Here is a 72,089-nt window from a genome sequence, read left to right as displayed (position 1 = left end):
ATAGCTTCTTCTACCATCTATAGTGTCTCTTGGCTAAGATGTATTTTATCTCCAGCATAATTGGATATTCACAGAATTGTAGGGTAAAAATCTGTTTTCTCACATGCTGTTGTCACCCACTGGATGTGGTCTTGCTTGCAGACTGTGGTCCCTTGGGGATCTGTGGTCTTAGTCAAACAGGTGTGCGCTTGCTGTTCATGTTTCATAGAACCCATTCAGTCATGTATTCAGCTACCATGACATTAATTATTGGAACTTCATTTTGATATACCGGAAATTTCCATGAAAAATTTCAGTGATGTGCAGATACTACCTTAGAATGATTTTGGTCATCTTCCATTTATCCAGAACAGTGGCTGTGAGTAGCAACTGCACATGGGAAAAGACTACTCTGCAGGTAACACTGATATAACATTTCTGCTTCTCAGTCTGTGCTCAGATGAAGCATTGGTTTCCATAGGTATGATCAGATGCTTTACAAAGCTGAAGTAAATAGTTTGACTGTCTTCATTTTAGTTGACTAACTTCTCCTTGAATATTTGGACATACCTGTTATGCTTTTGACCATGAATATACTTTGGACAATGAGCAAAACACACTGGGAGTTGCCATGATTTTCTCTGGAAGTAGTGGGGGTTTTTTTTGCCTTCAGCACTACTCTGTCAACTTTGCTTTTTCATCTAAAAAAGTCTGTATCCAAATAAAGGCAAATATGTTATGCCTGGAATAGACACACCAACATTAGCATGTCTTTTGAAAGCTTCTTTGCATTATTCTTAGGTTTTTATTTCTAAGTTGATCAAAATCTTGTTTGTGGTAACATGTACCATAATTTCTCCAAGACATTTTGATGTACATACTTTATTTCTGTGAAACTACATGAAACTACATGTGAAACTCCATCTTGAACTTGTAGCTCTCTGTGGCTTTAAGATCATGTACAGTAATTGTGGTGGTGCAGAAGTTGGAGCCTTGTCCAGAATGCTTTCTAAGATTTTGTAATGTGCTACAGGTATTGCCTTTCTACCATGTATGTAGATGAAATTTGATGAAATTCTGACTTTCAGTGACAACGAGAAACTTTTTTTTTTTTCTTTTTAATTCAAGAATAATTATTTCTGCGCTGGTGCCAATACTTTCCACATGTACACACAAAATTGGCCAACTGGGTCAGACCAATGGTCTGTTTCCCTTCTCCAACAGTGTTCAAGAACACGTATCTAGAGAACAATATAAGAACAGGGCAAGCAGACTGTGATACTTCTAACTCCCCAGCACTGGGACTTATTGAGCCATGGATGGTAGCTTTGGGTTTAATAGTCCTTGATGGATTTTTCTTCCAGGAATATGAACCCATCTAAACATTTGGCATTCATGACATCCTATGACAAAATTTATTTTACATTTAGATCTTGGAGAGTCCTGTCCACAAGTCACCATTTCTTTTCAGTTTTTGTCATGTAATTCTTTGATGTCGTGTGTATTCAAATACCAATTGTATTAATTTTTTTGATTATTTACTTTGCATTTCATATATCTTTTTTGTGATAAAGCACCATCTTCAGAAAAGAGTGTTGAAAATAAATAACTAAATTGATGGTCTTTTTGTCCAGACTCATCATAGACAGTAAATGAATTTACTCTGTGGAATCCAAGGTAGACAGGTTGCTGGTTTTTGTTTTATACTGTTTTATTTTTCCAAAAATTGGTGCATGTTTGGACTTTCTTATTTCTACTGGATTTGCTGAGCTGTGCTCCTCTGTTGGTTCCTTCCTGCACTGGAAGACTGTGATCTTCATAGTGTGTCCTGCTTCTCTCCAGACTTTGGAAGACATTGTCACATACAGAATTGTTTACATATGCATAGCAGTCTTGAATCTGCAAAAATCTCATAGATACTACATGACTCATTTCAAAAAATAATTTCTGATATTTCTCCAGGACGCAATGTCTTTCTATGGATTCTAGTATCAAGTCTCAATATTGGTCTGCTAACAAAATCTTTCTTTTGATGTTTTTTATTTTCTGTGCATTTAACATTTCATTCACCCACTGTGTATAACAGATACCATCCACATCCTGTCAGTCTCTTGGATATGGAAAAATTTCTGCTGTGTCTACTATAGGTAGATTTTTCCTACATTTTTTCTCTGGAATGTCACTCATTCAGTCCCAGTGTCAGCTGTAAATATTAATATTATTTCTTAAGAAACTGTATCCGGGAATATATTAGTTACCAGAACAGTAGTACCAAGGCGTTTAAGATTGCTTCATCATTTTCCTTCTCCTTATTCTGTTTTGTAACCAAACAGTATAATTGTTGCTAAAACTCTCTCCTTGTAGGTGTTCTCCAACTGTATTACTCCCACTGCTTCACTGTTTGCCTATGTGATGTACTCAAACATAATGTCTAATGTAATTATCTTCCTTAGGCATGGGCGTTTCTTTTCCTTTGCATGGTGCAATCCACTACTGTTGCAAATGTGCATTGATGGGTTTCTGTCACTCTCTTCAACACAAATACTACACAGAAGTGGTGTTCTTGTCTTCACTATAAACTTCTTTTTGGTGAAAGTATGTATTTTATCACATCCTGACATTTACATATTGATACTTCTAAATAATGCCATATCCATATGGGTAACTGTTTTGGATAGGTCAGATGCTTTTACTGTCCTGCAGAATTATTTTTCTAATGTTTGTAATTTTACTTCAATTACTTTTGATTTGGATCCTGTACTGTGCAATTTTATGCATTTCCATTTTTGAAAATGTGGGGTTTTTTTTTTCAATCTAGTGGGTCAGCCAACTCTCAGTTATTTTAGTGAGACGTTTTTCTAAATTCTCCTTCTTTTTTTTTTTTTTTTTTTTTTTTTATAAGTAGGAGAATGTTTCAGCTTTCATTTTTCAAAGCAAACAATCTCAAACGGGTTAAACAGCCTGTCTGGATTTTCTCCCTCTGCTTTAGTGAACTTACAGCTAGCAACTCATGCACTGTAGATACTGCTGGCATTTTGCATGGTACATAACAGCAAATGAATAGCTATTTAGATTTGCAGATTACTTATTAAGAAGATATGATAAAGATATCATCTCATTTAATTCTTTCTATCCTTAGTCCTATCTTCTGATTAGTTTCAGTAAGCCATGCTTTATTTCTAACATCATGATTTATTTTTATTTATACCGCTCATATAAATGTGGAATAAATAGAGCACAACACACTAAAAAAACTTTTAAGACAAATAATTTGAAGTACACCTTCACTCTCAGCAGCTCAGCTGAATTCAACATAACAGGGAGAGGAGAAAGGGAGATTGCTGCATGAAGAAGAGTCCTAGTGTCACCCCTTTGTCTCTCTTATCAGAGATATCATTAGTTATCAAAATACTGCATTAACATTGTCCAGGAGTTTTGTGATTTATTCAAGTGGTTTCACACAAGAGAGAGGATAGTTCTATATATAACAGGTCAGATGCTGAGGAGAAAACACTTTCTGGAACCCAGTCCAGAAAAATAGGTGGATCTAGACAGCTGTCTCCCTCTTGAGGGGCATTTTTGAATATATATACATATGTATATACATATACACATACATATATATTGCATATTTCTGTGTATACATACACAGAGATAGTGTGGATGAACTGCTACAAAATTTCATCAGCGAAGACAAGTGGATATTATTACATAGATGATTGGAAGAACCAAGCCTTCTCTTCGTGCAAGGACTTTCGTCACTTCCCATGGGAGCTATACAGTTTAATTGGTTTGACATACATGTGCAGTTTAATCAGTTTGATATACATGTGCAGTCATTTAGGTTCACACATTTTCTACAACTTTGACTCACACTTCCTCTCTTCTATTCTCCATTTTGACAATTAATGTGTTTTGCTACTGAAGTAGCTCATACCTTCAGGATCATTTTTCTCCCATGACACTCAGCTCACCATCAGTTTCAGCTGTGTTATTTACCTCCCACACCTTATTGCTTCTCTGAAGGAAAAAAATGGAAAAGGAGTGAAGTTAACTAGAATAATAACAACAACTACCTGGAAATGGGTAAGAAAAAAAGAAAAAAAAAAAAAAAGGACAACAGCAGAAGTGGAGAAGTGGAAGATGTCAAGAAACTAGAGATGTCATCCTGTGAGATGATATAAAATAAGGATGGGTTTTATTTAGGCATTTTGGGGTTATTTTTTCTTTTTATTTTTAAATTTTCCATCTCCATTTAGACCTTTAGTTAAAAATAGTTACAAGACAGCAATATCACTACTGCTATTTCTTCTTCAGAGCTGGATTTCTTCAGTCAGTGGTTTAAAATCTGTTCTATATAACTTTATAACTATATATATAACTTTTTAACTATACTATATATATAACATTTATAATTATATAACTGCTGGCTAGCCAGAGATTCTTAGGAACTCATTACTTGCTATTATCCCTTACTCACAAGGTTTTTTACCTAACTCTTAGATTCACTCTGTTAAATCAATGACATCAAAACCAGAGCCTTAGATTTATGCCTCACCTTCCTTTTGGTAAATATGGCCAAAGGAAGGCCTGGTTAAAGACAGTTTGAATCTTGCATGCACAACAAATGATCAGGAGTGTGAGCTAGTATCCTCATAAAGTTCTTTGGCCATTCACTGGAATGCACAATCTGTGACTGTAGCTATAGGGACCTGCACATCAGCTTGTTTGACTTCAGGACTGCTGCTGCTGGAGATGATCCTGATAGGCACAGAAGATATGAAATGCACCTTTTGATCTCTGCTACAGGAACTGTAGGAAACCAGTTTTAACTAGGCATATAATAGGTCAAAATGATCAAAAGGGTGGAAGAGGAGTTAACTAATAAAAGACTGTGACCCACTGCTCAAGACAGGTAGCAAGCACTACATGTCAAGACTGCATAGAAGACAGGTGTTAAAAGTCCTCAGTTCCCTGACATACGTAGGTTTGATCTTCCACAGGTATAATGATTTTAATCTCTGTAGGATGCCCATTCATCATCATCGTTCCATTCATCATCACTGAAGATCAATGGACACATCAGTTTTAGGCCAAACACAGCATATACAGTAACATATTGAACAAAACAGCATATGAGGGAGGCAGAAGGGAAGAATAAGGGGGTATTCATATTGCTTAGCATTCGATGTTTAGAAATAAATTTTTCTAAAAGCAGAAAGACAGGTTACCCTGGAGCAAAAATCCTTACAGAACTGTCCAGAACAAAGCCTCATGGTTTTACAGAAGGAAAGAATGTGGAAAAATACTCTAAACTCCCATTGCTACTATCTTTCCCTAACCTCATGGTGGGGGCAAGAAGGAATAGAGACTAGTGCATGCTCAGTTTCAGACGTTCATGGTCACAGCTGCAAAAAATAAATAAAAAGAATCAAGCACACATATAGCATTAAGAAAAAGGAGACTGCAAGGCCCCTTCCTTAATCTCTCTCTATAAATCCTGTTGCATATATTTTATTTGGCAGCAAGCTATTTCAATATATAATACTGACATTTTTCAAACAAGTCAGCTCTGATTTCAAACCCTGGAATGTTAAGACGGACGATGATATCTTCACCTTAATTCTTTACTCCTGATTAGCCTCTATGATAACAGTTTTTTTAATTTTCATTCTTATTTTTAATATTTCTCTGAATGAAACAGACACAGTTCCATAGTAAGAGTCACAAAATCAGTTAAATACTGATATAAAATCAATGATTAACGAAACCTTTGCACAGTGGTGATGCCTTTAATAATTATTTCACAACTCTGGACCCAGGTGTCATGAAAATTACAACCAATAATGGCTCTAATACCTTTTGAATTGATTACCATGGATCTGTTCATACTTGCCAAGACAGAAATAAGCCAAAGACTGCTGCAGTTAGTCTGATTTGCACCTGAAAGTTTTTCAGACTTTAGAAAGCCTCTGTAAATTAGAAGGAAGCCCAGGTTTTCTAAAATAAACATGAAAAGTATATGACACAGACAATATTTACAAAAATAAAAATAAAAACAACTAATACAATTTTATATGATGAATGGTAAAAGTAATAATAAGCTGTGAACAGCAACACTACTTAGGCTAAAAACAAGATAAAATTCAGGCGTAGAAATTAATTATCTTTTTTAATTATTAATGAAAAAATTACCTTTTCTCCATTTGAGCCAAGTTGAATAGGATTTGTCCTTGGAAATAAGCATACAGGGTACTGTGCAATGAAAGAGTCTGAAAGTGGTAGCAAATTTCAGTAGTGTCTCATTTGTTAGTACAGAATTAAGTAGCAAGGGACCTTCTGCCATATAACCGAGTTCAGTCATTTGCTCCTCTACAATATTTTTGGAGGTTAGCAGTATCTGAATAATATTTCAAATTTTAACATTAGACAAAGCATTTATGTTTACGTTACCCTCAGCCATGGTAATATGTGGATGATTTATCAACAAAGTGATGAAGAAGCATGTGCGCTATGCACCTTAGAAGACATGGGTTACAACATCCAGCTGAAATATTTATATTTCAAAAATTCTGACATTCACATTCCTGATAATAATAATAAGAATACCTAACCTTTTAAACAGTACTTCACATCTTCACCTTTATACACTTAACTAACGCTTAAGGAGACAGCAGCAATGTATTTACCTAACATCAATTCATCAGTATAAGGGGGAAATCAAATCATTAAGACCTACTTTTATCTAAATTTAAAAACCATTTTGAGATTTCTAACTTCAGGATTATAACTGTCTGGGGCATCTACACAGTCAAGGAAGAGAAGAAAGAGAGATAAAGATGGAGACTCCCAAGAGCAATTCTGCCATGAAGGAATGTGACATTTAACTTCTCTCTAACATTTGGGGAGGAACCATGAGCTGTTATCTAGTACTGGACAATGTTCATATTTTGACCCAAAGCTTCAAATTTAGTGATGCATACAGGCAACCAGTGGCCTGTGTCAACTCTGATTTGTTACATAAACTCACAGTTCAGCATGCTTAAAGGCATTGCTTGGGAAAAGATAGTACAAGAATTGGGCTTTGGAGCTGCTAGGAAAATGAAAACCTTGGGCCTCATTCCCAGTTGCTAGTAGTGTAATTAATAGACTACTGAAATCAACACAGTTCAAGTATTATAATTATAACTGTAATACTCCCAGGGTATTAGCACGGTACAAAGGCACAGGCATCCTGATTCATTTAGTTTCTCCAGATATCAGTGAACCACAGAGAAGATGCCACCAGAACAAAGAAATAACAGACAGACACTATATCCTCTGTCATCACTTTGATCCTGTGCAAAGGCTGGTCACAGAAGACATATATTTCTGGGTATCAATATATGTGATCTGGTGGCCTAAAAGTAAGTATCAATTGTCATTTGAGATACCCTGTTGTATCCTACCTGGCCATAGCTGCTGCTTATGAGGAGCATCATGAAGTTGTGGGTCTCCCACAGGTGCTGCATACCATCTGCCTGTCCCAGGAGAATGTCTCAGAGTATCTCAAAGCAGTAATAAATACCTATATTTAGGCAAAATGACTGAGTGTCAGTTTGCTGCAAGCCAACAGAATTACTGAACAAACAAGTCGCTACCTTCTGAGAACAGAAGTGGCAGAATCTGATCCAGACATTTTTTGCTACTTGCACCCCTTGGGATGAATATGTGCCAAGTACATTTAAAATGTTGTCTGTGTACTTTCTTCCCTTCTCTTGAATTAGAGTGACTATTTATCTGAAAGGAGAAACAGGATAGATATGATCTAATTTACATTTAAAATATACCAAGATTTGTGGTTAAAGATGTAAAACAATACACATAAAGGGAAATGTCAAAGCCATTCATAAAGTAAAATCTGTTTATAGGTTGCAATATAAGCAGAGACTGTATCAAGTTGTTATTTTTTCTACATTATGTTTATTGCAAATTTTATAAATTCTCATTTCATATTAATATTCAGTATTTGTATTGTATGTGGACACTATGTAAACATGAATGTTCACATTGTCATGTTGTTATGACAATTTGGTTCATTTTTTATAACTTCCATAAATTATCTATGAAACTGCAAACTAGCTTTATCACTGGCGTCATCATTTTCAGAAGCATATTAAATATTTTGTGAAAACTGTATCAACATAAAGGAACAAAGGGAATAGCTCATCATATTTGATTATTTTATGATATATTTATACAAATACTTAGTATGGTATGTTTGGCGACTGCAATCAGGCACCTGGGACAAGCTCACAAGAAAAAGCTTTAGAAGAGTGTCTGTTCGATAATGAATTTAAATCACTGAGAATTTGCAAGTGAAAATAATAAGATTATTATATCTGTGTAATTTTTCGGTTTGGTGTAAGTGTACTGGGACTGGCACCAGCATGCTTTGAACTTCTACAGTGACCTGATAGACCTTTTGCTCCTGCAGATTCATTTTAGTGGTCTGATGTCTCTGGATAGATTTACCCCATGAGCCAAGGGTTGAGCAAATCCATTCATGTTCATTCTTGTAAGCCCCTGGGACCAAGCACCTGCAAAGAAGAGTCTATGACGTTGCATTAGATTTTAACAGCAGGATTTTCTCTTCAAAGACAGACAAATATAAAGCACTTGCTTTCGTCTTACATGATAAGCTTAAAAATGCTACAGAAAAGTAGGCACGACACCAGAGTTTCTCTGTAATTGAATGGCAATCTCTCCATATAGCAGAAGTTTCAAAGTAACCAAGCATGCCTGTTGCTTGACAGCAAGTAGGAAAGCGTGAAGCCATATGAATAATCTGGCCAACCAGTTGAATGAGATTTTATTGTTATAAGACATCATTTGGCATGGGTACTTACCCACTCAAAATAATGTTTCATTTTAGAATTTATGTTTTGTTAATTAAATTAATTAATTTGTTTTATTATGGAATGTTATAGATAGGTTCTATTGGCTTAGAAATTGAAAACACTTCCAGCCTAATTGGCCAGAACCAGTTCATACTGCCTAATTATTAGCTGATGATGCAATGATACTCTTCTTTTTAAATATCTCTTATATCATTTTGGAAAGTTCTGATGCAGTTAAATACATAAACATTCCTTGGCACATTTTAGACAACAAAGTAAAGTCTAACATAATTTTCAACATTTTTGTCAATAGTAGTATAACAGAATTCCTGCTCCAAGCATTATGCAGAGAAAGAGATGCCAGTAAAACCTCTTTTGTTTCTTCAGGATAAATGAATGAAACTGTGAGGGGTTTTGGCAAGTTAACATGTTTGTCTACTTATCAGTAATTTTCATTTTAGAGGAAGCTCAGACATCACTGAAAATTATTAGGCAACAATTTAATCTGAAATCAGCAGGAAATCACACAGAACATCAGTGAAGGAAAGGTGAGGCAATGCCTTAATTTATGTTATTGACATATGTTAGTGCCAACTGGGCCTCAAATGAAGACTTTCAGGATAAACAAATCAGCATTTGCTTTGCTGCAAAACTTCTGACTAGCTCTTCTGCCAACCTGCTCTTTCCACTGGTCTGTCACTGGTCCAAGAGATTTGATAATATGTGGGGTGTTAATACTGGAGATCATTTAAAACCTCTGAAGGATTATGTAGATTTACATGTGTGCTCTTTCTAATTCCACTCTGTTGACAGCTTCAGATTTTCCAGCACGAAAACAGTATTTTCCAGATGACACTGCAGGTCTGGGACATCCAGGAATAACAGAATACAGTTCAATAAAAACATTATTCATAGGAAAGTATTACATCCTCCTTGTGATATGTGGAAGCCACCAAACCAATGCACAGTCATTTCATGTGACTGAAATTCCCAGTGAAAGTATAACCAGTGATTAGCCACCAATGTTGTCCATACTGTTAGAAAATGTTTTGTCATGGTGACAAGGAAAGCACCACCAACAGACACTGTGGAACAAAATTCATAGTAGTAATATGGGACCATCAGTGTTTTTTAAATATTTGTCTTTAGGGATGTCACCCCATGTTCAGACACAGATCCTGAAAACAACATTGTACTTGGAATTCAGTGATATAAATTGTTTGAGTCATAGCAAACAAAGCAGTCTTATGGATCTTAAGTGACGACATGGAAAAAAAATTACACTGAAGAAATACTAGCATGATAAAGGAGAATACAGTGGCTTTGTAGCCATCTATTGATTGCCTTTTAACAAAAATATGGACAAGGAAGGTCCTCACAGAAATCCTTACTAGTCTACTAAATAAATTGCAATTATCTGTGACAGAAAAGATGTACTTAATGTGAATAATTATATATATAAGTTATAAACCTGAGGGTAAGGATGCTATATAGGGGGACCTTGACAGGCTTGAGAAGTGGGTTAATGTAAACCTCAAGAAATTGAAGGCCAAGTGCAAGGTCCTGAACCTGGGTTGGAGCAATCGCCAGTATCAGTACAGACTGGGAGATGAATGGATTGAGAGCAGCCCTGTGGAGAAGGACTTCGAGATATTGGTAGATGAAAAATTGGATATGAGTGGGCAGTGTGTGCTTGCAGCCCGGAAAGCCAATTGTATCCTGGGCTGCATAGCAAGAAACATGACCAGCAGGCTGAGGGAGGTGGTTCTGTCCCTCTACTCTGCTCTTGTGAGAAGCCACCTGGAGTACTGGGTTCAGCTCTGGGGCCGCCAGTACAGGTAAGACATGGACCTGTTGGAGTGGCTCCAGAGGAGAATCACAAAAATTATCAGAGGGCTGGCACACCTCTCCTATGGAGACAGGTTGAGGGAGTTGGGATTGTTCAGCCTTGAGAAGAGAAAACTCCAAGGAGACCATATTCTATGATTTTATGATTTTTCTTTTTTTTTTTTTTTTTTTCCTGTGAACACATCAGTGAAAGGGAAAAAGGGAGAAAGACCATTACTGCAAAAGTTACAAAATAAAATTCCATTCATAAGGTGGAGACTGTCCTTGACCTGGGAACCTGGTGCCTAGTTTTTCCTAAAAACTGGAAAAGCTGGATTCCTGTCCTGTAGCATTGCAACTGGCATGGTTCCACAACCCCACTTCTCTGGCAGACCCCCTGTCTATTCAACAACAGTGTCAGAGACCCAAAATCTGAAGTGTTGGGGCGGACAGTCAAGTCAGGTTTCCTGCTGTGTGAGAAAGAGTCTGAAAGCCCTGTTACTCTGGGCTGTAACCGTGGCTTGGTTCCCAGCATCTCAGCCAAAGTTTCCAGAGATCTCAAGTTTCCTGTTTTGAAGTTATGTTTTGGGGCAAAGAAGTCTTACTTGTAGTGATCCATACCTGTGGGACAGTCCACAGGGCAAGGGTGCTGGAAGTTTGGGAGACCTGCCAGCTAGGGAAACTAATATTCCTGTAAAATACTCACTGGTGAATGACAAGAAAGTCAATCTCTTTTGAAAGTTCTGGGATCCCAAGCTCTTTGTTTGAAAACCACAAAGATTTGATGTTTCTATATTAATTTTCCTTCAAATTGCTTGGGTTTTAAAGGGTTTGGTCTAAAAACAAATACATAAATCATACAGAAGCCAAATGTATAAATCATGCAAAGCAGGGAAGGCCTGATTTTTTGGCCAGCAATAATTAACATGTTTCCATGTTTCCACTGTTAGTTTCTTTCTTTTTTTTCCTCCTGTGAGGAATGCAATTCATTATTTTGTTAAAATTGGTCTCCTAGCTCAATATCTATATTTGTCTGTGCTTTAGTGTGTTACTACTTCTACTACCCATCCCAAATAAGTAGTTTCATTATGGGCTCTATTAATAATGGTAGAATCAGTTTTGTTTGTGTTGGACAGGGAGTACAGGGAATGTGTTGGTTTCTATTAATGAACAATGCCAGAATTCCTTTGCAAACTCCAGAGAATCTGGGAGCATTATTAGAAACTCATTCACAACCACATATGAATCACTATGGTTTTCCTGGGCAAGAATGTTTCACTTTGAGTAGGGTATTACACATAATAACTGTGCCACTGGCAAACATCACCCCGCTATGCTTTGCCTTCTGTCCATGTCTTCTTGTCAGATTGTTCAGGAACTGTTTCTCTCTGTCTGTGCTCAGCTGTCCTGACTTCTAAGAGGACTCAGCCAACCAAGAATTTACATTCACTGTTGTTAATGCCCAGAATGCTATTTCTTTTAATCTATTTTCAGGTATCAGGTGAAATCAGTGAAAGACCCCTATGTGATATCCTTTCCTCAAAGACTTCTGAGAAAAGAAGATACTTATCCTAATTCCAAAGTCCTAGAAAGTTCTGGGAAGAAGCATCTTCATGAGCTCAAGAAGAGCGTCCTTCCCTATCCAACAGGAAGCAGAAACAATAGACTAAATAATAAGCACAGCTGTGAAGACTATCCCATATTCATCCATATATCCATGGGATTAAGTTAGAAATATAACACTTAGCTCTTGCTACAGACAGAAAATAGAGTAAAGAAAGAAAAAAGACATCTTCTGAAGGTGACTCAGCTCTTAGGCTGCACGATTGTTGTTTACAGTTTTCTAGCCTCTCCACTGTTTTTGGAAAAAAAACCTTAAAGCAACAGTGTTCTGAATTTAGACATTTCCGTGATAAACCTGCAACTAAGCAGGACAAATCTAATCCTGAGTGCTGCTGGATGTACAAGGTAAGTTGAATAAATAACAAAAGATTTATTTTCCATCAAGATCTTGACATTTACAAAGTGGCTGCATGACATATCATGTCATGTATTATGAACTTTTTAAGTAAAGGCCCAAGCTGAGCACACGTTCAGGAATTATATTAAAAGGCATTTGGTTTTGCTCAGATTAATGTATTAATTATCCATAAAATACTGGATCCTAAGTTTTACTTGATTTTTTTTTTAAATGTAGCATTATGAGGAATATGTTTTTACTCAAAATAACAAATAGTGTACAAAATATCAGATAGTGTTATTCTGTTATACTGGATCAGGATTAAGTAATTCCACAGCAACTTTTACCATCAAAGGAAGATTCTCAACCTTGCTGTTCCTCAAGGGAGCACCAAGATCTCTCCTACTCCAGTACTGCGGGAGTTGAAATGAGCAAGTGGTTAGTTGCAAGTGAGGTGTAAAATATTTCTACAGTCCACCTGTGTTGCCATTGCAGGGTAATAATAATTGCAATTATATAATTCCACTGAATTCTGCTACTGACTCTCTTTCACCTTCTTGCTCTGAATTTGCCTGGAGTTTTTTTATATTTTATATCTTTTGTAAAATATATTTGGAGTTTTATTAATGTTTTTGCTAACAATTTTAAACGCTATTCAGGCAAGTTCTCGCTTTTAGAACAAAGCCTTATGGCAATTACAGACATGTAGTTAGTCCTGAGTAAAGGCAAGAAGAGATTAAAGGTGAAACTGTGACCTGCACCTCTCTGGGATGAAAGTTTTGAGGTAGTATGACTTAGAGGAAGATCATTGTGTCAGGATTCTCCCCCAGCCAACTTCCCCTGTCTTGAGGAAGTAGAAATTTGTTACTGGGCCACATCAGTTATCATTTACAGAACCAGCACTGATACCCAGGAAGGTTTGTGAGAGTGAAGGTAGAGGATTTTGATATTTAGGTCCTTTCCCTTCTACTCTCTTTTCCAAGTGTGGACTTTCCACCTCTGACCCAGTAGCTTGCAAAAGCATGGAAAAGTGAACTCAGGTTTTGTCTAGCCCTGTATTTTGTAATGTTTTTGTCAACTTATAGTGTGAGTGTGTTGATTTCTTTAATTTCAATTTATTGAAATTCTGCTGATGCCCCACAGATTATCTATGTGAGGGATCAGAGTTTCTCACTATTACTACAATTCTGAATAGTTTCAACTTTTTACAGTATTTTAACTGTAAGCAAGGGTTAAATGAGCCTTCATCAGCTGGGAGGTTCATTAACATTGAAATTATTGTATTTCTCAACTATGTGGTCTGTCTGCAAGTTATCCCTTCACACAAACTGACAATATCACGCACGACTCACACAACAGAAACTCATAAAATACTATTCCAGTCCTTCAGATTTCTGTTCTTCCAATGGAAGCAACAGCATTACACCACAGTGTAAAGCCATATCTGGTGTAGGTGGCCAAGTATTGGCCATGGGGAGCTACAGGGGTGGTCTCTGTGAGAAGAGACCAAGGGCTGTCCCATGCCATACACAGCTGGTGCCAGGCAGCTCCAACAGACCCACACAGGACACAGCTAAGCTCAGCAGCGAAGCTGGTGTCACCTGTGGGAAAACATATTTTAGAAATGACAAAAATGACGGACAGGCAGGGGAGGAGACAAAAAAGCCAAAACCCAAGATGGAGAAACAGCAGAGGGACCACCAAGGTCGGAGAAGAAGAAGAAGATTCTCCATGGTGAAGCTGGTGGATGTTTCATGAAGGACAGAGGCCCCATGAAGAGTCCATGCTGGCGCAGGGGAAAAGTGTGAGGAGGAAGGAGCGACAAACTGTTATGTACTGACTGTAGCACTCATTCTTCTTCCCCCCTACACCACATGACATGAGTAAAGGAAATGGGAGTAGAAGAGTAAGGTTGGCTCTGGGAAATGGAGGAGGAAAGTTATTGCTTTAATGTTTGTAATTTCTGTTTGTTTGTTTCTCACTATCTAAATCCATGTTAATTGGCAATAAATTAATTTTTTGCAAGACAAGTCTGTTTTGCCCACAATGGTAATTGGTAAACAATCTTCCTGTCTGTACCTCAGCCACAAACGTTCTTTTTCCTGGTATTCTTTTTCTCTCCCCTCATCCTACTGAGGTGGGTGGAAAGAGTGAACATCTGGGTGGGAGTTTGGCTGTCACCAATGGTTAACCCACTACTGAAGCCAAAAGGCTTTTCAAGTATAAGATCTGCTTCATCAAGACCTGTAAAATCAGCTGGAATATGCGGTGCAGAGGGTGAGTTGTTAAATGTCCTTTGTCCTCTGCATAATGATGGAGAAAAAGAATGTCCTGACAAAGTGAAATCACAGCTGATAAATTTGCAAGTGAGTTCAACTTCTTTTTTTTCTGTAACATACTGCCAAATTGCCATCTTTGATTACTTCAGTTTCCATGCTGATAGCCTCTCTGACTCTTTAACTTCATCTGGTTTCTCATTTCCTTTCCAGTTCTGGATGAACTCTTCCCCGTTATTTAAGAAGCTTATTATTTAATATGTTCTTTACTAGATTATGCTACCACTTCATACCCTTCACTGCCAAGTTTTCTTCCCTCTTTGATATCAATATCAACTATTTGTCCCATTATTTGTTGCTCTGCCTTTTGTGAAGCTCTAAGGGGCACACAGCATCTAATCTGGCCTTGTACAACTTTTAATATTGTGGGTCTCTCTTTATAAGACCTTTTGCAAACTGCTGTAATAAACATGTTGAATAACACTGTGCATTGAAAGTACCCTCTGTAAATCTAATCCTGCTGGCAATCTTCAGGACAGGAAAGGCAAAAACAAATGGAAGAAGTGTAACATCTGACTTGAATTTGTATTATCAAATTTTAAGATCAAATATATAAAACCAGTAGGGATTTATACTGATATAATACTGTATTGACAAAAATGCAAGCAAATAATTCATAAGACGGAATAACTTGGGGGTTTTGTGTTGTTTAGTTTTTTTCACCCATATAAACCCACAAAAAATTTACTCCAATGGCTGCCTGTCACCCTCCCTCCTAAGCATCTTCAAATAACTGACATTATTTTATGTCATCATAAAATAAATTATTAATTTGTCTCAAAACCAGAAGAAGAGCTATCATGAATTTGGAAAGGGGAGTGATGTATATTTGCAAAATTGTGAGACAGACATAAAAACGTGGGGGCTAAATAATCTGAACTTACTCTGAAAAAACATGTTCATTTTTAAAAGACAAATCAAATTAAAAATGAACATTATCTACCTGAGACAGTGTGATCAGTAAGTCAACAGACTTATAGCATTTTATGGTACCTCTGATTAAGGTATGAATGTGTCCCAGGACTTTAAAAAAAAAAGAAAAAAACTCTGAACTTGCTATTGAAAGAGCTGATCTAATACATGACAACAGAGTTTTTGTTGATGTTCATCTATGTGAACTTCTCTGGAAAATCTTTCCATACTTCTTAGTTGGAATACGGAGCATGGAAGCTGACTGAAATTTTATAGCACAGGGGAACAGAGGAACAGCACACTAAGCTGAACGTTCTGAGCACCAGGGATCTTCTGTTTTTCCCATATCTTTCTAGGGTGACTTTGTGTTTTTCCAAAATCATTTGAATGTTATGACTTGCTCCACAGAAGAGTTACCATCCATGGTACGTTAAGATATTTTTTGATCTGTGGTTTCCCACGTTGGCATGTCTATGTATTATGTTCATATAAATCTTTTGTCCCACCAAAAGTTTTTGAATATAACTCAAACATCTGGAGGCTGGTCAGTCTACTCTCGAACTCTCAAGTAGGTATTTGAAAAAGTCAGTCCTCATTTTCCATTTTTTTTTTTTTTTTTTGCTGAACAAACTGGGATGCAGAATCCTTGATGATTTATTAAATGGTTCCATTGTAGTTGGAAATCTTACAGCAGCTGGTCAACAGCTGCAGCATGCCCCAACAGTCAGTACCTCAGCCTTCAATCTGTCGGATGGATTCCACTTTATTCACAACTGTGCTTGTGGTTTTCAGCGGGGTGATCCCAGAAAGCCCAGGCAGTTTGTTCCGTTCATCTAGTCTAAGGCATTAAGTAATCCACCAGCAACTTTCTCTTAATGCTGTCTAACTTCTCTGCATGAACGAAGCCTTCTTGTTTTTATATTAAGCCCCTGGAGAGGGCAAATGTAATCATTCACTATGTTCTTGGGTTAGCCTCCATTTAGAATGTATGAGCTTCTTCAGTATACTATTCTGGGCATGGACATTATTTTCTACATGTGCCCAAAATAAACAGGATTGTAACAGTGGGCAAATTATACTGTGTTCCAAATTACACTAAGTTTACTTGTGATTTCAAAAAGAAAAAAAAATAAAAAGAGACTCACTTGCTGTTTAGTTAAATTGGTGTGCAATTGGATTTTGGTGGTGTAATCTGGGAACCTGAGGAGCATGGACATAAGTATGTCTTGGACTCAGGTGAAGCTCTTAATCTGGGCAGGGATGTAAACATTGTTTGCAGGAATAAAGCTTCTGCTATGAGAAAGGATTTTTGGTTGTTCAGGTAGATGTTGAATAATACAGACTCAATACATTTCCCTGTGGTAGGTCATACTGTAGTCTCCACTATTGGCTCTGCTTCTTGCAGAGTTCAGCATAGAAATCATTGTTGATTATAGGGAATTTTGTTCTTTTTCAGATAGAAATTGTATCAGTCATACTATGCATTGATTTTCTCTCATGTGCTGTATTTTGTCTAAAAGCGTCTGGTGGTATATGGTGTCAGACACAGCTGATTGGCCTTTGAACACCGCATCTGTGCCCATATCACTTTCAAACCCAACTTCAGCAAGTTGAATGATGTTCAGCGCTCAGCCAGGACATACTTTCTCAAGTGTAATTCAGCTTGCTTGGAGAGAAGGTGGTGTTCAGCCACTGGTGACAGACAGTTTATAAATTACTTCAGTGCTTTATCTTTAAAATGATATATTAAAGACATTGGCTTGATGGGGTTTGGCTCTGGAGCATCCTTCCCTCTTTTTAGAAGTGCTGTAACACAAGCTTGTAACAATTTCTTAGGGGTTGTCTGTGTAGCTGAGCATAAGTTATACAACTGGATCAGCCAGGCATTTGTCACTGGTCCCAAATGTTATCTCTGAAATAAGTCTGTACTTTAGGCAGATTCACTTGCAGTGTAACACGAAAAGGGTACCTATGATGGGACATCCACTGGATCCAAAACTTTTCAGCTTGCCAGACAAGAAGTCTTCCCTCTTCAAAATTTACATCCTGTAGAAGAGCAGGTGCAGTTCAGGTGTCTTGGATGCATATCCATTTGCTGGTCAAGAAACATTACGTATACCTGGTTATTCACACATAAAAAAAAGGCTGCCGAAGAGAAACTGTGACTACTTGAAGTATGAATACGATCTAACTTTCCAAATGCTAATTCACTAAGTCTTACCAGACCTTTTAGAAACTGCTGGAACCGAATCTGTTTTAAATTATTCTATTTTAAGTGATCACCAGAGTCTAGTCTGACATTCTGCATAAGACAGGCCAAGGAATTTCACTGAGTTCTCCAGACCACAAATCCCTTCCTAGATCCATCAAACCTTCATATCTTTGTCATGCAACTGCAAAATCACAAAGAGTTTGTGGGGTATTTCCAGGTTGTGAATTTGTGGTTTTAAATCCAGACCTTTAGTTATTTAAGTAATAACATAAGATATTTGTGTTAAGACGATGATTTTTCTGGAAAACTTTGTTGCAATGTGCCAAGATTGCTTGCTATGAAGAAAGGGAATGAAAATGACTATGTCCTCTAAGAACTCCATTTCAATAAAATAATCCTGTGTTTGAGCTTTGAGGAATTGTCGTTCAGTTTTAACACACATTTCCTTTTCACTTTGTAAAGCATCTTCAGTAGGCATCTGATCCTGACAGGACTACAGGTAAATGGACTTTTGGGTTCACTGAGAATGGCCTGCCACTTTCCTGCATGACAATGGGAAATGTAACAAAAGAGATATGTATAGTTCTTTACTTAAAAGTGTATTTTCAAACCTTTATTTTCCCCTAAACAGGATAAAAAAATCATAGAAGTCCAGAAATTCTAAAAAAGATAATGCCAGGTGTTTTGAGGGAAAGCTATGGGAACAGATGGCCTTACTGGAGGAGGTAAAATAAAAATTTCTAGATGCTATATTTAAAACTTGGTGAAGAAGAGCAGCTGAATCTGGAGGATGGTGCCAGCATCTACCCTCTGATTTGAGTGAAGAACTTGACAGAAGTGCAGAACCAAAGCAATAAGGGCTGTATTCTTCCTTATTTCCAAAAATCAGAGTGAAGGCTGACACCAAATTAATAATATAGCTTTCACATGAAGGCTGTGATCTGACTTCATGTGTACTACCATACGTGGCCTTGTTCCCAACAATTGTATAAGTCTATAAGCTCCCATAGAGCCAGCACATGTAATCTCCACTGCTGGCACCAATTATGCTTGGCATTGTATCCAAACACCCACTTTGCACCAGATCTGTCAGTATCAAAGCCATGAGGCTGGAACTTTTCCTGTGCTCTGGAATACATTGATTCAAATAACTCGTCAAAGCTGTAATTATGAATAACTGTTATATCTGCATGCTCCTCTGGGACTGGATATCGCTAGAGACTAGAAAGTTATATTAAAGGTAATTCAACCATGGCAAAACATATCATACCACATTATACTATAGGGTCTGTTGTGCAAATGACACCCTGTATCTCAGGAACTTAGGACAACAGGCTGCTGCCCTCTTACAGTGTTGGTCTGCAGTTGAAAACAGTAACATATACCTACTCTTCAAGCCTATATGCTCTTAACTATTTATACATATAAAATAAATATCCATCTCATTTATAGGGTTTTAGAAAAACATGCACATACATTATATTCATATTTGAAAAGAGAATTCTAGATTGCATGAAGGCAAGTACACCTAGATCCTCTATGAGGGAGGTAACACCTGGACTCTATGACAAAGTACAAGAGGAGCAATGAGATGAAGAGACTCATTGATGATCCACACAGCTAACTAACAGGATATTTATCTGTGGTCCACATGGTGTATTTTGCCCTCCACCCAGATACCTGTAAGTGATCCTAATGAAAACCATGGGCCAGTTATTCAGCAGGTAGCTTTTCATGTGCAGGTTTAACAGGGAAGCTGTTAGGGTTTGGTTGTGACTTTCACCCTGGCTGATGTAGAACACAGTTGCACAGCTGAACTACCCTGTTATTCACAGCAGGGCTGCACCCTTTCCTCCTCTGCAAAATACGTCCTGTGTGAAGACAAGCACACGTATTGACTACTGGTCTTCATTGTGTAGCTTCTACCCCTAAATTATAACAATCATGTAGAATACATGAATATACATCAAGATGTTTGGTCCTCTGAAAATATCTTCCTGAAATGATCTTAGCAGATTCAACATTTAACCGTAATAGTTACGCAAGTTATTTTGTAAATTGTTCTGCAAAAGAATGAAAGCTGTATAAGTAAGAATTGAAAAGTACAATGAGATATGTATTTCTGAAAATAATTTTAGGGCATTCAGTCCAGCTGTGCATCTCTTTCATTGGTTCCTGCACACAAGTAGTCAATTATGTGAAATATTTAAACAAGAGACATTCTCTTTGAAACTTGTAACATCATTTACGTATAGCTCTGTTCTTTCATATTAGCTTATGTTATTATAAAATGGAAATAAAATAATTTCAGCTACAGCTGTATATATGCAGTTAGCAAAAGGGGCTTGCATTAGGAAAATGGACAAACTGATGCAAGCTCTTTCAAACTGCACACCTGTGGCAACTGCGTGTTATGGTTTGATTCACATAAGAGTAGCAATCAAAATACCAGCTTAACCCTGATGTCTTGCATTACTCACCTCTCTCTTTTGTTCAGAGTTTTCCACCACTTAAAACTACTTGCTTCCATGAAGATTTCCCAGTTTATTTCCTTAAATCTTGCCTCCCCCTACTGGTTGTGCAAAACAGAATTTGTGAATAAAAAACCGGTGTTCCAAAGGTGACTGATGTGAGAGAATCACCAGCAATAAGAAAGAATAGTCCCAGTCTTGACCCTGGAGTAGCATGGGCAGATCTCCATATATGCACTGGAGACTCTTGGTCCATCTCTGACCTGCATCATTACTTATGCAGACACAGGAAGATCCACTTTCCTCTGATACAATTGCCAGTTTTTTGGTTTGGTTTGGTTGTTTTTTTGGGGTTTTTTTCTTTCTTTTTTTGGGGGGGGGGGGGGTGCGGCGCGGAATGATGTTTGTTTTTTGTTTTTTGAAACAGGTAGTGTAACAAAGTCTCTGTTGTTAGTAGACTTAGGAATATAGGAGGTTCCACCTATCTTTTAATAATTGGGTAAAGTTAGAAAAAAACACAGATGGGCAAAGCATTATTTTTGGTTCCACATCCAATACATCTTTACTGAATGACTGTGTACAGGGACAGAATGCATATACTGTAAGTTGGTTCATTTTCTAAGCTGCTAAAAATTTACTGAACAGCCAGCAGTTTATTTCTGTAAAGTCTTAATTAGCTTTAATTACCATAGATCTATTTATACCTATTTTCACCCATTTATTCAGTCTTTCTTTATGTTTACAGAACCACTATAAGAACATCTAGATTGTGATGCTGAAAATGTTTTGCTAATTCAAACATATATGAACCACAGGATGTATAATTTTCAGACCTACATCTACATGGGCTGCAATTTACATTAAATTGCTGTTTTGGTTAAATGGCACCTTAGCTACCAAGCAACTCTTTGAATAGTTGTTTCTTTAATTATTATTTAATTTTGTGGTTATGACTGGTTTTCAGTTAAAGAGGATACTACTGACAAATTCAATTAAAGGAGAATAGAGGACTTAATGGTCCATGCTAATGATTCATTTCATACATAATATTTTATCATTTTCTGTGCAAATTTATAATGAGTGCTTAGCTTGTATTAATAAATGCTTACATTTACTCTACATAAACTACAGTGATTAAAATATTTTGCTAATGATATCTGTTGATAAATGCTTTTAAAACAATTAAGTCCTTTCTTTAAAGTAGTTTTATCAGCACAACTTTCTATGAAAATGCATATTTGGTCATTAGGAAGGAAACACAGGTATGGGAATGTAATAACATATCCACAAGCAGTGCTTTTTGATATTTAATCAGCTCATGATATGCATCTGTTACACTCAGGAAAACAAACTTTGAAGAATTATGGCAATCAGTTCAACATGTTATCTGATTTTATAATATCACACGAAGAAGAATGAGATTGATAAATCACCTTTCCAGGTATCTGAATTAAGAAAAAGTATTTATTCCACAGAAGAGGCAGAAATTTTAGTTTCTAGTGTTTTTAAATACTGTGTGTAGGAGTGACAGGGTGGGTAAGTAGCTATTACAGTCTTGGTTTTACATTTTGCATCTTCACTGATGAAGATATATTGCCTTACAAAGTGAATAAAGTAATAATTTACAAACTTTTAAGGATATTATATACTGTTTTAAGATACTATGTTGTTTTGGGACAATTTTGTTTTCATTGTTTTTTCTTGCACTAAGAAATTAGTGCACAATCATTTGCTTTAAGTAAAGAATGCTATTTGTTTCAATAGTAAAACAAATATATTGCTTCTGCAAACTGCTTGACTAGTACTATTGGGATTTAAAATACAATTTTTCAGGGTTAAGGGCACAGGATAGCAAAAAGAAAGGGGGGGCTGAAGATTGTTAAGAGTGAAACATTAATTCAGGAATACAAGTCTATGTAAAAGTCAAGAACAGTCACGTTCCTATATCACTTACATAATCTGTCAATATCTTAGTGTCTTATTTAAATTTTAGATGGTTGTACTGGTTAAGGATTAGGATGAATAAATTACAATTAGTTTAACTTCATGACTCTTAGAAGCTGAAATACAGTACGCCATTTGAAAGTTGCTGTCAATTCTATAAAAGGTAAAAAAAAAGTGCCAGATTTCATCTTTGAAGAAAAAGAGTTCTTAGATCCTTGCCTAAAGAAATTCTTTACACTGCCAAAATCTTTGCGGTTTTGGTTTCTGAAACTTCCACTGCAAAATCTGTTGATGCCAAAATTTGATGTTATTTAAACTTCTCAGGAGTAAATAACCAGATTTTAAGAATGAACATAGATCAAGATCATCAGGATCATGCATCAGTGATCTCTGCTAAGTGATGTATGACAATCAGAAATTTAAGTTTGTTTTCCTTTGACAAAAAGTGATGGTAACATATTTTTCAGATTCCATTAAGAACCAGTGAAATTCCATTCTTGAAAAATGTAGGTCCACCTCTGTATACTTCCATATACAGTCATATTAATACTCATTTATCCTACAAGAATGTCAGCAAAAGCAAAATGGGTTTTCTTTGTTTAGTTTAGAGGTATTAAAAAAAAATTTAAAAAGAAAATACGTTGTTCGTTGGCCATGATCTTTTTGTTTCTGGCTATTTCCAGAGGAAAGAGCTGAAAACCAAGATTCAGTTTTCAAGTACAGGTGAATAGCTACCAGAGTAAAAGATATGACAACACAATCTAGATCATACATGTGTGTGTTTCTCCACATGGGAGGCCCACAAAGGTAGATGTTCTTCCACAAACATACAAGGAATCCAAATACAATGGTTCTGTATGTTACATTTTCACCTCCTTTCATCAAACTTCAAATTCCATCAATTTTTTTCAATATGGAGTTTATGGTTTCTTGCCAAAATCTTGGTAAGTCTGACTGAGCTGGTAGCATCCCTGAAACATCACCACAAGGTCCATGGCCCCAGTAACCCTAATTTCAGACAACTGGTCAGAAGTGGCCTGATGTTGGGCCTTTGCCACCCATACCTAATAGCTGCTGATCTGCTTGGCTGTCTGGAAGCTGATCATGAGGCAGCTGGTGTCTGGTGCCAAGTTCACTGAATGGCAGCAGAAAGGCTGGGGGAGGGTGCACCTTATCTCATCCTCTGACTGCCTCTACAGTTTAACCTATAAGCTGGACAATAAAAGGAACTGAATTTAGGAAGACTGTCATTACCCTCATGCACTTCTTGAGAAAGTATTTTAATATACAGTTTATTATTTATCTGGTTTCCCACTTAAAGTTATTCATGTACTGAAGGATTCCCAAGTGCTTTACAAGAAAGGAAAAAAAATCACCTGTCAAGAAATTCCAGATGTTTACTTTTTAAGGTTTCTAAACCATGGAGTGCATACAGCTATCAATCAGGGAGTGAGCCAAACAGGTGACAGATTCTTTAAAGGATTCTGAAGAACTATGCAGACTTTGCACTTCAGTGCTGAACACTTGGCAGAGGGGTTATGTTACATTCATAACTTGGCTATCTGGGTGGATCCCTGTTGCAACTGATTGCCAAATCATATAGGTTACTGGGAGTGCTTATATGTTGCCTTGCAGCTGCTTCTGCTCGGCTAGGAGGGGTGTGTCAGCCAGATAGGTAGCCTCTAGCAGCAACTCCATTGAGGGGTGCATGCAAGCATGCACACCCCTTCTGCTGCCATTCTGTGATGATTATCATAAAAAGCTGATAGGCATTTTTCATTCTAATATTGACCAGCACAGTCATAGCTATATTTTCAGGAACACTTTCCATCTGTTTGTGGCTATAAACTTTGATGTTGCAATTATATAAGAACACAGTTGTTTATTTTGTGGCAAAGTCCTCAGAAATACTCTTCAAGGGTCAGCAGTGTTTATTGCCACAGTGTTATGGATTTCCACCTCTAAATATGTCTTGATATATTTCACTTGAATGTCTTGCTGTTATCGGTAGGTGTCTCTGCACTGAATATTCACATTGTAAAGACTGTGAGAGAGTATTCTTAAGGAATTATAAAATACCTTATAAAAGGCGTATAAAAGCACATAAATAACCCTGTATCACAGCAAGGTCCTTGAGAAAGATCATTTGGAAATTGAAAAGAATTCAGGGAATTTCCCATGAAAGCACATTTTTGTTAAAAATTTTGTCTATCAAAAGATGCCATGCTAAGAGATAACAGAAAATGTATTGCTAAAGAAAACACAAGTATACTGAAGTTTGCTGCCTTTACTGCAGATCTCTAGATGTCTGAATTCGATGTCTGTTCTTTCCTAGGGAAACTTTCTAACATGAGAAAAACACATGGACCCAATTGCAAGTAATGGGAAAAAACTACAGTACCCCCTGGATTCCAGTTCCTAACCTGTTGGATTATGACACCTTTCAGAGACTTCACTGCTATACAACCAGTTTGTTAGCAGGGTGCTTATATCATCTCAGACCTAGGGAGAGAACGTTATCTCACCTTTCCTTAATCACTTCAATAGAGTGCCCACAGCAGGAAAAAAAAAGCTTTTTAGCATGTGGAATTTGAATGGTCTTCTGAAGTTTCCTGGTTTTCTTTCCTTAGTTTGCAGAGGGAGTCCCAGTATGGTAAATTTTTCACTTTGGTGTCTGCAGTTAAATAGGATGAATTCAGACCAAGCATGTTCTGATTAAGATAATGAATAGTGTTTTGTTTAGTTATTGAAAATGCTACTGTCTCCTGATCTTTCAGCTCTCCACCTCCTTCTATATCAGTCTGATAACAGAATTATGGCCTAATTTGTGCCACGTCAATATTTAAACTGTAATAACACCAGCTTCCTCAGACTTATTTTCTCCAAGACTGATAATGTTTTACATAAAAGGATGGGAGCACATTGTCTGTTTTTATTTTATCTTTCAAGGTAGTTTCAGGTCTTTAAGATACTACTCAGTTTAGTAAAATAGACTTTTTTTTTTTTTTTTGTCCTGTCAGCAACCTAAAGAAAGTTGATGAAGCCTGTCTGAAGACTCCAACAAAGCCTGGGTAATTTTTATTCCAGAAAATTTTACTAATGGTTTAATTTTTTTAACCGTACAATAAAAGACAATTTCAATTATTTTAAAGTAGAAAACAGATGTTAGTGAATTTGCACAGGCTAATTAACTTTCTACAAATACCTCACTGTGAGTTCAGAAAGCTTCAATTGCAAAAATTAAACATATCAAAAGAACACAGTCTAATATGCCCAAAACTAGGTAGAATCATCTGAAATGTGAGCAACATATTAATGGTTATTCAGAAATGACTGAATTCCATTGTTTTTTATGTGAGCTGCATTAAAAAGGAAAAAGAAAAAAAAGGACGTTTAATTTTTTTTAAAAAACTTAAACACTACAAAAATCCACCCAAAAAGCCCATGGGCTAAATATTAAGCTGCAAATAAGGTAGGAACTCCTATGTTTATCCCTGAACAAACATACAGCGTCACTTTATTTAGCAGCCTCTGCACTCAGTGCAGTTGTCTAAGCACAGATTCAGGGGCTGAACTGAAGGTTCAGACCTTTCCTTGCAGCTAGCAGAATTTTTCTAGTAGTGCCATGATTTCACAGACAGATCTTCTCCCCTCAATTCAGTACATGAATCCGATTTCTGGGACAATAATGTCAAGGAAGACAGTGATTTCTCAAGACTTCAGTCATGGAGTATTTTATTTATATGATTAGTTACTGGTAAGTATTCTCTTTTAATTTTACAGGTAACGACATATTTTTTATTCCCTCTTCCTCTTTCAGTCACCACTGTCCATTTCTCCTCCAAAAGACCTACTGTACTGTTCAGGTATGTAATTCAGGTCAAATTCAGAATCTTAACTCAGGATGTCCTTCAGGAAGCCAGCTGCTTGGCCTTTCCATTGGCTGTGTAGAGGATGAAGGCATTCACTGTAGGATAGGTTCTGCACTGACCATGTAAAATTTCAACACGTTATTGTGTCATGCAATTATTCTCTCATGTGGATATATTGGATCCAAATCACAAGATTTAACAATCTTATGATGTTAAGGAAGGAAGGAGGGAAGGAAGGAAATGGGGATATACAAGGGTAGAAAGCCAAATTCCAGGACTCTTATTCAATCATAAGACAAGGAGACAGAGAAAACCTGGTACCAATCTTCAAATATGCGAAAGTTGGCTTCAAAGAGAAAGACTGCAGATTGTTGTACATGTTCACTGAAGATGCAACAGAGGATAATGCTGAAAACTGCAGTATGGAACACTGAGTTTAGACATTAGAAAAGACAAAAGAAGAAACAATCTCTCTCACTATAAGGGCAGTGAAGTAAATGAATAGACTGCCTAGGGAATTTTTGGAATCCCCATACTGGAGGTTTTTAAAAACAGGATAGACAAACATCTGTCAGGGATGATTTAGGTACAGCTGGTCCTGCCTTGGGCTAGGAGGAGGGATTGAACAATCTTTCTAGCTCCCTTCCAGCCCTATTTGCTATGAATCTATGATAAGTGGCAATAATACTTCAACAGTAGACACTGAGAGGTCACTCAGGTAGGGACAGAAAAGAAAGAATAATAGCAAAAAAAACCAGTGAGTGTTTACCAGTCCTTGGTTCCCCAACTGCACCTTTTTCACAAATATTTCCACTAGAAAGTAGATATTATGAAAGCAAGTTTTATTAATATTTTGAGATGCCAGAACATAGGACCAATGCTGGAAACATAATATGGAACATAGGCCAAAAGATGAAAAAAAAAATCAGAATCCAAGTGGAGGCAAGGTAGCTGTCCTTTATTCACAACAGTGTTTTTAACTGGGTATCAATCAGGCCAAAGAAAATAAGACTTTTTACACTAATCTTTAAATGATACAAAAAGACATTTCTTCTTTGGGTCAGTGTACTACTTAACAACTTTCAGCCAGACCCTAAGACAATTAAGATAGACCAGATGATTATGAGAACATTAATGCCAGAAGAAACTATTTTTTCCCTAGGACAAACATGCAAAAGTATGTAATATTTTGTATTAAAATATATTAGCAGAGAAGTTAATATATGTGACACACATATATAAAGCTGATTGTATTTAAATACTTTATTGTAAGGCATATGCACAAAACAACAATGTTAAGACGACCACATTATTTTTTCTTTTCATGAATTTTGCATGTTTAACCAGAGAGCAATAATGCTGTGTTTAACATTACAATGGAATAAAACATTTTCTGTTACTTTAAAAAAAATTTAAAAATACTTTAAGCCTGTGCCATTATTTTTACTACATTTTTTCCTGTTACAGAATCTTATGTTTTATTTGATTTTTTTCCTTACTTTGCGGGGGAAGCAAAACACAAAAATCACAGCATCCGTGCATACACTGAGTCAGCTGGCACATCACAAGCATGCTTCACATTTTTCTATCTCTAATATGAGGCCAAGCAGAAATTTCTTTCTGAATCGTATTCAGATGAATGGTCAACATCTTTTTCCAAATGGCACCAACCCCAATATTTTAAATTTAAATATTGATTTTTAAAAAGTTGTCTGAGTTTTACTATTATCTCTGACAGAAATAGGTTTATTTGCAAGCACACACCTGAAAATCCTGCTTAAATACATATGGAAAACACTTAATAAGTGAACTATTTGTGTGATCAGCTCTGTATTGCATGCTTTCTTTCTGTTCCTATTTCACAGGGCCCTAATCCTGATTTAGGGATGAAAATTAACAACTGGCACATGTATCAATCATTTCAGACTGTTCTTCAGTCGTCACTACGCATATATATAAGCAGTATAATTAAATCTACAAGACCAAGCAATTCCTAAACAAAGCATGTGTTTTTCTTCTCATTTATGCCATTAATTCACTGGACTGTTTCTTACTTTGTATGTAAGTGAGGGATCAGTCACTGAACTATTTTTGACTGGATGATTTCATGTATTAAAATGGAATTAGTTTAAGTAACTCAGCTAAGACCATTTCCCTCTATCTGCTGTTGTTTTCATATTTCCCCTCAGAATAGTCATTATCTGCAATAAAGATTTGACTTTACTGCTAAACAGATCTGAAGAATCAACAGCATCACTGGCTTAGCCTTCATCAGAGAGTAAAATAGTTTTTGATTGCAGCGATGGTTTTGTTTGACAAGAGGGTGTGGGCAAAGCAACGGTGGAGAGGAGGCATAGTTGTATCCCACTAAGAAGCAGAATTTAAATGGCATAAAGAGCACAAATTCTACGATATGACAAAAACATCTCCTTAGCCATTCCCAGCCAAACTTCTCAGCTTGCATTTCTCCTCCAGTGATCCTGCAGCCTGCTACAGACACAATAAGGTTTGTCAGGAACTGTATGCCTGGGCTGACCACCTCCGAACACTCTGGGTCTGCACAGAGTAACTCATGTTTCTGCATGGCTTGTGCTGGACAATGTTGTACAACCAGTTTCCAAATGCAGTGCCACTCAGTGCAGTCACATGTGTGCAACCTCAAAGGGGGAAAGAAAATGGGACAAGGTAGGGGTCAATGACAAGTGGCCATGCACGGCTGGGGTATGGATGAAGTGGAGTGGAACAAGGACAACAAAAATGATGGGGTTTTGTTTTCCCATGCTCTGACAACAACTTATGGGAGACATTTCCTCCCTCTCAAACATGGATGCTGTAGATTAAGCTGACTTTTAGCTAAAAAGATATGACTAATAGCCACAAAAGCCTAAGTACAGCTCAGTTCCAGACATGAGGGTAACATGTCTTTGGTGACAGAGTGTAAGAAGCACTGAATATACTAGTTAATACTTCAGACGCGTAATTTTCCCCACTACAGGTTTCTCTGTAATCCTGCTTGTTTATTGATACTCAAACAGATTTAACAAAGCCCAAGCAAAAAGCAGATGAATACTTTGCTACACATGCCACAGGGAGATTACTTTAAATATTTCTATATTTGAGCAAAATTTAAGATTCTAATATATATAACACAATTTCCCACAAATTATTTGTTGATTACCTATGTTAAAAGGTGTTAACAAACATTCCATGAAGACATTGAAAAGCAAGAGTTGGCAGAAATCCTGGAATATGCACAAAGGAAAACCAGCAAACATTTACAATTGTAATGTCCCAACACACTTCTATTAACTGCAGTTCTGATTTATTTCCCCATCCTCCTGTTCCAAGATCTGTACCTTGTCTTTTTTCTTTAGGATGAACAAAGATCATGGAACAGATTGTAAGTGAGGCAAATTGCATGTCTGTTTATGGTTGTGTTACACATATTCTATATATCATTTGCAAACTATTCCCCAAAGAAATAGTATCAAACTTTTGGGGAAGAGAAAGGATCTGATGACAATCTGTTTTCATTTCATTTCTTTCAGATGCTCCATGATATTTCATCTGCTTTATCTGCTTAGATTCATTTCTTCTACTGCAGCTATTGCTTTCCCATCATTGCCCATTTGTTTTCTTTTGCTCTTTTTGGCTTTAATGTTCATTATTTTATTTGATGATGCCATCACAACGAAAAGAAAAACAGTCCAAGTCTATTTGAACAGAATCTTATATTTGCTTTGTAAGCACTCTACTTTAGATAAAATATAAAGGCTTCTGTATTTTTGGTTTTGGTGTGGGGTTTTTTGGGGTTTCTTTTTTTTTTTTTTTTTTTAAATACACACACATTTAAAAACATAGCAGTATTCCAAGAACCCTAACTTATGCACACATTTGATCTGCAAGTTTTAGCACCAAGGTAATTTTACTTGGATGGTTTATGAAGTGATTTAGCATAAATGTCTTTACTTTTTAAGCTACAAAACTTTAAAATAAAGTTCTGTTCTTCATCTTTTCATCCGGGTACTGTCAGCACTGAGTTGGTTTGAGTAATAAGTATTAGACAGTTTTGACTAAAAGATAACTTCATCTAAACACCTGAATCACCAAAGGTAAGTGCTCAGGAAAAAGCAGAACTTCTGTGAAATGAACAGAACTATTAACAGTACTTGTCAAAGACAAAACTATTATCAGCACTTTGGAATACCTTTTAGCTAAACAAAGATCTATCAACTTTAACTGAACTTCCTTCCTGGAAGTGTTGTCCTCTTAAATGCCTGCTAAAATGAGAAAAATTTTCTTTTTATTCTTTTTAAATCAACAGTTTAAAAAGCCTGTAAATAAAAGGAAAAGTTCCCCCCCCCCCCCTAAAAAAAAAACCCAACCCCAACCAAAACCTTGATTTTCATCTCAATTCCATCAGCATGCAACAGGAGAAACTCCTTTAATCAATAGGGTGTCGTCAGGCATTTACAGAGCAAAATGAAGCTCTTTAAGACAGATGTAATTAAAACATTTGATGACAACTTATCTTGTGATCTAGAAAAATTAGTATAATGAATACTTTTTTAACTAAAAAACAAATAAACAAAAGACAAAACTGACCCCATTCTTAACTATTTAATGAAACAAAGTGGCTAAATGCAACCCAGGAAAAACTTTCTCTCAGACAATCAAGTTGCACTGCAGATTCATTCAGTAAGAAGTGTTAGGAAAGAAACAATAGCATTACAAAGTAAACTCAGTGTATTTATGGGTAATATTTGCTTATTCAGGTGATTAATCATCATGATTAATTATACTAGAAAGTGAACAGATTATTTCGGTACAGAAAGATTGCTTGCCTATGGGTAGAGATCTAGGAGCTGCATATGTACACATTCACTAATAAATGATAAGGATCACTGGTGAGGCAGGTTGCAGAGCTTGGGAAAAGTAGTAGTTACTAAGTGAAACTGCTTTTGGCAACTATTGACCTTTGAGTTCTTAACCTGGAGGATACATAAACAACACAATGTTCTCTGGCAAATTTTCCCTGATAACCTGCTGGAAAAGGGACAGAATATCCTCAAGCCATTTTGCATGCACAATTTAACAATTATGTGGTCAGAGGAAGGATGATTCTGTTAAGCTGCTGGGAATGGTAGATGTTTACAAGCTTTACACATTTACAAAGGAATTTCAAAATCTAACACAGCATAATCAATATCAACTCCAATTCCTCTATACTGAGATAAATGATATCGAATACTGTACTGGGAGCACACACACACAAAAACAGAAAGAGAGGAAGGATTCAGACTGCATGAAGCAGATCATATGAATCGAAATCGTAGCACTGGCAATCCTTGCTTAAGGACAGAAGGTTGAAGTGAGGCTGATTCCCTCAGCACGGACAGTCTGAAAAATTATTTTGATGTATTTAAAATCAGCGCATTTAAAAAAAGAAACACACTAAAATTTTTTTCAGGTTTCTGTTATAATTGAATAGAGTTTTTCAAATCTATATTAATTTTAGATACTTATTATAATAAGGAACCACACTCAAAATGATAATATAACTGTTTTACATTTCTACCTTTACTTGAAAAGCGTATTTTCATTTTAAATTTATGTAAGTAAAAATTTTGTAAAATACACATTTTGCAATCTGCAGTGCAAAACATTGCAAACACCGTAATGCAATCTGCATTAAGCAGTGGATACACACAGTATGTCTTCTGAATTTCTTTAGACTGTCAGCCCTTCTAAGTTTTCTTGGTTATATTCAGGAGTCAGAGGGTAAGAGAATTAGCAGATCCCAAATCCTTCCCTGCCACAGTTTTATTTCTAATTGGTGTTTCCACACTCTCCATGCATTCATCAATCAGATGTAAATTACAGCATGGCTGATTGGGTCTCCTTCACCCTAACCATTCCCTGCTGACTGGCAGTGCTTGCCAACTGCTGCAGTGAGCAAGATGAGCAGCCGTTACAGCACCTCTACTGTTTTGGTAGGTCTTGGCTACCACCAGTAGCACAGATAACAACTGCTTGTTTAACACCTATTGAACATCTTAAGCACAACTGTCCCATTGAAGAAAGCAGCTGTCACCCTTAATCAAACATGAGACATCACTGCCATCAAGTAATACAAAAGAGTACATCCATAAATTCAAACACTGTTGCAATTTCAGAGGAACTCCTCTCTTTATACTGGAAATAAGCACAGAAAAATGTCTATTGGATGGGGAGGCAAGAGGCACGGAAGATGAAAGTTGCAAAAAAGTTTTTTTCGTAATACTTAAACCTAGTGCATGATCAGGGAAAATACTGTAGAGTCAATAATCTAAAAAATCAGGAGGATGGGCTGTGCACCACTGAAAAGTTTTAATAAAGATGCAAGATGAAATATTTACAGCCACCTACAAATGTAGTGCCCAGCCATTATTCTATGGTCTCCACTCTACTACAGTACAGTTCTCATGCTGCATAAGCATGGATTTAGCAAATTTTAAAGCAGAATGATGTCTAAAATTACGCTCAAACTGGCATTACCCCAACCTAGATTTCTCAATAGGCCATAACCCGTTGGCTAGCCCCAGTGAGAGGATTGCCAAGTTCGAAAGGAGGCTGAAGAGATGTTTGTGTGAGGGACAGAGACAAAGAGGAACAGTGGGAGGACAAGGGCAGAGACTACATTGTTTGGCCCATTGAACAAGGTAAAACAATCATGGAAATGCAAGGATCAAAACTATTTTGTTTTTCAACTGACATGTACAAGTTTAATGGCAGTATGGATGGTAACACTGCATTTCACTGACCATAGCAGTATTTTCAGGGAACAGGAAGAATGAGTCTTGTGGGTGTCACTTACAGAAAAGTATGAACTGTTCACGAACAATTTCATTATTGTGCTAGGCAGAAACAGGCTTTCCTTCATCTTCACGGATAGATGTCATTTTGTTCTGTGTTTTTCTTGAACCAACATCTTGAATGCAACCTTCTGTTTTTGAGTGACTAAGATTGATGTTCCCTCATCCCCGCCTGCGAACACCGAAAGTGAGCTCATTGTTTCTGTGCCCAGCACTGAGCAAAGACACTGGGGCATCCAGGATGGAAAGGCAGTAGTTTTTGCAAGACTCACATTTGAACATCAGGTGTGGCATCTGGAAGACAAACTTCTTCAGCTTATGTGAGAGGCAAGTCCTCTATTTGGGGCACAGACATCAGTCCCTATTGTGTATATCTGAACTGCATGGGGGTTGCAAACCTTGTCAAATGCTACGTAAAATTTCACAACTGATTTAATCTCATTTAATGATTCCCTGGCCTTTGAAAATTTTTAATGTCCATGAGTGGTCCAAAAACATTTTTAACGTCATTCATATATTACAATCCAATAACTATTATATCATAAAATACACCATTGTATAATATTTAGAGTGTGTTTTGCAATCCAAAAAGGTGGGAGTGTGGGAGGAAAGAGCAAGAGGAAAGGTTATGTGTGATGTGCCATGAACATAAGAAGATAATCTCAGTGAAGTGGTCAACTGCTACCTGAAAGGATGGGAGAGACTGTCGGTAGCTGGGACAAACAACAGAAGAATTTATTCTGCTTCCACCTCTGTCATTGTCCTGTGACAATACTTTCAGGAAGACATCTTGCAGTCTTTGTGTCCATTTTCTTTTTTACCCTTTGCCTGTCCTGTCAATTAAGCTGTGCATTCTCCATGGACAGAAGTTACAGGTGTACATCACACTTACAAAACAAGAGTGTGATTATGACTGGGATGTATTTTACCAGATGTTACTTTACTACTAACAAACTCCTTGACTGCTTGTTTTATCCTCCAGGGCTGTGTGTTTAAGGAGATCCCAGATCCCTTGGCCTCCCCATTTACCCTGTGTCAGGGTAGTTAGATTATTCCCCCAGGTCATGGAAGACCCAAGTTCAGATCAGCGCGTGTCTGTCTGAGCAGACTGATTTTCCTCCTGTCACATCTATAAACCCATGATACCATATGACCTTTGGCGATGGGTTTCTTAACATCCTCTGCTCATAATGCTGTTCTCAATGATAACTGGAGCTCTGATCCCAATCAACCACAAGGCCACTGTATGGCTTTCACTGTTGCTTTCCCTCCTTGACCCAGTGGAGTGAAACAGCAGCCTCCCCAGCAGGGCAGAATTTGTCTCTCCTCCTTCCAAGTTGCCTCAGGCAGCTGAGCTGTCTGAGTTACATGCCTTATCAGTTAGGAGAAAGCCAATGGCAGTGCTTTTTGAATATTTCTAAACATTTCTTCAGGCACAGTTACTTCACACATTTAAAACTAAAGTCACAAACAGCTCTGAGTTGCCAGAAATTTCATTTCTTCAGCAAATAAATTCTTTCCCCTCCCACAAAAAAAAAAAAAAAAAAAAAGTCACTGCACTACTCTGTTCCACTATTTTTGTAGCTTTAGTAGAGAATGACTGGATTCATAAACAAAACATGATGGAAAAAGAAAGATCTCTCCAGGGGACAGAAGTACAACATGCGGACCAAATAAACAGGAATTATGTAAAAATGCAGAGATGAGCTAAGAAAGAGGCAGTAACTGTGAAGGCATTCATACAGGTTGCCTGTGCACTTGGAGAGGGAAATCAGGGTCTAAAAGAGGCAAGAGGATATTCAAGCCACCAGTACATCCAGGAGAACTGAGTCCACATTTCATATAATATAATAGAAGGGGGTTGGGAATGGCTTCAAGCAACCACAGGTGCCAAATGAAACCCAAGGGAAAAGACAACCATGACCAGGACATGGGCGGGCTGCATGGTGGAAGAGGTTTTTACCAAGGTCCAAAACCATGACTGAGGAGAACAGCCTGACAATTTGACTTTGAGAGGAAGTTAGCCAGGGTACTTCTACCATAATGAAGAAGGCAGATTACTGGGACTTCACAGAACTGAATTCTCAACTACTTGACATATCATGACAATTATAAGACTAAGTAAGAAAGCATAGGAAAAAAAAAAAAAAAAAGAAAGAGTTCTGAGTTCTGCATTTTAATTCATATCTTCCCTCTCTGGAGCCTGACAAAAAAATGCATTATTAGAAATAAATAAAAGCAGGGCATGAAATGGTTTCCCAGAATAAGCTGTACTTTATAGAAGTGAAGTAACATGCCTTCTCTACTCTGTAAAAATCCCTGCAAACTAGAAATACAGAGAATGAAATGGGTTTTGAGATATTCTTGGTGAAAGCAGAAAGTCACTAACACATCTGTAATTGCCAAGGGGCCTATTCTTCATAAAAATTTATATACTCAGGATGCCCATGTCATCACAGCCTGTTACAAGTAAGTATTTTGCTCTTCTGCAAAACACCTGCATAAATATACAACATAAGTGGCTGTATTAAAGTACTTATCTCTGAATATGGAGAGGGCTTCTTTTTGGATATGTAAATATTCCCTTAAAAGGAAATACAATAGCAGAGAGACAAAATGTTTCCATTACGACTCAAATTAAAAAAATACAGCAGTACATTAAAAATAATTTTCGTTGTTTCTTACTTTACAGACCATCCTTCTGGAAGGACTCAAAGGAGAAATATGTTGGAACTAAATTACCTGTGCTAGTGAACCACCTACAGATATTTAAAAATAGCTACCTCTCACAGATACCCAGTGTGAACCAAGTGTTTTTTCATGTGTGCCTCTCATGTCTCATTAACATAATAAAATGCAGCATGTACCTTTTCACACTGCTGGAAGAAGCCCAAAATGGTCAATAAAACACTAAATGTAACTCAGTGACCAGTGAACTTTTCTCTGATCACTTAAATAGTTTTCTTTGTTTCACCTTTGGTGAGAAATCAAATGAAGGTCAAGCAGCTATACCTCAATGAGATATACCTGGTGTATCTGGGTGAAGCACCAAAAGATAAACTCTGAAAGTTTGGTGCATCCTTATGAAAGTGCCACAGGCCTTCAACAGGGAATGGAAAGCCTTGGGCATTAGTAAATATTGTCTCCACTTGGCCTCAAACTTCTGTGGAAACCACACAGTAAAAAAGCAGATGAGAAGTCTTCAAATGTCTCAAATATCTTCAAAGACAAACACTTGCTCAGCCTGACTGGAAGATGAAGGCAGGAGTTAGCAGGAAGATATCATTACAAGTCATCATCTCAAACAACTTTTTCCTTTGGTGTTTCAGTTCTCATGCTTGTCCGATATGGCAGAGAAAAAAATGCCTATTTTTCAAAGTCAAAAAAAGAAAGAGGACAAAGTAGACAGACAAGCACTATGAAAAAGAGGGAAAATACTTATTCAGAGGATTCCTCTCTACCCCATTTTAGCAATTTCATGATAAGTGTGTACAGCTATCATGAAACCTGTAACATCTCAGTTTGTTATTGAACGACCCTTGTTTTTAAACCTCCATTAATATTCTTCCTAGTCAAATTTTTTACTACTTTCTTTTTTCATTGGTCTTGCAATAACACTGCATCAGGTGAAGGTTAGTCTCATACTGGAAAGATTTCTTGGGATGTTGTAATTTTTCTTATTGATATATTCCTGACTTGAACTAGCATATTTTCACTAGAATTTTCCAATTGTATTCGCATATTCTTACTATAATTCCCATTGTTTCAGGGTAGTTTCTCCTCCACATTGGCTTGTTAAGCATCACATTTTTGATAATAAGGTACTGCACTACTAAAGCTAGGAATCTTTTTTAGGATCCACACACTTTCATTTGTGCATAGGAATCTCTGATCTATATTTACAGTAGCTTTATCATTTAACAGATGTTTGGACAGTTACAGTCCCCTCTGGGACAGTACTGTGTGGTTTTGAACTACTCCAGAGTTGTTCTATGAATATTTTTCCTCACTCTCTTATAGTCCTGGGGGTCTGTAACAGATGCTAATTGCAGTTTCTTCTTTGTTTTTTGATAATCTAGTCTTACTCAAATTATTCCACTGCTGCCCTCATCATTATTGAATTGTATCTTACTGATTTTCAAGGTTTCAAGCAGTAGATAAGACCATATTAGCTACAGCTTATACACACACAGCATAGCTTAAAAGTTTCATATGTGCATATGGAGATGGTGAGAGCATTCAAGAAATAGGGGCTTTTGGCAGAGAACATCCCACACCTCCTGTCCTTTCAGAAATATGCCTTGGAATAATTAGCAGCTCCATCTCAACTTCCCAATTTGCCACAATGCTCTCAGATATTATGCTGCTGCTCCACAGTTTTCAAAGGGGTTTATCATGCTGCATGCTGATCTGTTCTCTGAATCAAATGCTTAAGACATTAATAGCATGACCTTGAAGCATTTTTAAACAGTTTATGTTATGTGAAGGTTGCTGACTCGTACAGGTGAAGATGTTATGTAATAGTGCCTGTGTTCACCATGCACTGCATGTACCCTGGGCCCATGCCAGAATAGCCAGCTTTCTTGCTTCAGAGAGAATGGGAACTTTTCACAAATAACAGCAATAATAAATGCTCAGGTTGTGCTCCATCTTTTAGTTCAGCAGAGGCAGAAAGCAAAAACTATTTTGATAAAGTGGCAAATATTCCAATTCCAGAACTTAGGACTCCAGTGGAGAATGAAGAGGCAGACAATGCTATCTATTTATAGTACATTTTGCCTGAATCCCTTCTTTTGTACACAACAGCCATGGTCTTTCATGCAGAACCACTGTAGATGGACAGCTGTGTGTCTAAACATCTGTGATGAACAGAACTCAGATGGGAGCTTAAAAAAAGAGAAAACGGCATCAACATATTCATAAGTTGGTGTGGGAACAATGAAAGCACATATTGTAGGTCTGAAGGAAAAAGGCAGAATCAGCTTGTAAAAAAAACCCCATGAAATTCTCTAAGAAATTATTTTTGCAGATGTCAGCATAAGCTTTCTGCCTGCTTTAGTGTAGCAGTAAACTCAGGAAGGGGACAAAAGACATAGCTTTGACCAACCAGGAGTTTCAAGGAAGCACCTATAAATCTGAAAATCAAAATTTGAGCATAACTTAATCCAGAAGAACTGTAACACCTCAATAAGAAAATGGAAGAAAAAATGAAAGAAAGGAAAAAGTAAACTGAATTAGCTCTTACTTGTGTAAAATACCAGATCAAGATCGTACTAAAGCCAAAGGCACACAGATAATAATCTCTGAATCTTCCAAGGTTCCATCACTATCTTTAACTGGCTTTCCACTTGTGAGTAAGGTAAGTTCAATGCTTTAAAAAGTAACAACAACAACAAAAAATCTTACATTACTGACCAGACATCAGTCTGAGTATCAGGTTTTGTCATCCTCGCTTGTACTGATGCTACCTTAATTTTCAAGTAGTTCTAATGATAGCTGGCAAGAGTGAGAAGATATGACTCAAAGCAGTTTAAGTAGTTTGCTATCAGCATCTCTCCTGTAGAGAATGATAATGAATCATATAGAATGCATCTTCACCTGAATTCGATCCTTATTATTCATTTAACTGTTTAAAAGGTCTATAGACTTAATAAAATTTTCTTTACATTAACATACATTGCCAGAGTAAGATAAAAGCTTTCTCTTCTTTCTTCAAAGATGATGCGCAGAGCTCTGAGTAAAAAATTATGACCCTTGTCTTTCAAGTTTCCTTTTCTCTGTTCATAAGCAATTTCCTGGAATACCTGGTGGTATTCCACTAGAGAGAGACTGAAACCCCATTAGGATATAATTCCCCTTATAGGTATTTCCAATAGTCTTCAGTGGGTTTGACATGTGTAAAACTGATGGGATATAGTGGACTCCAGCAAAGGGATACATTTCAAAAATATATTGCATCAAACTGCATATGCTAGTACATTGTATAATTTCTGTTACACTGGCTATCTGCTATCTCTTTTTACTGTAGTTTCTCACATTAATAGAAAGTCACAGCTCCTGGAGTGGAATAATCTCAAACTTTCTTACCTGAAAGTTAAGATATAATTTTTGCTGTTTAAAACAGCATATTTCTTTTCAATAATTAAAAAACCCAAACCCACAGTACACAGGAATTCTGCCTTATAAATGCGTGCTCCTCAAATGACCTTAAACTTAGAGAAAAAAGTCACAAAATCGTTGGTTCTAACCTTTTAACTCACCATAAATTAAAAAGGGGTATCTGTGAATTATCAGAGTGGTAACTGTGAGTTATCTGTGAACAGACTAATTTTCTCAAATATATTTGTTATTCAAAATTAATGTATAAATTTCTGTGAGTGATTCTTGGCTTGATCACCAGTATGAGAGCAGTCTATTGTAGACAAAATAATGACACTCATACATTGAGCTGCTTTGACGGGATATAGAGGTCACACATTACGTATCCAGATTCCCTAAGCAGCAATCTCAGCTCCAATGTGAGCTCCAACATTACATATTCACATCTTCCTGCCTTCTGGGATTGAGGCAGTCTTGATCAATAAGAGCTTTTAACTAAGAAATAATAGAGTAGTACTCCGTTTCCAGGGACAGAAAAAGGAAAATCTGGCAAATGACGATAAAGAAGATATGCTGAACAATTATTCATTTATTAGCCACTACTAGGATCTAAAGTCTTTCCTTGTTCCTCATCCTCCTGCCGAATGATGACATGATTCAAGTTTCTCTTAGACTCTTCTGTGAATCTTCAAGGATGGAGAAATGATTCTGCCTCTAAAATTGCAGTATTATCTTCACTGGAGAGAGATCTGGGAGGGGAAACACTGAGAGTCCCATGTTTGGGAATCCTCCACTATGAAAAGGTCTTTAGTTCTGTGTGCCTTCCCATCAGGCCCGGGCTCTGGACAGCACATCTGCTCATTGCATTCTTTGGGCAGAGATCAGCTTCCCTCTCCTCTCTTTAGGGCAAGGCTGCATCTGCCCTTGTCTGAATATAGGGACAAATCCATCAGTCCATTGATATGCCTTATTTCACATCATCCATAGACATAACATAAATGGAAGAAAGCCCCAATGACCATGTGCTCAGTCTGAAGCACAGGACGGTCTCCATCATACAACACTGTTCCCTACCTTGGAAATTTCCAGAGTATGACAAGACAAGACCCTGAAGAACCTGATTGTCCTTGCTTTGGGTGAGAGGTTGGACTAGAGACCTCCAGAAGTTCTTTCCAACTTAAATGTTCTTGTGACTCTCATCCACACCAGTCTTGTGACCAGCAACAAAGATTTTTGTTGGGTATTTTATAGCTTCAGAAGAAAAACTAGAACACTTACCTTTAAGAGGAGGGGTCAATGAATATGGCAAATTGATAGCTGATTAGCCATATCAAAACACGTCAGATGTAGAGCAAACATAAATGGAAAATAAAAATTAGAAACAAGGATGTAACTGCAAAACATGAATACAACACATTTATATACCAAACATTCATTGTGCTAGAATAGGAAGATATCTTTCATTGATGAGATGCACTGAGGTTTTTTAGAAAAAGGAATGCTGTAGATGAATAAATCTAGGCTCAAACATATTATTAGGTCACAAAATGATGACAAGCTGCCTGTCTCATGCAGCTGCCAGAAACGTTTGTATTTCTGGAGTATATGAAGTGAGGAGGGAGTTCAACCAGCAATCAACAAGTATTAACACCCTTGCATAAGGCCTTGTTTAGAACACTGTCTACAGATATGTTCAAGAAAGGTAAATTTTAAGTAGAACTTATATCAAAAAGGTTTATTAATATAAGGTGGCAATGGAGAGTTCACTGTTTAAGAAGAAACTAGAAAAACAAGCCAAGAGGAAATGATCTAACAATAGGATAAGGACTACAGTTCTTGTTCATAAATGTAATGGGATAAACAATAGGAAGGAGAAAAACCCCCACCTATTCAAGGCAAAACATGAGAATAGAATACATGATTATAAACCAGGATGAGCAAATCTCATCTGGAAACTACGAGGTTCCTGTCTGCTAGAGAAATCAGCTTCCAATGGAAATTTGCAACAGTATTGGGCTGGGGGCGTGAGCGATAAAGGGAAATTCAACTAATCTCAAGACTGAGTCTGCTAACCATCTCAGTGAGATTGCATTATTATGTTGCTTTTTATAAGGACGTCGAAATCAAATGTCCAAGATGCCACTGTTAGTCCTTTGCTCCTCCTGATAGACTATAGTCATCAGGGTCAGAAAGGATCATCTCCTTTCTTAGCTGATTCTGAAAGCAGAGGCTCTCTAAACATGGAATTTCATTTCAGGACTGGTGTGCAGGCCTATATGTGTACTTCATCTTGCAAACAAGTGATCAGGAAGGCAGGAAAAGCAAGTTAATGAGTAAGGAATTGCACACAAGATACCAGATTGCAAAGTTGCCAGAGTAGGACACTCTCAAGGTTTACTAGTATTCACTTTGTCTCTGAAGCACAAATGAAAAAAGTGATAATTTCATTATGATTTCTACACACAGCAGGTCCTGTGATAGAAAATGCATGTTCCTTGCAAAAGACTCTGCTCAGTAAATCCTTTGCATTCTTTACTCTTTTTACTGTTATGTATGCTTTACTGAGATGACTGGAAGTGGATGTGAAATTAAAAATACAAACTCTTTTTTAAAAAGAAATAAAATTTGGGCAACATTTTTTTCCACTCCTGATTTTTGGAATTGTTTTTCATTCATGAATAAAAGCTGAGGTTATAGGAAGGTACGTCAATATTGTATTTTTCTCCAAGTACAAAGGATATGTCATTCTGTACAAAGGACATGCAAATTCTGTACAAATGAAAATTACAATGTTAAGAGAGCTGAACAGAAAAACATTTGGGCCTTCAGCAAGGAAAATGTGAAGAACCAACCACAGAGGGGTTTTTTTGTGGAGACACAGTAGTCCATCTATCCGAAATTAAGTCAGAAGAGAAAAATTGTAATCATCTGTAAGCTTTCTTTTATATTCCAAACTTCTCTGTTGTGCTGAAGGAAGATGGTCCAGACAGTGAAGTATGGATTTACATGCAGATCCTTCAAAGCTTAGCTTGTTCGCATGTTTGCAAAGGAAGTTCAGTTTGCTCTGCTCTCTAGTAAAAAAATGAAGACACTATGCAGCGACACTTGTGCATTTTAGAGAAGTGAAAGAGACATAAGAAGTTACAAAAAATGAACTGTGTACCACAGCTGCTAGTTTCTGATTCAACTACAAATGCAGTCATTTTGGGAGGAGGTTCTCTTCCCATATCTTTGAAGAGGGTTCATCTAATCTAACAATGACCATTTTTATCAAGTCTTGTTACTGTTGGTTCTCTTTACAGGTAATGCACTTTCAGAGCACAAATCTTGTAATCTACTTTAAGTATTTACAGGGGGATTAAATGAAGTATTGCATTAGACGACCGGCTATTCTCCCATGGCTAGAGTCTAGAGAGCTATCTTACATGTAGATGTTGAGATTTGGTTAAGTGAATCCCTACCTCAATGTCCTAAATTTCTCATGAAACCATGAATCAATACCACTATCCCAAAGAATCACTTTGAAGCCTACAGTCTTTCATCCAATATATGCCTTCACACACTGCCCACCATCCTAGATGCTCAGTTTTCTGATTTGTTTGTTCCTGAGAAACCCAGGGCAAAATTGCAATTGTTACTGACACACATTTTAAGTGTAATTCTTGCAGTTATATGAGTTAAACATTGCAGTTATATGAGTTTAAACACATGAGTTAAACATAAGAGTCAAAACTAAGACATGATAGGTATCAGGAGAGAGGCAGCACATCATCATACAGAAAAAAACCAACATCAGTAATTACTAGAGCTGAAATGGATTTCTAAGAAATAAAAACTGAAAAGTAATATGATAAAATGTCTGTTGTTAAAGCAACCTCTGACTTTGATATATGAAGAACAAGACTGAAACATAATGAATCAGAGATCTTTTTCTCTTGATCTGAAGGACAATTCAAAAACTGAAGCTACTGGCACATAGGTGGTATGCAGAAACCAGTTTAGGAGTCTTCCAGTTCAAATGCCCACCTTGGTTTCAGGGACCCTCAAGAATTACTGATTATCATTAAATCTATTTTACAACTATATAAATCCAAAATAGCGAAGTAAATACTCAATGAGCTTTAAATATTGAATAATACATAGTAATACTTCTGATTAAATAACAATTTTGTTCAGTGATTACATTCAGTTTCCCCAGTAGGTAATTATTGATTACAGGATATAGTCATTTGTTTCTGCTAACCACTCTGCCCTTGTAAGCATAAACATCAAGGACGGGGCTTGCACTCCTCTATTTCACATAGCACTGGGTGTTATGCATGTTGTACAAAGATCCATGATACAGTAGTGATAGACCGTTCATTGCAAAGTAAACAGTTTGCGCTCATACATGGTTTTGATAGTTGGGATCCTTTCTCTCTCCTCCCTGTAGGCTAAGCTTTCACATGACTACTAGAGGTGTCATGAATAACCTAAATCTTAATAACTGGGTAATAATTTTACATAACTGATTATATTTTGTACCAATCTCGCTTTCATAATTTCAATATACTTTAAGCAATAACTGATAATTGGTCTTTAAAATTTCTTTGAGTCATGAAGGCACCCCTTGTTATAAAATAAGGAGAAATTGCAAGAAAAATATCTGCAGATGTCTACTGGACATATTACAGAATTTGGCTGCACATGTCTTATCTTAATGTTTTCCTATAAGGAATAAAAAGTCACTCAGTTGTGGTTTCCTGTGGATAACTAATTCAATCCCATGTGTCTAGTCATATGTTCAGACAAACTTTATCCTGAAGCAACAATAGATTGCTATCAGTAGCTCAAAAACATCCTCTTTATTTCAGTCAACTTTTTTTTTCCCATATATTTTAAAATATAACAACACAGGCCTGTTGTTTCCACTGCGGTACTTGCAATAAGGGTTGTGTTGGTATAGGAGCAGACAGGTGTGGGCTCAGAGAGGTTGACACAGACTACTCACACTCTCACAGTGAGATCAAGCTTTCTGAAAGTTCAAGGCAACCACCAAAAGACATGTATGCAAAAAGTTATGCTTTGCTTCAGCTATAGTTTATGTTGAAAAAGGATCCCGCAACTTTTCATCTCTGTTTCTTATATGCCACTGGTTTTGTCCAGAAAGTGTCACTATCTTTCAGTTAAAGATGATCTTTAGCCAAAATCAGATGAGATCTTTGGGCTCTTTCTATATTCTACTGCTTATTCTTTGGATAATTTTGTCCCTTTTACTGCACCTTCTGTCTCATATCTTTGATGTGTCTGAATCACTCTGAACTCCTAGCACAAAAGAATATTATACTTAAATTCGAATTATTTTCTGTATATAATTTTTGTTATGAAACACAGTTTCACAGATGCAGAATAAAGTGAAAATAATATGTATGTTTTCTTGTTCTTGACATGCAAAACTTATTCCTCAAGAGCAACAGTAGTATGCTTAAAAAAATGGTTATCTTTCATTCATTTTGAGTGATAGATAACCTGGTAAAAGTCTTCAATAAATAATACATTAAAAAATCATAACACATAACGTCTCATTAGGTGATGTTCCTAATTCTATGCCTATCTATCTGAAATAGCATGCTGTCTCATTTTAAATCTCTAAATACATACAAAGTGGAAAGCTTCCTAAAGGGTGTATTTTTTTTAACTATCATCCAAATCTGCTTCAGAATTTTACAATGGCAGAAAACGAGTTATATTTAAATTAGCTATAAACAGTGGCTGATGATAATTTATAATGTTTAACAAATGCAGCCATTTTAAACTATTAAAAATTATTTTTTTCTTTAAAGTAGCTAAGATCAATATTTTTCCTAATAAAAAATTACATTTTATATTTCTAGTAGTGATGTTGGTTAGTTCTTACTATTCATATCTACTTGGGTGAGGTCTGCAGTATGTTTAAATGTCTACATATTTCCCTGAAATGTGAAAAATGAAACCTTATGCTGGAGTCATGACTTGTCATGACTGACCACAATCATTAAGACAAGTGGAGTAGTGATTATTTGTATCAGACAAAGATCTACCTCATTTTTCTAACCAAACTGGAATTCAGCTGACTTAGAACAAAATAATATAACCACTGATTTCTTCTTCACTATCAACAGAAAAAAACGATTGCAGCCTTTCCTTCAGAAAGGAACGAGCCGCTTTCCTGGCAGGATCTCAGCACCACTGTAGGTGCAGATGAGTCTCCCACCTCTTATGTACATACCATTGTTCTTGATCTTTGACCATTTGCCACAGGTTGTCACCACATCCATCTTCTATATGACATGGCCAGGACATCATCCTTTTTGAACAGGGTCTCATTAGCATTAATTTTGATTACAGTCACATTATTCTATCTGGCCTTGAGACACTGCCCTACTCATATCAATCCAGACTGTTGCTGTAAAATTCACTCTGCCAGATTCATTAGTGCCAGTCCTCCCTCGCCTTTGCATCCTTCTTTGGGCTTGTCATTGACTGTTGCATTAAATGTAAATTTACACTCTCAGATCACCTTACTGCCTACCTTGGGCTACTTTTTGATGTTTATTCATTACTGTTAAGAGACAAGAGTTGGTATGTCACTGGTGCAAACATCCATTCTCTCATTTGTTAAATTTCAGTGCAGGCACCTATGTGTTTTTGTCCAACTGATTCATTTAGACTAAAGAAGATTTCTCTAGAAAAATATTAAAATTTTATTCAACATTATTCAACTTCTAATTTCTCACAAAGTCATCTTCTGCAGTGTAACTTAGAAATCTTGATTTGTTCACTTAGTCTACTACCTATCACAATAATGTTGTCTGACTGCTTCCTTGCACTTGGTTATTTATTGGAATATTTATCTGTTTCTATTGTCCACCGTGTCTCTAGGGTGAGGATGGCCTTTGCGATCTCTGTGCACTACTTGGCACTGTAGAGGTCTAGTTCCTTTCACACTATACGAATGCAAACAATAAGTAACAACAGCTATGCAATATTTCCAGAGGCCAGGTCTAAACCATCAGCAGCTTCATGGTACAGTGCACCCTGTAGTTGTAGTACTCCAAAGGTCAGGATTACAGATGTGAAGGTTTTTAGCGTTCGTGGATCCTACAGTTTGGATCCAGTCTGTAGAACACAACCATCTTGTGCTTACTGAAGATTAACTCTTGCTATAATTGAACTGAAAAATGTAACCCCCCCCAAACCAAACCCACCCTGCCCCCAAACTAGAAATAGATCAGCACACTGAACTCTGTTCCATGTATCACTTTTATAGTTCCTGATCAGTACAGTGCAAGCTATATGTGCCCAGCCACCTGTTTCTTTTAAGGAGAATTATATTTTCCCTGAAATAGACTTCACTCACAAATTTATAATCACACAATTTTGAACTGCTTAACATAAAATTTTAATAAAAACCACAGCATTTGTAAAGGGTGTCAGCCAGAAATTAAAGCTAGGTATTTCAATAACACCCAAGTGTCCTGTTTAACATTTTTGTAATAGAACGTTTGTTTCAAAATTTCTTCCCAAGGTAAAATTGCTTTTAGAGAAAATCATTAATAAGGAAATCAAAATGAAATATTTAAATTACATTGAATAAAATAATTTGGCTCAAAGCATTATGGGGAAAATTTCATCATTTTGTGAGCAAAAAATCTGGTTTTGCTAGTTCTTTATTCCTCTGCAGGATATAGAAAGGTGCTTTTTTTTTCCTTTTTTTTTCATAGTGGAATTTCTAAGACAGGTTTACAGCCTCTAATCTAAAATTTCATCTTTTTCCCTTTTACTGTACTATCATATTTTATATAAAACACAGTGATCTGGGTAGATTTCCCTCAGAGGTAATGCTAACCTCATCCAAAAATCACAAAACATTCATTCTTTATTAAGATTGATGTGACTATGTTGGGAATCTTGGCTGGTTTTGGGGGGAGGGACTGGAGGAAGCAAGCAGTTCATCAAGTAAAATTAGGAAAAAAGAAAATGTGTTAAATCTAAATTGAACAAAGAATTTTGATTTTTCCTTGCACCAAAACCAGAACAAACAACTCAGAAATATTTTGCTGATATTCCCTCCTATTCAAACTCAGCTGTATTCATTTGGACACTTGTACATAAAAACTGGAGTGAAGAACTTTTTTTCAAAATTGCTAGAAGACACATTTTCCCCATTCGGGATATAAAAAAAATATGTACTGTAACAAAAAAATTCAGATTCCCTCTTCTACTTGAAGCTTTGGAATTGTTCAGCTCCCATGAGAAGGTCTACAAATGAAGCAGTGGATTTTTCTAGGATAAGGTGTTGATAACAACGTTAATGATTAGCACACTGTTCCAAGAGGAGAAGGAAAAACCAGTTAGGACATCCCTCTGTTTTGAGTGATTATGTCAGTAAAGAGACCTGGGTAGAAAGAGCTTTCTCTTGTTGGCTTATGAAAATATAACCCTCCCTTCTCCACATGTAGGGGACAAAACTCTTCAACACATATGAAAATATAATTTTTTCAGAGAATTTACTGTCTAAGTAAAAAATTGATAAAAGAAACCAATCCTATGCCTTGCAACTTGCCGCGCAAACTTTCTCCATTCCAAGATTATTTTGGGCATAGACATTCCCATTCTGGCAGTGAAGAACACCACATCTTGAGTCTGATGTGTTCAATATTCAGCATTAAAACTTTAATCTTGATATCCCCTCTGGTAGCATGATATAGTGGTACAATTGCTGCAATGTCTATGAACTGTACTGAATTTGAATGTTATAGAATGTACTCCCTGATTGAACTATAAATGGAGAGCTGCTAAAGAGAGATTAATTAACTCTTAATTTCCTAACAAGGAAGATGTGTGATGTGAAGCTAAACATCTTCTGTGGAGAAATACATGCCAGGTGTATTCTTCATCTTCCAAAAGACAAAGATAAATATCTATCTGTCTTCCTGGGGAACTGTTTTCAAATAAAAACCAGGTATATAAGATATAGATTTTAATCACGGACCAGTTCTGAAAATGCACTGCAGATTCCTTGATGCAAAGGCAGTTATGTGTGGTGAAATATGCAAAGAAGCTACAACTAGAAATATTATAGGAAATGTGATGATTGTAACTGCGAGGCAAGAATTAATTTATATTACAGGTGAATGAATACTCCCACTTCTGTTTCTATAATGTTCTGAAACTTTCCCTTCATTCCAGTTCACACTGTACCTTATTTTTTTTATTAATTTTGAATTTAAACATTTTAAATATCAGGGTCTGCTTTCACATCAGAACAAATCCTTTTGCTCCTGTTTTTGGAATTTTATGCAAGAGCTTGAACAGGCATTAAGTTGAAGCCATTATTAGACCAGATAGATCAATTAGATGTAAGAATTAAGACATTAAACCAGATGACCTTCACCCAAGAACTCTGAAGTAACTCAGATGTGAACTTACAGGACTCTTGACCAACCTCTGTAAACTACATTACAAAAAGCCACTGTGGCAGAAGCCTGGCAGAGTGCCAGTGCAACTCCCATCTCAAAAAAGTCTCAAGAAGTGATCCTAGGAAAGGCAGGCTTCCATCTCCAGTAAAAAGAAAAAAGCAGGCTTCCATCTCCAGTAAGAGAAAGTGTAAGATTGCTGAGACTATAAACAAACATGTTCCATGGGAAAGAGCCTGATTTCTGTAAAGAAAATACTACTCCACTCCACTTCTATGACAATGTCAGCAGGAATGTGGATATACTTGCATTTTTAAAAAGTTTTTGACACAGAAGATTATCATAGAAATTAAACTGTGGCAGGACTGGTAGAGAGGATCTTTTACAGATTAAAAGCTGATTAAAGGATAAGAAAAAAATGTCCTATCATAGACCTACATAGACCAAATGTTCTTTGGTTATCTAGATAGAAGACAGTAAGGTTGTGTCTCATCGACTGGTGCTTGGGCTGTTTTTTTCCAATGTAGTCATCAGTGATCTGGAAAAGGGAGTGAACACTAAATTCTCCAACTCTGCTGATGATCTTAATTTTTTTTTTGAGTAGTCAATTGCTGTGCAATTGTTGACCTACAAAGGTTTCCCACAAAAATGAATGTCCAGAAGTGTGACAGTTGTACTTTAGTGGAAAAACATAAAGAAATGCATCTGGAGAAAACCAGTGAAGCCTACATGATTCTGCACTCAGCATTGGTGGTCAAGTCAGGAAGCCGTATCAGAGTCTCCATAAATAGTTCTCTGAAAGCATTGGCTCAATGTGCAACAGAAGCCAAAGAAGCTGACAATGTGAATACAGCAATGAATAGATTTCATAAGGCTAGATTAAGAAAAAAAAAAAAAATAAACTGGCATACCTGTCAAAAATTAGGAAATTGATTTAAAGGATAATCAGAAACAACAGTAACATTTTGGGGTTTGGGAGTTTGTTGTTGTTTTTGCTGTTTATAGCTGATTTATCTCATTTAATTTTAAGCTTTTTTTAGTATTTAGTTATTCTTCTACCAAGAAGACCCTCTTTTATTTCCCTTGATATATACTCAGGAATATAAGCACATGTGTAGAAAAAGAAATCAACACAGTAAAGAATCCTAAAGAAAAATGAGATCAAAAAGCTTTTCATACCCACAAATAAAGTAGAATCCTGAAAAACTTTAGCTCCATTCCTAAGTGGAAGAAGTAAATAGTGGAGACTGCTCTACTGTCTTTTGACACAGGACTGTGGCAATGCCAGTGAGATGGTAAGGAAGCTCAGAGGGGTTGATGTCAAAGCAGAAAACACAACAATAATGGGGGTCTCTCTTTAGCCTGTGGGTAAATGTAACATCAAGGCAGAACACAATTTAGACAACACATTTGGAATAAATAGATAGACAGAGAATCCACAGCAGAAGTCATATTTTATTTAGGCCTGAAACAAGCCCTGAATGAAAAAATTTAACAGGGTAAGAGAGTGAGCATAACAGATGAGATGTTGGGGGATATGGTGTAGGGGAGAACTTTGTAGAGTAGGGCTGATGGTTGGACTCGATGATCCCAAAGGTCTTTTCCAGCCTGAATGATTCTATGATTCTATGATAGCATACTCAAACTCAAAAAATGTAAATTCAAAAAAGACAATGAAAATTTATTACAATGGTATTTAATATGGTGTTGTTGGGATCTGTCAGTGCTAGATCAAGGTCCTTTCCAACCTAGATGATTCTGTGAAATTCTGTGAAATATCAAACAGGATGACAACATAAAAATTACAGAGGTAAAATACAGATGGTCAATTGTCAAAAGGCATAATGTTTCCATAAATATAAATAAAAATGAATATGATCTACTAAAGTAGTTGCAGGAAAAAATTGGTCATCAAAACCACCTTGTTACAAGAAAAATAAAAAGTGGCAATTGAAGTACAATTTTTCAAGAGGATTTTGGGAAGTTTGGGGGAATTACAGGTCACCAAACTTGACTCCTGTAAAAGAAAAGTTGCTAGAAGACAGAGTTGAAACCAAAACAAAATTAGACAAAGCAGAATTAAAGAAAAGAAAAGAAAAGAAAAGAAAAGAAAAGAAAAGAAAAGAAAAGAAAAGAAAAGAAAAGAAAAGAAAAGAAAAGAAAAGAAAAGAAAAGAAAAGAAAAGAAAAGAAAAGAAAAGAAAAGAAAAGAAAAGAAAAGAAAAGAAAAGAAAAGAAAAGAAAAGAGAGAAAAAAAGAAAAAGAAAGCCTTTTTCAGAGGGAAATAATGCCTCTCAGAAGCTACTGGTGGTCCTGTGCCAGTGAGAATGTGCAGGGTGTCTACAGCCATCTCTGTCCCCGTCCCCCCTGTCCCCCCCCCCCCCCCCCCCCCCAGTTTCAGTGTAGAAGAAATTTTCAGAATTAACACTGGGTACTTGACATGTTTTTGTACTTCTTGACTTCCTTCACCAGCCACCACTCGAAACAGGACATGAGGCTAGAGAGCTTTGTTCTGAGCCAGTACAGCTATTCCTATGTTTGCTTCTGACTGATCTTTCTTGCTGTCTCTACCAGAGCAAATTTGTGATCATGGTTGGCCATAGCTCAATCCTTGCCCTCCCACAAAAGTATAAACAATGTCATCTGCACTGATATCTGCAGCAGACAACCCTCAGGGGCTGTGTGCAATCTCTGCTGGTACCCCCTGAAGCGATTCCTGTTCTGTACGGCATTGTCAGCCACTGATAGCACCCAAACAGGGTCCAGAAAGTTGTCAAGTAACTGTTTGCTGCATCCAGTTTCACTTGCCAGAAGCCATCTCTGGCATCCATGACTGAAAAGACTATTGTGTTCGCTTGATTTGGCAATATTTCAGTGACTGTTGGCAGGGAACAGTATAAGCACTTTAGTATGCTATTGAGGTCTTTTGGATTGATGCAGATCATCAGTTTGCCTGTCTTTCTACCTGCCACCATCCTGCTGATCCAGTCAATTGGCCTTGCAACTTTTTTCAGCCACCTTGTTCCATGACAGTTTTAACTTTGACCTTGAGCTCTGCTTCAAGAGTGTCAGTACTAGCATTTTATATATAGCTGATGCCACATTGTCTTAACCTTGCAGACCTTAAAAGCACTCATTATCCACAAACCTGATACCTTGACCAGAGACTATCTTTTAATAGTCAGAAAAGTAATATCTCAGATATGTTTTCCCCACTTTCATTTTGCTCTGTGATGCTTTGGTTTTGCAATAATCACTCCTATGTCCCAGTGAATAAGTTTTGCACCAGACAATAGATTTCTACATCCACTCTACTGTGAGAAAGATCAGGACCTAATCCTTATTTACACGTGAACACTTCAGCCTAGACATTTCATAAAAAACCACATTTAGTTTGATCCCACTATAAGACAAATTTCCATATTGTTTTATTTTTTACAAAATCTGCATAGTTTACCCGGTTTCACCATGGAATCGCATTCCATTTAGTGAAGGTTTTCCTTTGCCAGTTGCTTGTCATTTCTCATATTCAGTTTCTGAACCACATTATTTTCTTTTTACTGCCATTGCACTTACATGCTATATATTATTCAGACCAGCTTCATCACAGGTGCTCACTTTTCTGTTTTCAAGCACTTATGCAAATTAAATCACCAGTGTAATTTAGAATCTTTTCACTTGCATGACTGTGGTCCAAAAACTGTATCATCCAAGTTCCAACTATGCACAGGACGACACCACCACCTTGCTCTTAAGTAGGACTTTTAACCACTAGACCTCACAGTTCTGTAACAAAAGAGGTCAATATCATTATCACAGTTTTATAAGGGTGCTGTGTAGGGGTGAAGTGACTTGCTCAAGGTCATCTAACAGTTTGGTGAGAGCAGAACTTAGGTCTTGCAAGTTCCAGTCTAGTGCTTTATCCAGCAAGAAACCCTGACTGTGCTGAAGTCTGATGTCTCCCTGTCCTTGGCCTGTTCTATTAAAACGCTGCACTGGCATTCATATAAACCATTTACCAAGGGTAACATCCATTTGTTCTGCATCAAAAAGCAGGAGAGATTGACACATACATAATCTTTTCCTATATGTGATGGATTGATCCTTGACTTAGGATCATTTCTGTTGCCTCTTTGTAGTCTCTCCATTACAACAAGAATTTCCTAGTCTTTCTATGCAAGATGAGAATGGAAAGCTGTTAAACAACCATTTCTCCTGTTCTTCCCGAAGAAACTTTTTACTGCCAATCCAAATTTGCAACACATGCAGTGTTGAAAACGAAGGTTTAAAGGCAATCACTGTACATTTATGTTTGTCATACAGTGATTTAAAAACACAAAAATCCACACAGCATTTCTTTAAACATGTTCCAGAGAAGATTTTTTTCAAAATATCAACATGGCTAAGCACAGTGCATAATCCTCATACACACGTTTACCTAGAATATTCATGGTATATTGGAATATTGGAATAACAACATCTGAGGGCTTTTTTTTTTTTTTTTTTTGTATTTTCCAAGGAGAAAAGTACATTTGTGCCCACTGATGGCTTCTTGGTAGAATTTCAGGAGCATGAAATAGACCTTTTTTGTACCGACAAACCCTAATAATACTTTGCATTTGGAATATGCAGTGTTCTAACAACAGCCTTTCATTGATACATGCTGCTTGTGTTTGACAAGAACTTTATTGAAATTCTGAGAAGTGAATGGTTCCTGGCCTTATGGATATCATACAAGAATCTCAACCTGATTCACATGCTGCTTCTCTCATTCAGGTGATGCCTGAAAGAGGTGGTCTTGCTGTCAGGAGGATTGTGTCAGTTTGCAGTATGCCCATGTACAGGCACGCTGCCTGATTTCTGGTGTTCCCAAGCTGGGCTGGCCTTTGGAAGATTTAAACCCAGGCCAGAAGGAAAGACCTCATATCAGTGTTGTCAAAGTTTGCTGCAGACGTTGCCTGGAGTTTAGGAAGAATTTCTTTGATCTTGTGCAAACAAATGACAAGCCTAGAAGATGCATGCAAACCTTTCCCTGAGGTGAGAAGAAGCAATGCTGCTGCAAAGCACACGGACCTCAGCAGAATTCATACCCTAGCACAGACCACAGCATGCCACCTATGTACATGTACGGAAACTGATTAATGGGCTGTCACTTTATTTGTTGACTGCTGAATTATTTATACTTATAAAGTGTTTAATAATTTAGAGCTGATATCTTAACAAATTACAGCTGAAAGTGACAAGGGGAAGGTGGCACAAGAGTCTCACTTGAGATCAATGCCCTTGTTCTCAGGGCACTTTGGAACACGATTTCTGCTGACTGTCATCAGCAAAAAAAGGAAGGGGGAAGTATGTTGATTTCGTATTACGTGTTAAATAGAGAGAACTGCATATTTCAGTAATCAAAGGAAAAAAGTTGCTTTAAACCAAAAAGAACATGAAATTACTCTGAAGAAATCTACATTTCCATATGAAATGAAAATCATTGTCTTAAAAAAAAAGACTAAATAAAAGCTAATTACAGTGTTTGTTTTTAAAATTTTGTCTCAAAGCATTTTATCCATCTTTTCTTGCCACAAAGGATTTGGATACATATTGATTTTGACCTGCATGCCACATCTTTACAAAAAAGCAAAGTCATCTTAATACGAAGAGGTTATTTTTTACTGTATCAGGATGGAAACAAAATTACCATCTAGTGGCTCTATGTGAGTTAAACTTAGAGAGTGCATGAGAAAGAGAAACGTAAATTCTGATTTTTAGCAAAATCCAAATGCTAACTAACAGAAAGGCTGGCTGAGTCAAACTCACTGAAAACAAAATTCCTGTAAAAATCCTCTATATAGGTAAATAACATTTCACTCCAGGATGGTTTTTTCTTCACAGACATTTTTATAGAAGAAAAAATACTTCAATGTAAATATCCAAAATAGTAAATTCCATTCTCTAAGCAGGAATTTCCTGGGTATTATCCCACTCTATTTCCTTTAAATACCACAAGAATGCAGTGTCTAGTAGAATCATATTTTGGTGAAACACAAATTCTTAACAAAGGCATGAGCCTTCTATGACAGAAATTATACTATCATTGCTGCAGACAAATACATTTTTCAGGGTAACCTCTTCAGTGATGAGCACAGTTTCATCTTGTAACTCCAATTCAATAATGTCCACAATAGAAAAACAAGCTGTGCTAGCCACTGCTGAATGCCAGTAGCACCGTATATCCACATACAAGCTACTGTTCACCAGTGCAAGACTGACCTCTGCTTGTATTCAGATTGCTTCAAGCAAGCACCATATGTCTTTCCATCACAGTAGCACAGGCTCTGTGGCCTTGAACAGTGTAAATCATATCCAGCTCTATCCTCCCCCCCGCCCAATATGCTTAGGTGATCAGTGTTTTTTACTTTGGTGCAGGCAGCCCGAATCCTATAAGAAATAATGTTCCACATGCAGTAGAAACTTGGTTTCATGGTATTTCTCAGTTTTAGCTTCTTCAACAGCAATTGCTTTCTCTCTTTCTGTGATTTAATTGCTGTTTATCTCCACAGAGACTTTTATATGCACATGCTGCCAGCTGGGCTAGGATCAGTAGGTGGCTATTACTGGACGTTTGGGAGCAATGACTTGAATTAAGGACAGCTGTATCCTACTAGCAGTATTTTCATTCTGCCCTCAGACACAGGATCACCCATAGTATTTCTTCTGCAGTACAGCATTTACAAGTCTACAAGCTCCAGCAGCCAACTTCGGTAAGAACAAGAACAAGTCAGCTCTTATTCTTTCCATAATTCTACTCATGACTTCAGGGTAGAAACCTGGTCAGCTACCTTAGGAACCTAACATATCTATATTGTAAACTGCTCTTAAGGAAGCCATCCTAAATTTCCAGTAGAGAACAAGTGGTGAACTATGTTAGAGGGACATCCCGTTCCTCAGTGTCCACCTCATGTCTAGCAGCTGTGTTGCCTTGAGCAGGACAAGTGACAAACGTGGTCTTCCTTTCTTCATACCATTGAACAATTTATTAAGAAAGAATGTTTTGTAACAAAACTGGTTTTTTTATATATAGGTTTCCCTATAGCCATGCTTTGTTCACATGAACAGTTGGGTGTGGAATGTTCATGGATGACTAAAACTGCTAAAAAGTTTTTCTGGTATATAAGTGAAAAATGGATAAAAGAAGTAGAAAGTTTGTATGAATGACAATCTTGGCTGAGAATGTATTGGTTTTTAAATTCATTATCCTCAATTGTTAAAGGATACTATCTCTTTTGATATATATTTTCTACTTCTGGGTAATATGAAATTGCTCTATTTAACAGTTCCCAGGGTACCAGAAACATATAAAAATGGACAATAACTTTTTATCTTTTGATGTGGGGAATATAATAAATGAAAAACTTAGATTTTTGAAAATGATGAAGCAAAATAATATTGAGTTGTTGCCCTCTCAAACACTTTATACTCAGAAATACATTATTTCTACTGTTTCTAACTATTTTTTTCTTTAATCCAGATTTTCTAGTATTGGAGAGTGGACAACCAATGGAAAATGTGAGGTTTTCATGAACACATATGCTGAACCACTTTCATGATTTGACTAGGAGGCCATATTTATAATTCCTTCCATATTAAAACTGAATTATTAAAACTAGGGATGAGAGTGATCTCAGTGAAATTTATTGCTCAGGTAAGTGTTATGAAAGAATCCAGGGCACATACAGATACTCCAAATAGTACAAAATGCAGCACAGCATCTACTAAGGCATAGAACTCTAATCCACTCAAGGTCTTCAGCTTGATCTTCAGGATCCCCACCAAACAAGATCTCTACTATCTGGATGATAGTTTTGCCTCCCCTCCTCCACAGCCCAGGATAGTACATACGACCAGCAGGAAGCCTGGAACTGACAGTATCAATGAAAGAGTGAAGTCTGAAAGAGCATGACACAGAGCTTTATTGGTCACAGGAGGTAGTCAGCTATGGCATTCCTTTCCTTCACCATTCACATGATGCCCTGACACCACTTCCTTGAAGATAGTATTCAGAAATACCCCTGAAGTCTAAGCATAACAATAACATATCAATTACTTACACACTCAGGAACATGAACAGGATATTAAAAGTGAATTAGAGAAAATACAGTCTTTCAGGTAGGTTATTGTTCTCTGGAATGCAAACTCATAAGAAATGTTTGGGATTAGTATCAGCCTAGTAGAAATGAGACCTAGTCAGGAGATGGTACAGAAAACATCCCAAACTTTGACTTCTCCCTGTTTCATTGAAGCCTACATTTCACTTCCCAATACAGTACCATGTGTGCACATTCATAAGTCAAAGTTCCAGCAACCCCTCGGCTCTGCACTGCACAACAGAAATTTCAACTATTGTGTGATATCCTAACCCCAAGGAAGTCGGTGGCAAGATTCTTGCTTACTTCTTTAGGAACAGGAATTCACCCATGATGTCTTGTTTGTTCTGGCAGGTTTTCAGGATGCAGCATGCTTTTTGAGATGAATCAGTAAACAGCGTGCTGCTTTCTTATACCCTCCTGTACTTGAAACAGAAATAGTGTTGCACTGTACTTCTATTACCCTTGGCAGCCAATTTTCTCCTTTGTCCACTCAAATGCAACCCTCCATCCTTTACTTTTTTCTTCTACCAATACATTTTTATAGAACAACATAAAAATTGTTATTAAAAAATCAATGCTCTGTTATCATTTATGTTTTATGTTCAAAAGCTCTGGGTATCTTCCCTCAGCTGGCCCAGACTTTTTCACTGATTCTGCACAAGTGCTTTCTGAATCTGCAGAAAACTCACATAAAGCCTCAAACCCCCATATAATTTCCTATGTTAGTAGTCTTTGTCCACTGATTTTTTTTTTTTTTTTTTTTTTCTGTAAAACATTGTTTCTCCTGCCAGAATTCCTAGACAATAGCAAGTGTCATTAAAAATCGGACTGGACAAAGCACTTCAGACTATGCTGCCAGTAACAAATCTCTCCTAACAGAAGGGAGGAGTTGATGACCTAATAGGTTTTTCCCTATTTTAAACCCTTCGGGCTTGTGATGCCTCAGTTCCCTGAATGGTCCTTGACAAATCTGTGACAGATAGGAAAATAAAATAAATCTCCAGTGACCATCTGCATAACATAGTCCTGCTTGTTAGATGGCAATAATTCCTTTCAAATTATGCTTAATTTAACTTGGTGTGATAGGTGATGTGGCAAAGTGCTCTAAATGAAAACTTCCCATCTGCAGTGCTGGTTATTATAGTAAGTAATAACATCTCCTCATGTGGCTTAAATATTCAGATCAACTGAACAGGCACGTTTTTGCCTTTTGAGGAGGGTTGGGGTTTGGTACTCCATAGCAATGCAACAGGGGCAGCTGGTTCCTTCCTACAGCTGGACCAAGATGGGTTGGTCAGTAATGAGGCAGTGGCAATGAAAAGCGTTTGAGGAAAAATAAATCTCATTCTGGAAAATCTGAGAAATTATTCATATTAATGATAAGAAATTACTTTTTTTTTAAAGTTCAAATGATCAGGTCTGAATTTCTTGTGGAAAAGATCAATACTCCTTCAAATTCAGAGACTTGACATGGATAACCTCAGTTACCCCATTTCCAGGCAAAATCCAGAAGCCCCAACATAGTCCCTCATATTTGCTGACATGCATTTTCATCTGAGGTCAGAAATGAAAAGTTCCACCAAAGAAACTATCAGGTAAGCCCCCAAAGCCTGTAGGTCTAGAGCAAACCACGGAGGGAGGAGTAGATTACATGAATTCAGACTAGACAGTGGGTCCCTGCTGCCCTCTCCTGCTCTGTGGCACTAACAAGTCACGCCGTGTAGCTACCAGCCTCTCCACTAGCTCTTCCTCGTTCTTTCCATCACTTCTAAAATGACTTTCTCTCATGATAGGAGAATCGTTACTAGACTACTCCAACTAAGAAAATGATGGCAGCTAGACACCATTTGATGAGGGTGTCACGTGCATAAGGGCCTATCCAGTAATCCTGTTTGGACATAATTAGTACCTGAGCACACATGTCAGGGTTTGGTTCCAGGTTTCAGCTACAGAACTGAGCGTGAGAGCTTAATGAATGCAGGCATTTGAGATCTTGCACATCTCTATTAAAACTGGAGCACAGAAATCCAGCTAAAATTATGTAATAACCATGGTAGCAGAGATTTCTTTTCTCTCTTCTTTGAAGCTAGAGACAAACAGACACCATATAGTACAGGGAGTTACTACAGTAATTAGCCTTTTTTTTCTGAATGCTATAGTAAACACTTTCAGACTAAAATTCAATGCATAATCACTGCTGGTCTAAAAATGACAGCTGTTCTGGAGAAGACCAATGTATACACCAATCTCTCCTGTAAACTTCCATTTCCTTTAGTTGTCTTGAGGGGTTTTTTTGCCAATCTGAGTATGACTCAGTTCTTTTATGGGTGTTTTTATCTTTCACTTTTGGCTTGTAGCTATATCTAGATAGACTTCTTCCTCTCTCACTTTTGCTATAATGGTAAGTGGACATTTTAGTTCAGCAGCTAAGAGATCAGTCAGACAAACACCCAGGAGAACATATGAAGCAGACCACTCAAAATTCTAGCACATTATTTCAAGACGGTTGCCAAAATGTTTTTCAAGGATTAAAAAGCCCTTTCAATATTAAAGTAAATAATGAGTACCTCACATGGCTCTGATTAGGAACAGACTAAAAATGGTCTATGATATTACTTTAAAAAGTCAGAAGGTTTCACCATGTTTACATATAACAAAGAAACATCAGAGGAGGGAGGCAAGAAGAGTTTGCTGCTTGTCAGAAAGTCTAGTTCTAATTTTAATAATAAAAACGTTTTCCTATTAATAATAACAGAAAAAGCAGGAAAAAGATAAAGAATAAAAAATGACCAAGGCTGTAGGCACATCAGAACAGACACTGCAGTATGAAGAGAGCATGAAACCTGAAGGAGACTTGCATTTTCTCATCATTCCATTTTCATTGCTGGGCAACAGGCGTGAAGAGAAAAAAGTACTATATTTTCCTCAAAATATCCTCCCTGGAATGTCAGGAATTGACAACACCAACGCAAAGGGAAACAATGGCTGATCTCATGGTTCTGCAGTCATCCTCTTGTGGGCTTCACTCAGCAAAACAAACCCTTCAGGTCTCACAGTCCTTGGGGGCCATGCATTAAAATAACTCAGCTATATTCACAGTCTCTGTTTGTCACTCCCAGACACCTTTGTAGTGGCATCAGTATCTTCCTCAGAGGAGACCATTTTCTCATTCTCGTCCCAGCTGGAGAATAAGCACTGTATTCGAGGTTATCGAGGGGACAAGCAGTTAAAGGACGAAAAACAACAACAATGAAGTAATTTTACCACGAAGGCATGGGGAATACCCAGAAAAATATGTAGGCTGACTTTTCTTTGGTATACTTAGTTTGTCTATGGGCAGATTGCCACGAAGGGAAAAAAAAAGAAGAAGGGGGGAAGAGAAAACCTATACTTTATTTATTATTTAAATAAACAGTTTTATGCTGCTTCCATTTTGTGCTCCATTTTATAACAATATGAGTTCATTTCCCCATCATTCCTTAATATCTATATTGTTTAGGACTTTATATACTGTATGATTAGTTGGCATTGGTACTGTTCAATCTGTACTAATCTGTATGCATTTATATTGTGTGAGCAGTTCTCTAATTGGTTTTCATCCAAGTAATCCCACAGAGAATAAGGTTACATGCTGAAAAGGGCTGAGGTGAGAGAGTGGTTAAAAGGGGAGTGAAAACTCTTTTCCCATCCTTATTAAGAATGCTTTGCACATCTGCATTTTCTAAAAACATTTCTAAACTCCCTCTCTGTGAATAAGCATAAAGTCTATTCCACAGTAGTGAAATGCACAGAAATGGATCTGTTTCAGAGAGCCCCACCCATATCTGCTGTATTCCTCCCATGCTGTTTTACTTATTGGTCAGCTAAGGCTGTGAAAAGTAAATACTACAGTTTACAAAGGTGGGGGGCGGGGGGGGATAGTCAGCGAAATTATTAAAAAACAAATCAACCCAGAAAAGAAGATAGCTCTTGGTAGAAAATACCAAATTTAGTTTAAGTAAACAGAAAGCTTAGAGAGCAGAGACTAAAGATCTTTTCCTAAAGGTGACTAACAGAATTGCAAAAGAATAAAACAATACAAAAAGCACAAAAGCAAGCCAGCACTTTCAAATTTAACTGCTTAAATCCATATCTGGGCAACTTGTTTAAGGATAGCTTAAATTTCAGATATTCCTCAAACTGAAATTTCTGAAACAGTTTGACAAGTGCTGCAGGTAGTCAAGGTATTCATTCTGTAAATGCTGATGATAGTGCTTGAATTTTAAAAAAATATACATTCCATCTTTTCATATAATTGCATAATAATAACAGCACAGCTTCATATTCCTGCCTGCAAGGTCATTTGTTTGGTTGAGTTTTTTAAAAGGTGTTTTATATTAACAGCCAGAAGCCTCCCAGACAAAAAGTTGTGGAAGAAAATTAGGTGGAAGATATTCTCCATTTCCTTAAACATAAAGACAAATCTTGATTCTCTTCATAGAAGTGCATATTTAAATTTTCAAGTACCTGTATACAAGTCCCTGTCTTTATCAACTCCAACATTAGCAGGTTTTTTTGTCATGTTTAGGTCAAGTCCTAGCTTTGATTATACTTTTTTTTTTTTTTTTTTTAAATTTCCCTTCAAAAAAATACTTAAGTCAACATACTGAAAACTGAATGTAAACCACACTTTTTATACATACCCATGCCCACATTCTGAGCAGGCATTAGAATATTTATTTTAAAAACACAGGGTGTACTTACCATATTCACAACTTTCAATGGCTAGATTTTAGAAGAGCCTTTTTGAAATGAAAGTCTCTTGTTACTGTACATTCTTGCTAGTGAGAAAATGCAATCTCACTACATACAGCTAAACAACACCCTTTTTTACTGCTTAAGAAAGAGATATTCTAGAATAATTTTCTGGATTAAAAAATAAAGTAAAAAATGAACTTTTAGATTTTACTCAGAGCCATGTAGATGACAATTTTTCTTCAATTAGTTATCCTGTCTGAAGAATGAACATTAATCTGGACTTTAAAGAAAGACAGTTGTCCCACTAAACTTAGCAATGATTTACACCGAAGGACAATGTAAGCCTATCCTTTCCCTCCCCCACTTATGAACACCACCATGCTTCATTTCTGCATTATCTTCTGGTAACCGTCTCTGGAATATTCTTAAAAGCTACTAAGATGATACATTAGAATTCAGGCATGTGACAGATACAAAATTAAAGTTGACCTTCTCTGTCAGAAAAAATAAACAGTAACCATTAGCAGCTTTGTAACTCTGCATTTAACTCCCTATTTTCTGCCTCTCTAGTTTGGGTCCATTAGCTGACTGGTGCAAGAAAGACCCCCGGCAACACTGACTCCCTGTGGATATATTACAGTCTCTGGATATTACACTTGACTATATCCTTTTCTCCACAGCCTAATTTTACATTTGAAATAATTCACTCTTGAGTTGGTCACACAACAATAATGTAGACAAGAGTTGCCAAAATTCCTTAAAAACTTCCTATGTCCGTATCTCTGTTAACAACCTACAGTTTGCCCTGGGAGCTGTTAAGAATTGACATTTGCATTTTCATGATTTTACTAGTCGCTCAAAATTTCTTGCTAAGCCACGTCAGTTATAGTAAGAACATCCTTTTATTCACCTGACAAACTATTTAAAAAAGTGTTTTATGAAGAAAGTATCCATTAAAATATGCAGCATCTTACCAAACTTTCAAAAGTTATTTTTTGTTATTGCATAGTGCAGATAGAGAATTTCACATCTACAAAACTTTCAGAACATCAGGATCCTTGAGAGTAAAGAAGTTAGATGACTGTCGTATTAAATTTGATGGTAATAAGCGCAGGATTTTACCACCAGATCACACAAAAACACCTACTACACAGCATTAAATGAAGAATTTATACACAACACATAAGCACATCCTGAGTCCAACTAAGTGTTGATGGCAAAGTAAATGTATTCCCACCTCCATTTTCTTTCAACAGCTGCAGGATTTTTGTATTGCTGTCTGCTGGAATTTTCCCCATATTTTTCTTGTGTTCAGTAAGGCGTGGTATATCTTAGAGAGAGAGAAACCTACCACACTAACAATTAAATACACTCTGTATTAAATTGCTGGTGGGACAGAGCTTATCTTTCCCAAGACTAAAATATATACCCTGAAATCAGAAACTCTCTTGTCCTTTGACCTAGGAGCAGAGGATGATTTTAATTCTCATTCCATCTGCGCTGCGGTGCATGACATTTCTCCTTACATTTTGATATTTTCCTGTCAATTTCATATTTATTCTCTGCAGTGGCAATATTTTAAGACTTGCTTCTTGTTTTTAATGCACACATAAATTAAAAACCCACCAACCCACCCTTTTTATAAATTGAGGCATGTTGCTTTGAGTTTATAGAAAAGAAGACATATAGAGAACATTTGAAAGTTTTCAAATAAAACCACACTTTCAATATGCAAAATGTCACTGTACTATCCCAAGTTTGCAATCATCTTGGTATTCTTCAGGATGGGCTTTTAACTACTTCTTGGCATCCCACTTCATATTGTTTTATCTGACTGATTAGACACCAAAGCACCTTCAGAAGGTTTGCGCAGAACAGATGTAGAAAAAAAAAGAATTTGTTTCTGCCAAAAAAATCATAAGCTTAAGGGCCGTTTAACTTAGCTCAGTCACTTAGTTTATTTTGCATTAGAGGAACTTCTCATTTAATTTACCAGTCTATAATAGGTAACTTTTTCAATATGAAGCTAAAGGTCACTATTATATGTAAGGAAAATTAAGCCAATGTTCTTGGTTGCCTTACAGTTCTCCTAGTTCAACTACTCCAATAAATGAACATGTACAACAAGCCGAAGGGCTTTTTATTACAAATTTAATTCATTTCTCTAGACAACTGTGAAATTTGCCATTGACATTAGTCATTACCCCAAGGCGAACTAAAAGATGATCTCAGTTAATAAATGATCCTTAACAAGGAACGCTCCTATCTTCTGTGATATTGGCACAGGCACATTTTATTAATGCAGGACTAGCTTCCTGCCAGAACACTAGCATTCACGACTATTTGGTGTGCTTGTTTCCTCTTCCTGCTCCTGATATTAATAATTATGCAACGGGATAATTAGCAACACAAAGAGACAGTACTATGTGCTTGCAGCTAGATTTTCAGCACGTTAACCTTCTGGGAAATAAAGAACAGAAGCAAAGAGTCTAGCCAAATAACCAATGCAGGTTGATTTCACAGTGTGTAAAAGGCTAATTATCTGTGAAAAGTCTGACCTCAAGTAACAAAATTACACAAATGTGCAGGCATTTTATCTTAAATAAAACTCAGATGCACTAGTTCATAATGTGAGGAATCATGGTTAATAACTGTCTTCCAGAACTGTTTATCTATATATAGGTTTATAAAAATAAAATGAAATCCGAGAGAGAAATAACAGCCTCCTACAAAATGTTAACCAGTTATCCAAATACCTGCAAAGGTAGGGTAAAATAAACTCCCCCCATCCCCCAACCATTGCAATGCTAAAAAAAATATATACCCAGTATGTGACAGAAGTAGGTTAAGTGCATTTTGTTTACTGGAGACAGGCTACAATAAAAAGCAGAAAATATTACTACTTCTTTACAGATACCATGTGTAATTCATTCTGATATAAGAATATTTATCCACTAGCAGTAATAACAAACCACAATTTTTGTCATGAAAAAAATAAATTGTATTTGCAAAAAGCAAACACATTACGGAGTGTGTAAAAATGCAATATTCCCATTTTCTAGTCAGAGTTCCAATTTATTGAAGTAACAGAGCAGAAAATGCACTGACAGCTGTTACATTTTATTGCGAATTAGTATATACGTTTTATATCCAGTGAGCAAATGCATGATACATTGTATTCCAGTAATTGCCACTGGCTTTCCAAATGGAAACTGAATGATCTTAGTGCAATTACACTCAGGAGAGTAAGTGTAACAAGCTACAGTTCTACATTATAGCTCTTTAACAATACGAAGAATTTTACTCTGTTTTAAAAAATAAAATAAAAAGGTCAGACTGTATATATAAAGACAGAAATATATATTCATCCATCTACAGATGATAAAATGAGTATTTCTGCTATTCTGGCTTAGATTTGGTTACGTATAACACGACCTATACGTTTCAAAAAGTTTGTAAGAACAATGCTTAAGTTTTCCACTAGTTTAGTCATTTCTTCAGCATCAATAGTTCGGGGGGGGGGGGGGGGGGGGGGGCAAGACGGGAATGGACAGAATGGTTGAAAACTTCGAACACATAAAATCAATACTTCTCATTTCACATAGGAAATAAATGTTCACTATTCCTAGACCACGCCCTAATTTGCCAGTATCCTTGCAGAGAAAATAAAACATTTGCTTTGAAAGATTTAGCACATTACCTTCAGACGTAACATTTTAAATGTTTGTTACCATAGGTTTTTCCCTCCCCCAGTTATCACCTGAGATAGTAACACTTCAAAGAGAGCCGATGTGCTGAGAAATTAATATTTCAAATGCATTAAGGGGAGTGGGGGCAGGGGGGAAAAACATTTTTTATTTTTATGTTTTACTAACCTTCATAACATATTTTAAACCATTTCGTTGGGCAACCAGTCTTGTGACAGCTTCTGCACCTTCAAGCTCTAGCGTGAAGCGCTCAGGAAAGCCGGCAGTCTCCTCCCCTCTAGTGGCTACCAGCTCTCTGTGCAGCAAACAGAGGAAGAGAAAGGCCTATAGAGGACCACCTCAGGGCCATTTGTGTCATTTTTCTAAGCTTACAAGGGGAGAAAAAAAAAAAAAAAAAAACGCAACCCACAACAGAGCAGGCAGTCTATCACGGCAGCAAATAAAATTTATCAGTCATTTAAAACAATATGTTAGTAGTGACTACAACTTAATCAACACCAACCTGCTGACATAGATTTGCAATTTGAGCAGGTTATTAGTGATCGAATTAACAACATGTCACAACTTGTATCTGATTTATTAAAGGAAGCTGACTAATGCAATGGGGCTATAAACAACATGCATGGAGACATTTTTCAGGCATGCTGACTACTGCCGTACAGCCCGTGAAAAAGCAGAGCTTGAAACAATCTCTCTGATTTTGCCTTTTTTGCAGGCACTTATAGATTCTTGCACATGGGTGTTCCTGTGAAACATGGGGTTCTACACCATAAACCTGTACCCCAGGGGGGTCAGATCCTGTGCAAACAGGCACAAAAGTATCAGTTCTGCCACATCTAGTAAAAGAGCTCAGTGGGAGGGGTTGGCACAGGGAAGGAATGAGAAAATACAGGATCCTGAGATAGGTGGTGATCTCAGCAATACAGTAGCCTAATCACTGCCAGCTTTTTCCTTTGTAGTTCTCATGGCAGAGGGTTTTAAGAAGACATGAGACGGAGAACTATGAAGTAAGACAGAATAGTTTTCTGGAGTTTACCCAAATCTCTTTCTAAGTATGTAGAGTAACATGGGAGAAAGCACAATGTCCCTATATAGCCCATAAATAGTCAGCACTTGAAGTACTTTTACGGGCATGGGCTAATATCGAGCCAATGTACAAAGAAGTCTATTAGAGCATGGATTTAAAATTTTTACACTTTTCAGAATTTGCCCGTGAACAGGATTTTCTTCAAACCCCACTCTTTGCTTCCATATCAGGCCCATACATGGCCACCAATATGAAACTAAGACCTTTCACAGCTTTAGACAAAACAATTTATTTCAGAGGAGTGTTGTAAGCATAGTTAAGCATGAGCTGTACAGATTAGATTTGGTAGTGTATCCAAGTCCAAGGGTAACCTGACCACATTTTGATTTGTGCCCACTTCTAATTCTGAAACAATTAGTTACAGCCCAACTAGTGGCTTGAGAGCATTTTCATGAGAAACAAGAATTTAACATAAATCCACATAACCAAGGAAAATCAGAATTGAAGCTGTCAATTCTTAGGCCCAATAGAACACATAAAGAGGCTTGTTAATGCTGAACTAATTGGCATTCTTGGCTTGACAGTCTCAGCAGAGAGACCAAGGAGTGAATAAGCATGGAGACTAAACTACCCTCTTGCTCACAGGTGGTCCCTCTAGGTTAAGACTAAAGCACATTTGGAGAAGAAGAAGTGAAGAGAAAAACATACACCAATGGTACTATTTAATTTGCGAACAGGAGATTTTAGCCTGCACTGAAGGCGATACAACCAATTCTTAACCACTGGTTATTCTTACAGCATCAGTTAGCTTGCAAATAAGCAAAGGTTTTGACTTCCTTTTAGCAATAGTTTATGTTTTATAATTAAGGGGAGAAACTGATATCCTCCAGCCACCTCCATCACCATATTAACTTCTATGGAAATGCATGAAAAATCCTGATCTGAAAAATTCTGTGCTCTGCAAACTGACCAACACAATCACAGTATTTTTAGACACACACTCAGGGGAAGGACTTCACCTCTGCCTCCTTGAGACTGCTAAGTACAGACCAGGAAGTAAGTGTACCTGGAGTCTTAGCCCCTCTGACACATGGAAAAGCTCACCCTCTGCATTCCATGTAAAATAAGTGTTTCTCTGACAATCATCAGGAGGTGAGGATCTGTTTTTATGTCATGCTTGAGCCCCTATTATTTAAAGATATGTCTGTAGTACTCAGTGAGCTTCATAATGTTATTGGAGTATTGTTACCTCTGGAAGGGAGAAGTAAGGGAGTAACAATATATTTGCTTCAGGTAGAATATATGGGTGCTAAGCAGTTCTCTATAGAACACTAAAAAAGTCTCCTATCCATCCCATTGAAATTGCTGGAATAAAAGAGGGAGATATTGAAAATAAGATGCACAATATTAACACTGAGGGTAATTAATCACTGGAACAAATTACCGAGGGCCATGGTAGATTCTCTTTCAGTGGGAGTCCTTAAATCAATATTGAATAGCTTTTTAAAAGGTATGTTCTAGCTCAGCTGCAAGTTATAGGGTTCAATGCAGAAATTACAGAAGAAATTAAATGACCTATGTTATATAGGAAGTTAAACTAAAATATTGTCATGCAGATTTCTAGACTTAAAATGTATTAATTTATTAATTTTAGCCCACAAGAAAAAAGTATGTGTCTACACACACACACACAAAAAAAAAGAAAAAAAAAAGGTTGGGAAAGAATGACCTGTCTTGACAGAGTAGTTCTTCAGGTGATGTAATATCAACAGAAATTAATGAGGAAATCTTGATCCTATACATCTTAAAAGTGACTACTTAAAAATGAAACATTCATAACTCTCTAGATGTGTTCACTTCCCAGATTTTCCTCCCTTGGCTAAAGTATTCTCAGTGCAGGAATGGAACATGGTGACAAATGTAGTCCCAGCTCCTGGGGCCGTCTGGGGACTGCTCAGCCCCAGTGCAATTTTGAGCAGCCTTGGGGCTGCCCTAAGTTGTGCTAGCTTGTAATCATGCCCTGTGGCTGTCATACCAGCTGAAGAATAGCTAGGCCACAACATGATCCATACACCTCGACACTTGTTCCTCCAGCACTCCCCAAAGCATGTTCCCTAAAAGAGGGTGGAGAGACAGAGGAGGAGGTCAGCCATAGAAAACGGACTTTGTCATGAGAATCACATCTCCTTATTGCAGCTAAAATAATTTATCTAAAAGAAATTGCTTTACTCTACTTAGCAACAGACTTAGAGATAAAGAGAGGATCTACTCCTCCTTACATATGAGTAGAATTCCACACTAATTTCAAAGAAGTTATTTAACTCTGACACTTACAGACGTCAACACAATCTCTCATGTGGAAAGTAGACTAAAACATTTATAATTCTTCCCTTTCATAAGAGTTTGAACTACTCAAAACAGGAGAAGAAAAACATTTCTAATTTCCTGAGACACAAACACAAATTCTAATGGTATTATTCTAGAATTATGACCACAATTTTCACAGCTTTTCTGGCCTTTCAGTGAGGAATCTTCAACAAAGAGATAAACAAACTGAATCCTACAGTATTAAAAATTAAAGGTCACAGACTTGGACAATGTCATAACTTACACTTTCCATACTTGTTTAATATAGGAAACCATATATGGTGTTCAGTTCTCCACCATGCTAGCTATGTATGTCAGCCTTTGTGAATTTTCCCAAAGATATGTTCCCTTTGCAGAAGCATTTGTAGCAGAAGTTCTGAGAAAATTTGAAAATTTGATAGCATTTTTAATAGTTAAGCAAATTGCATAATTTAGTTATCAGGTGTTTGTGAAACTCTAAATGCCAAGCAGTTTGTCCATAATTGTTTTGTTCTCCTGCAAGAGTGAATAACTCTTCTAATAACAGAAGAGTTATTAGATTGATCATAAATGGTTCAAAACCAAACCATACATAGCCTTGTCAAATGGGGCTGTTTGAACTCAGCAGTCTACATGGATAGTTTTACAGGCTCAGGATCTACTCATTCTAAGAATTTCTGGTTTATAGTTTCTGATTGTTATATGTGAATGTAACACACAACTTTTTAAAATTTTACCCTGTGAGTAACAATTTTACCTTGACTCTTTTTTTTTTTTTTTTTCCCCTGAAGAGAAAATAATAATGTATAAATAGATGCTAAATGTTGCACTCTACTGTTTCTTTGTACTACACATCAAACCAAATTCTATTTCCACTATCGATGGGAGAGAAAGGGTTTAGTAATTTCAGGAATACCTTGGCTGATGTGCACTTATTTCAGCTGAAAGCACCACATGGAATCTGACAAAAGAAATGTAGCCTGGTAACTCTCAGAAGCCTGTTGTCCTGCTTTAACAGATATGCGCCAAATCCCACCTGATGCATTTCTTGGGATTTTCCTCATTCCTCACACTGCTTACAAAAATTGAGGGTATTCCACATTTTATAAGAAATGGTCCAAACAGGGAGAAAAAAATTTAGCAGAAGAAAACACAATCACAGTGAGTTGTCAGATGAAACCACACAGTCTAAGACTGTTTTTGTGTTATCTGACATGGCTAGAGATAATAATGGTCTTTTCCCCAGTTGGAACAGCAACAAAATCATGATGAAATGAAAAACCAAAAGTAGATTATAAACAATGTGAAGTAGTTATCTCTTTTAATTAATGTAAAATACACTGGCCATTAAGTCTGAGAAACTGTCTCTTTCGGAATCTAATGAATCAAACACTGTTTCCTTTAGTATCCCCTTAAACGTCTTTCCAGATATGAGTCTTGCTCCTGAGAAGACCAAATGGTTCAAAGAAGATGCATGCCCAGCAGTAACAGCAACAGAAAAGAACAGATCCATTTTCAGCTGCTCAGCAAACCAAAGTATAAACCAGTGGAAATGGAGACTGCTTACTGCTATTATACTTGCCTAAGCAGAGACTTCAGGATGTTCTGTGTTTTTAACAATACACACAAAGAAATGGATCAAGTCCTAGTTATTGCTTATGGGCAAAAGAGGAACATATTTAAGATTTTTCTGCAGATGAATGCGGGGGAGGCCAAGAAAAATATAATATAGCCCTACAGATGCATAGCAAGTAATTCTTTTTCCCATATTGCGGTATCATATGCGAGGGAACACATTTGCTCCAGGATTGCCAGTTCACAGAAGGATCAATGCACAGACAGGTTCGTAGAACCCCGTGTGAACCGACAGAGCTTTCCAAATTCAGGGCAGATGAAAGGGAGCAAACGATCTATGCAGTGCCAAATTGTATATGGTGCTATAGATAGCTGATCAATGCCAGCCATGTAGCAGACCCTTGCTCTGACAATCTGAAGGTCTGCTCAGGTGACTACAAACAGTAGAAGCAAAGAGAGAACACACGGAGCACAGCATGGGCGTTATAACTAGAGTGCTGTAAATTAGAAAGGCACACATTTGTAATTGGCATTGCTGACAAAGAAGTGGCACTAAAGTTACAGATGGAGTCAGAGCTGATGCTGGAACAAGCAGCCTAAATAGCTTGTCACTCTGAGCTCATTAAGAAGTAAAATGCAGATCAGGGAACAGCTAAGCAGCTGGGTCAGGTTGTTCATTGGCTAATTTAGTCTAAACAAGAAAGAGGGAAGGCATGAAACATGTTCTGGAAGAGTGTAAAAGAAAGCAAGGAACCAGAAGGGTAGGGGTGGCCAACCACTTGCTGCAAGCTGAAACACAGCTTAAGAGAAAACACCAAAGCCAAAGAAAAAAAAAACCCTTGAAAAACAAAACTCCAAACTTAAATCAACCTTCGCCTTCTCTTCTTTTTTTGATATTTCACTAAATAAACAAAATGCAAAAAATTGGGGTTTCAGCTGTCTCAAAAAATCATTGGAATCCAAGAATCAAGTAATCAGCAACACACATGCCAGTCAAGCATACAGCTATCCACGGCTGAAGACCGACACTGACATATTCATACATATGTATGAGCGTCAGTATTTGCATGTCAGTGCTAAGCATGTAACAATGCAGGTACTTGGGTTAGAAAATTTGGCAAAAAATCCTTTCTCTTTTCAGAACAGAAGCCAGACCTGCCACCGCTGCAGTCAGAAGGCCTGAAGGCAAGGCAATTCAGAGCCCTCTTCTCCCCAAATTATGAACCACCACCTCACCTTCTTAAAACAGGGGTTTGCAATCAAGATCTCCCAACTAGCACACTTGAACTCAGGACTCTTCAGGCTCAAAAGCCTGCCAGAAAAGCTCCACAGATCCACATAGGCTACACATTTACAACAGGTTCCCACACAGGCTTGCCTTGCTTGTTGCAGTCCCATTTTGTAGGCACTCTTTTTTCTCTAAGGGCTGCGTGGAATCAGTGTGCAACAGAGGGAAGGCTTGTACAACAACGTTAACTAACTCTTCTTCATAATTAAAGGCATAAAATCTGCTCCACATACAATCTTTATTTAGGTAAATTTCATAGCCGATAAGCAGATCTTTTATGAAAGAGAAGGAAACAAATGAGCTAGAAATTCATGATCTGTCATATTTAGAAGCCATCATCAGTCAATGCCAAGATGTTTTTTATGCATGGGCATGTAGGTATGGGCATTGAAAGGCACTTTTCTGTGATATTTACATCTTGTGTGATCCATTATCTTTCCCCAAAAATAAGTTTTGTTAAAGGTTATGACTTTTAAGCATATTATGT

This window comes from Strix aluco, chromosome 2 (genome assembly GCF_031877795.1).
Source record: "Strix aluco isolate bStrAlu1 chromosome 2, bStrAlu1.hap1, whole genome shotgun sequence".
In the NCBI taxonomy this organism is placed as follows: domain Eukaryota; kingdom Metazoa; phylum Chordata; class Aves; order Strigiformes; family Strigidae; genus Strix; species Strix aluco.
This window is presented reverse-complemented; position numbering follows the sequence as displayed.